The following is a 72,089-nucleotide window of genomic DNA, read 5'->3' on the forward strand; positions in this document are numbered from 1 at the left end:
TGCAGTCAGTGTAGTATATATAATACCGTTCAGAGTATATAGCGCAGTCCGTGTAGTATATATAAGAGATCACACAGTCATGTAAATCTTAGTACCTATTAGGGATGAGCTTGATGTTCGAGTCAAATGTAAGTTTGACTCGGGTAAGTCTGGCAGAACCCAGGTCCCCATACACTTTTTATGGCAATAACTTGCATATAAACCTTTAAAATGAGCACTTTTGATTTTTCATGTTCGTGTCTCATAGACTTTAATAGGGTTCGCATGTTCGCTAGAAATTTTTGCCCGTTCGAGCTGTTCTGGTGCAAACCGAACCATGGGGTGTTCGGCCCATCCCTAGTGCCTAGGCAGTTCTTAGCTCAAGTTGGAGTATATGGAGCTTTCTGAAAAATTATACTGTTATTTTACATTGTGAACAAAATATAGTTTCCCACAAAGATTTACTCTACTACTATATCAGCAAATGAAAATACACTATATTACAAAAAGTATTGGGACGCCTGCCTTTACACGCACATGAACTTTAATGGCATCCCAGTCTTAGTCTGTAGGGTTCAATATTGAGTTGGCCCACCCTTTGCAGCTATAACAGCTTCAACTCTTCTGGGGAGGCTGTCCACAAGTTTTAGGAGTGTGTCTATGGGAATGTTTGACCATTCTTCCAGAAGAGCATTTGTGAGGCACTGATGTTGGACGAGAAGACCTGGCTTGCAGTCTCCACTCTAATTTATCCCAAAGGCATTCTATCAAGTTGAGGTCAGGACTCTGTGTAGGCCAACCAAATTTCTCCACCCCAAACTCGCTCATTCATGTCTCTATGGACCTTTCTTTGTGCACTGATCTAAATCATTTGGTGGAGGGGAGATTATGGTGTGGGGTTGTTTTTCAGGGATTGGGCTTGGTCCCTTAGTTCCAGTGAAGGGAACTCTTAAGGCATCAGCATACCAAGACATTTTGGTCAATTTCATACTCCCAACTTTGTGGGAACAGTTTGGGGATGGCCCCTTCCTGTTCCAACATGACTGCGCACCACTGCATAAAGCAAGGTCCATAAAAACATCAATGAGCGAGTTTGGGGTGGAGAAACTTGACTCGACTGCACAGAGTCCTGACCTCAACCCGATAGAACACCTTTGGGATGAATTAGAGCAGAGACTGCGAGCCAGGCCTTCTTGTCCACATCAGTGCCTGTCTGCCAAATGCGCTTCTGGAAGAATGGTCAAACATTCCCATAGACATACTCCTAAACCTTGCGGACAGCCTTCCCAGAAGAGTTGAAGCTGTTATAGCTGCAAAGGGTGGGCCAACTCAATATTGAACCCTACGGACTAAGACTGGGATACTATTAAAGTTCATGTGCATGTAAAGACAGGTGCCCCTATACTTTTGGTAATATAGTGTAGATCTACATGTAGCACCCTCCTAGATAGGTGCTAGGATAAGGTAAATTTAGTGCTGGCTCACTGTGTTCAGTGGAGCCGTGCTTTGGTTAGGTAAATTTAGGTTGCCTCACTGTAACCAGTATGGCTGTAATCGTCTGTTAGGTCATTTTGGCAGTGCTCACTGTAGTCAGTGCAGCTGCATGTGAATAGTTAGGTCTGTTCAGTGTTTCAGCTGCTGCTAGTCTGACCAATTTCTCTGCCCTCCAGGGAGCTGTAGAATGCTCTGGATCATAGGTGTGGAGCTATGCAGATGGCAGTATGAATATTTATACAGCCCCGGCCAATCCCAGGGAGCAGGGCCCTGAAGGCTGCTGGGAGTCTGTATACATTCTCTGACACTGAGCTTCTGGGTCTTTGTCTACAGAGGGAAGGTCCAGCTTGGAGAGCTGGCTGCCCTCCAGGGCTACGCTGCGATATGCTTGCTATTCATGAGGCCTCAGGTGGGCGACCTGAGGGCCTGGATGCTAAAGCTACAAAGTGCTGACTGCTAAAGATCTAGTCTAGTATCACTGGAGAAAGGTGTTGCCTGGAAGTTGGAAGGAGGCAACCAACTGTTCCTGGACATTCTGTGAGTACGGACTGCTGTGAGAGATCTTAGAGATTTTTGGGCTGCTGCCACCACTCTGGGGCTAGCGAGTCAGATGTTTGTTTTGTCTAAAGGGGATATCGGCTGGTGTCCTGAAGAGCTTAGTCTATCTGGTTCTCTGTGAAGGGACTCTGCTCTTGGTGCTCTAAAGAAAGAAGCTGGCTTTTAACTGCTTCTACTACACAGTCAAGTCCACAGTTTGCTATTGCAAGGACTTCTACTTCAGCTTAACAGAAAAGAGTTTATTGTCTTCAACCAGTACATAGTTTCTCTATTTTTAGAGTATCCAATCTCAATTTCCTCAACCCTATCCCAGTTACTCCAAAAGTAAAAACAACAAAAAGAACACCCCTAGACTGGTCATTGAGGAAAAGAGTGACTGCGATTGCGTGCCTGGCTGCGAGCCACTCTACTGGGGAAAGAACTTGGGAACATATCCAGCGGCTCCTTAGGGGGGTAGCGCTACATACCTAATGAAAAAACATTTAAAAACTGTTTGCTAGTACTCCCTAAATAATTAGTGGCCATACAGTATTTCTATGAATATAGTGTGGACCCAGGTCCATACCCAGTATCAAAAAACGTGACTATTATAAATGTAAATGGTTATTCTATATAAATCAACGCTGAGTAAAGAAGAAAAGAGGGAACGACATAAGCCCGGAGATGACAATTTGAATAGTCAATGTACAGTATGTACCGACCAGGAGATATACACATTTATAAAACATAAACCATGAGCATTGTCAACGTAATGCAGTTGATAATACAAGCAAGTGAAAATGATGAGGGATGGGAGACCATTGGAAAGAAAACAGGGTCAATGGAAGAGGTAAATATAAGAATAAAGTTATACCACTGGTGTGTATTTTGACATGCCAAATGTATTTCTGTGGATTAGGCATGTCATATGTATGAAGGTTCATGTTCCCCACTACCATGGGTCGTGTCAAATCTCTTCGAACTGCTGGGTAGGCAAACTGGCAACGTTTTTTATGCATTCCTTCTTCTATAGTGTCATCAATTTACTCAGTGCTTTATATATATATTGTACATTCACATCAGTCCCTGTCCTCAAGGAGCTTCCAGTCTAAGGTCTCTAAATCACATTCATAAATACACATACTGGGGCCAATTTAAACAGAAGCCAATTAACCTATCAGAATGTCTTTGGAGTGGGGGAGGAAACCCACACAGGCACAAGGAGAACAAGCAAACTGCATGCAGATACCAGTACCGTGGTTGGGATTCGAACCGATGACCCTAGTGCAGATACCAGTACCGTGGTTGGGATTCGAACTGACGACCCCAGTGCAGATACCAGTACCGTGGTTGGGATTCGAACCGATGACCCTAGTGCAGATACCAGTACCGTGGTTGGGATTCGAACTGACGACCCCAGTGCAGATACCAGTACCGTGGTTGGGATTCGAACCGACGACCCTAGTGCTAACCACTTAGCCACAACTTTTAGCCAACAGGTTCATCACCAGAAATAAGAAACAACCTATAATGCAGTGCACAGCCTTTGCCTCAGGTCATAGAAAAAGAGCATTGCAAGTATAAAGGCACAAAAAGTCCGCTCGTGTGTACGCGGCATAAGGCCAAGCATTTCGCTAATTGTAAAACACTCAGAGTGGTCTATATGCTTCTCTGTGACTGTGGATGCTTCTATATTGGAAAGACCAAGCTCCAGTTTTGGCAGAGAGCATATAGACACATTAGGAGCATGCAGACTTGTAATCTTGATCTGCCACTAGGCCGACATACAAGTATTGTTCACAATGGGAATTTCCCAAAAATCAAATTCCTCATCTTGGATAGGCTCCATCCTGGATCTAGAGGGGGGGACTGGAACAAGTCCCTTTTACAACTTGAGCTTAGATTGATATATATTTTAAGGGCTTGAATGAGGCTGTCTGTTATAAACCCTTCTTGGAGGGTTTTGCCTTGGGAGGCATGGAAAGGTAGGAAGTCTCCATTTATTTTGGGGGTCCCTTCCTTCCCTTTCTATGCTTTCCTTGTATATGACCTCTCCTTTCCCTATGGCTTAGTACATGGCTCTCTTTGCTCTATCTCTTGCTATCATTATCTATGGGTCTCTATGTTCTCAACCGTTATGTTGCTAGAACATCTGTTGTTTTTATTATCTCAACTAACTCTCCACTGTAGCTGTATGTTTGTATTTCCTGACTATTCATAATGCATTTAAGCACATTTGGCCCTGGGGCCTGATATCATGCCCCAGACCCAGCTTATTGCTTTATACATTGGCTTCCTTTCCCCTATTAGGATTGTGGGATGTCATATGTAACCAGCCCACTAGATGTCAGCAGTTCTGACACTAGTTTTGCCAACAACTACGTTCCCCATACTGCCTGTGGGCTTGATATTGATTGGACCGCCCGATGCTGCCAATGCCCAGTTATCTGTGGCATTATGAGAACAGATCGGCTGGATCCTTATCAGCCGATTACCCTCTCTGCTTGTCTCCTCTTTCCTCTGAGGTGTTTTTCATGGCGGGGGATTGACGCCCGTGTCGGTGGGGGGGCGCACGCGGTCCTCCGCTCCGCCGCACATGTGCAGTGACGTCACTCGCATGCGCGGCAAGGCGTTGATGCGCGTGCGCCTCTCGTGGGCCTGAAATGGATGAAGTCGGCCCGTGCTGGCGTCCCCCAGCTGATGCTGATTGCTGGGGGCGTTGGCACAGGCAGTGGATAATATTTAAATGGGGTCAGTGATTGTGGACAGAAAATGCAACCTGAGACCAGTGAGAGAGACACAAGCCGAACTTCCATAGATCTAAGGTAAAAGCTAAGCTGGGTTTTTATGCTCAAGGGGAGGGTTTCCTTTGTTATTGGAGGCATAATTTTGAGATAGCTGGCTATATGCGATATATGGGGGGTTTATCTGTGGACTTTGAGGCATATCTGAAGTGATTTGCATTCTCTGTACACAGATCCTCATGCTACTGAAAATCAAATAGGAAGAGATATATATCCTGAGTTCTAATCAAGCTGTGCACAGCTGGTTTCTGTCTGTATGCTCTGAATATTGTGTGGTGCATTTATCACCACACTAGCAGAGCTGGGACCAAATATTACACTACCTTAAATGCAGTTTGCTATACTAGTATTATAGCGACAACAGTGTTTTGAACAATATATACTCTGACCCCGCAGTGCCTCCCCTACACCTAATCAGAAAACGGACACCTGATTCCTATTCTGCTTTTGAGCATATACCTAGGTATGTGTATGAGGCCATGATTTATGTAATGAGCCATTACTTTGACATTACATCATATATATAGTTTCTATGATACATATGTGTCTCTCTGACACATGTATTTCTCCTCACTATAGGACTCTTTCCATGGGCCTTAGTTGATCCTTTCCTATGTCCCATAGTTATAAATTCCTTTGATTTTTGGGCTTTTCATTTTTTCTATGCTGGGTCCTGTAGGGCGACTAACCATACCATAGGTTCTTGCTGTTAATTTTTAGTTGACATGATTTTTTTCTATCTTGACAGAATGTTGTGAGGGGTTTTATTTTTAAAAATCAAGAGATGGTTAATTCCATCATTACACAAAGAAATGTCATTGGGTGTCAAAACAGGACACAAGTGACCATGTTTGAGTTTTCCGGACTATCTGATGATAAAAAACTTAGCCCATTTCTCTTCATGTTCTTTTTACTGGTGTACATGATGACCATTGTGGGAAACTTGGCAATAATAGCCCTTGTCTATGTCTTCTCCAGCCTTCACACCCCAATGTACTTCTTCCTGGGTAGCCTCTCTTTGGTAGACATTTTTTACGCCTCAGTTATTACTCCAAATATGTTGATTCATTTCTTCTCCCCTAAGAAGTCTATTTCATTTGTTGGTTGTGCCCTCCAGCTTTATTTCTTTTGTTCATTAGCAAGCACTGAGACTCTTCTCCTCTCTACCATGTCGTATGACCGTTATGTGGCTATCTGCCATCCTCTCCATTACACACTAATAATAACCAAGAAGAAATGTTTTGGTTTGGTACTTAGTTCTTCCTTATTTTGTTTCTTGCAGTCAATTGTGCATACCAATTGTGTGTTCAGTCTTCCATTCTGTGGATCAAACCTTATTGACCATTTCTACTGTGATATCCCACCGCTGCTGAAACTGTCCTGCTCCAACACCCTCCATTGTTATCTGGTAACTGGCATCCTTGTAATAGCCTCTGGAGTATATACATTTGTGACAATCTTCCTGTCATACACTTTTATATTTCTTTCAATTTTTAAGATGACATCCACTAAGGGCAGACAGAAGGCCTTCAGTACGTGCTCCTCACATATTATTACTGTGTCCATTTTCTTCACAGCTGTTTTCTTCACCTATCTTCATCCTCATTCAGGGGTCTTTAGGATACAAGACAAAGTGACCTCAGTCTTCTTTACAGTAGTTACTCCAATGCTGAATCCTCTTATCTACAGCCTAAGGAACCAAGAGGTGAAGAAAATCCTTGCCCAGGCAAAGCAAAAAATCATGCTTAGATTTACAGTATAGCATAGTATAGGATAGAATTCCTGCATTTATCCCTGTAAACTATATCTTTATAAACAACAAGTATCAGAACATATTGTTTTTTTGCAGTTTAAAACCATTCTGACAACTGTCAAATTAGGCCTTGTCCACTCTCTGCCTAACTGACGATTAAGGTAACCACCATAATCCCCCCTCCCCAATTTATTAATTACACCAGAGTTTCTCAGCCATCATTCTGTAGAACATTATTGTTCCTTTAGAGGTTGCTAATCCTTTGAACGGGGGGGGGGGGTCGGTTGAATTTTCTCCTGGAACCAGTGACCAGCAATGTTCATCTCCACTGACAACCAGTCTACGAAAATCATCTACACTGACAACCAGTGTAAGGGGACCAGCTCCACTGACAACATTTTTTTGTAATCATAGCGCACTGCAAGGGCCTTTATATCATTTGGGTTTGAAGGACCAATAATGGGGTCCTTGTTATGTTCCAGCACCCTCACTTTATAAGGGAGGGCATAGTAGTCATAATGTCAGTGTTTTTTGGAAGTTGTTGTCATTGTTATTCCCACAGCGGCTAATGCTATCCTCTTTCCTATTTTCCCTTAAATTCCAGTGGTGGAGTGTCCCCCGGCATAGCCCTGCACTGTACTTGATGAAGTCGGGGTGCATGCAACCACCAAAGCATAGGGGAGATGGGGCTGCTGAGACTATAAATAAAAGTGCTTTTCCCAGCCCCCTAGATATAAATGATCATTTAGCCTTTGCAGTGTGGGGGCAAGGAAGGGTTTTTTTTTTTTCTCTGGAATTCAGCTTTAACTTTATTTTGTGGAAGATTTCAGACCAGGGATGACTTTTTAGCTGATGTGCTGTCAACAGCATCTCATGTGAGCCTTACTTGGCGCCCAAAGAGGAAGTGAACATGGAGGACGTGATTGCCACCCCATGCACCCTAACCCTACAAATTTGGCACCCAATGTAGGGCTACGCCTACTGCATGCACCTGAAGACCACTTCTAAAGGAACCATGGCAATAGTTAGCTATATAGCTACATAATTCTAATTCTGTGCCAACATGTACCCGCTATTATAGGCAGTACATTTTAATTCTTGGCATTACGGAGTCTGTTTACCTTTGTTTTGTTTTTATTCTGCCCAGTCACTCAGAATGTCCCTTTAGCTATTTACGTTTGTTATGATGTTACGATGTTATGTCCTTAATAAACTACGATACTATGGCCACGATTGTAGCCCTACAGAACATCCGTCGGAAAATGGCCGCTCCTATCTATTCAATGGATGGCCTTCAAAAAAATGGCCGACCGGCATTGAATCAATGGCTATTTAAAGACACTTCCTTTGCCGATAATCTTTCCCTGATGAAGTCACATGATGGTGATGACACGCGACGATACTATGGCCGCGATTGTAGCCCTACAGAACATCCCTCGGAAAATGGCCGCTCCTATCTATTCAATGGACGGCCTTCAAAAAAATGGCCGACCGGCATTGAATCAATGGCTATTTAAAGACACTTCTTTTGCCCGTAATCTATCCCTGATGAAGTCACGTGACGGTGACGACATGCGTTGGATATGGACACCGGAAGTGACGTTCTTGCCGCAAGCCCCACTGCTCGTTTGGATGCATTACATGTCTGTTATGTTTGAATGTGAGTACTGGACCTTTTGCTTGTTTAAATAAATGGATTCAGTTTCAAAACATACTACACCATAGAAGCTTCTTTTACATTTCCCCACCTTACTTGGTTTTACACCTTGAGCAGTATTTGGCCATTCATTTTGGCTATGGAGGAAGAAGTCACCCACTAGGCTCTGGAACCCCCCTGGAGGAACCAATGTGAGATCCCTCTCTCCCTAGGATGTTCATCTATTCCTTTGTTTGTTTTGAAACGCTGCTTACTTTACAGCAGTAAGGTAGGAAGTTAGTACACCTGAGCGTGTCATTTAGCACCGAAGACCCACATCACAAAAGTCACAACGACACTTTTGATGCCATTTAGCGCCTTATGATCTGCACTTCGCACTTTTTTGGTTGGAAGACCCTTTCCAGACTGTGATTCATTTGCACTATTTGCACTTTGATATACATGGACTTTTTGTTGTATGCACATTTCTCTTATGTATTATGATTATATGAGCAATTGATTGCACTACAGTCAATTCATGTCAGTTTATCAATGCAAATATTACTTATCGTCGTTTATCTTAGCACTTTATATTTATTTACTTTGGAGCGCAACACCAACTTTAGTTTTTTTTCCAATAGTTAGCTAGTTAAAACTTGCCCAGGCTTGCCCAACAGTAGTCCACGTGATCTACACATGTTTTCTTCTTTATTGGCTCCTGTATAAGGTCCCAGCACCAGATTGCTGGCTGTCCTGATAAGGGGTTTATAGAGCAACCAGACTCTGCAAAAAACATTCAGATGCTCCATGTGCATAGCTACCAGCCACTCTGGGCAGCCAGCAGCTTCTGTGGAAATTGATCCCTTCAGTCTGCGATACCAGGAAACGGTACCAACCGATGTACGGTTTGCCCTCTGCTGTTCTGGCACCCGGGAAGAGGCACGAGTCTACTACCCAACCTGCAAGAGGTGCCTGGGTGCACTTATCCCTTGGGCTCAGTGTTACATGTGCATTTTTGAAGAAAGAACCCACCGGTAAGATCGGCCTGGATAACCTGCCCAAGGATACCCCGCTGTTTAGATGCTACTTCAGCCGAAGCTCCTGCAAAGAACCTTAAACCGGCAGTAAACTGCTGCTGCAAAAGAAAAAAACTTTCCCCTGTAAGACAAATGCATAATATGCTAGTATGCATCGCATACTAGCACATTATATGAGACTTACCTTAAAACAAAGCCCTCCAGCGGTGTGCTGTCACCTCTGAAAGGGCTTCCATCTTCACCCGGTCTTCCTTCCAGGTTCACAGCATCCGGCTACATAAGTGGCCGGAGCCGCATTGGCATCACTGCCCTGCATGCGCTGGAGCCTTCATTTATGGCATGAGCTCTGGAGGCCCAGCACAGTATGCCAGACCTTCAGAGCACATGCGCCAGGACACCACCGGCTGCATGCAGTATGAATTTTTCCTAAACGGTGCAAGTTTAGGAGATATTCATTGTACCTACAGGTAAGCCTTATTAAAAGCTTTCCTGTAGGTAAAAGTAAAAAAAAAGCTTAGTACCATTTTAAGCCATGCCAAAACCACCTCTGGGGTGGCCTCCCCCGCTGCTCCTGGGGTCTAGCTGCCGTCCAGCATCACCAAAATGGAGCCTACACCCTCTTAGGAAGAAGATTGGGTTTCCCTCAAGCTTCTTTTGAGCGACCACCACCGATCCTGGAATCCTAGACAAAAGACTGTCCGGACACCACCAGCTCCACCCTTTTGGATTCTCCACTGCCAGACATCACAAATTCTCCATTACTGGGATATACTCCGGTGAAGGAAGCCCCAATGGGGTTACAAACCCTGCATTTTTGTGACCGGCCCGGGGGCATCTCTTGGGAAGGCCTTACTTTTGACTTGGACGAGGAACTGTTCCTGCAACTCAAAGAGGAGAGACCCAAGTTGTATGTGGAAATCCCAAAACTCCGGCGGAGCTTCTGTTAGCAAAATGAGTGTGTTGAGGTGGAGTTCCACTGCCTGTACAGCTTTTACAATAGGGGAAGACATCTCCATGGACCAGATAGAGATAATTAAGCTGGATGGATGCTTCCCAGTCATCCACAGGATTCAGGGTTCTCACCCTGTTACAAGAGAACCCGTATCGTTACTAGACCCTGACTTTTATGTCTAACAGAACTGTAAGGTTATGTTGAAACTCTTGCCAGTTTACTGTTTTGCGTTGTTTACTTTGTTTCTTATATTTTATAAACGTATGTGTATTATTGGGTTGTGTTATACAGCTGGGACGAGGTGTGTAGGCAGGTAGAGTTTTATGCTGCCCCAATCGGGAGGGAAAGTGTTAATTGTGTTACCCGGTTCTTTCTTTATGGGTTTTGTTGGGACCGACCCACTGATCCCCTACTGTATAAAATGGGACAGGGGTCTTATTCAGAGAGTACGGAGCACATGAGAGGTTGTTGAAAGTCTGCTGTTGATACTGTTATCCTACTCCGTCCTGTTGGCCTGCTGAATATGCTGAATCTGGAGTGACGATTAATGCACACTTGCCCTCAGGATCCTGCTACAGCCTGGAGGAACTGCTGGGACTTGCAGTCTGCCTTGAAGATGCCGATCCTGGATACTCCCATCATGGATTCTACCAATGATGAGCTCCTTTCTGTGCAGGTATTCTGGGGCAGCCACAAGTCTGAGTTAGGGACTAGGGATGTAAGGAAAAGACTGTTGCTCATGTTATTTAGAATGAACAAATTTTTCAGTAAAGCTTTTGAAACTTTGCCTTTGCTTGGTCTGCAGTTTCTCAAGGGGTGTAATGTAAGTATCCGGAACATATAGCCTACAGTTCGGGTCAGCTAAGCACATTGGGGTATGAAGACATCAGTGGTACAAGAGTTAATACAGTATGAAGATACAAGTGGTTACCAAGGGTAAGCAGCCTGTCGTAAACATGTACGTGTGACAGGTGGGGTAGCCTCCTGCAGGAGAAGTCGTTGTTGGCCATTTCTTCATTAGCAGGTCCATCTCCTATAGCAACGGGAGCAGACCAGCACTGCAGAGGTCCCCAGTCTGTACACAGGTACGGAAGAGAAAGAGATAAAGGAGAAGTGCAGCCAAAGCTCGTTTGGCTTTACTTCTCCTGTGGATCAAAGGAGTGCAGTTCATTCTGCACTGCTTTGACCCATTTGCAGCTGACAGCGGACTGTCAGCTGACATCACAGAGCCGGTCCAGGCAGGGAAAGATCGCAAATATATGGTTGGGATCCACCCAGAATCCTGGACCGACACCTGGCTCAGCCTCTCAGTCAGCCGCTAAAGGCCTAAGCCACCAGTTCTTGCCCCCTCCACAGCCCGGGTTCCAGTGAGCAAGGGATGGCAGAACAGACAGTGGTGACTAACAGTCACCAACTCTCTACTCACAGAGCACTGAGAACAGAGCGATCAATGGTCTTTTGATCGCTTAGAGCCAGTCCATAAAGACATGGATGAGCGAGTTTGGGGTGGAGGAACTTGACTGGCCTGCACAGAGTCCTGACCTCAACCCGATAGAACATCTTTGGGATGAATTAGAGCGGAGACTGCGTGCCAGGCCTTCTCATCCAACATCAGTGCCTGACCCCACAAATGCGCTTCTGGAAGAATGGTCAAACATTCCCAGAAAAGACTGGGATGCCAATAAAGTTCATGTGTGTGTAAAGGCAGGCGCCCCAATACTTTTGGTAATATAGTGTATATATACTTACATACATAAAACCACCCATTTATGTACCTGGTCAACTCAAGCATCTTCCCTTTTTTTCACTTTCATAATAAAGGTTTATACTAGGTTGGAGTGATATTAATGGTAATTTTTTTTTTTAAATAACATACATGTTATACTTACTAGCTCTGTGCAATGGTTTGGCACAGAGCAGCCCCAATCTTCCTCTTCCAGTCTGAGGTTCAGAGCGCTTTGGAGCAGGTTTCCCTCTATCCTGACTAGTCTCCCAGTTCATGCCGCTGAAAAACATCCCCACTGCATGATGCTGCCACCACCATGCTTCACTTTTGGGATGGTATTGGCCAGGTGATTAGCGGTGTCTGGTTTCCTCCATGATACTAGCCATTCAGGCCAAAGAGTTCAATCTTTGTTACATCAGACCAGAGAATTTTGTTTCTCATGGTCTGAGAGTCCTTCAGGTGCCTTTTGGCAAACTCCAGGAGGGCTGTCATGGGCCTTTTACTGAGGAGTGGCTTCCGTCTGGTCACTCTACTATACAGGCCTGATTGGTGGAGTGGTGCAGAGATCAGGGCTGGTGCTACCACTATGCAAACTAGGCAGCCACATAGGGCGCACTGCTGCCTAGGGCGCCTGACCACTGGTGTTCCTACTCTCTTATCTCTGCAGCAAGCAACTAATTCTCAGCATCAGCAGGCAGCCGCCGCTCCGTTCGCACCTAGTGGTAGAGGCGCAGCGGCGGCAGAGGACTGTGTCTGTGTCCTGACTTTCGAATGAATGGAAGCAAGCAAACATTCATTGATGGGCGCTGGTAGGCTGCAATAATGGGCACTAGTAGGCTGCATTTGATGGGCGCTGGTGAGGCTGATTTTGATGGGCGCTGGGGAGGCTGCATTTGTGCATTTCATGGGCGCTGGTGAGGCTGCTTTTGATGGGCGCTGGTGAGGCTGCTTTTGATGGGCGCTGGTGAGGCTGCTTTTGATGGGCGCTGGTGAGGCTGCATTTGATGGGTGCTGGTGAGGCTGCATTTGATGGGTGCTGGTGAGGCTGCATTTGATGGGCGTTTGTGCACTGCATTTGATGGGCTTTGAAGAGGCTGCTTTTGATGGGTACTGGAGAGGCTGCATTTGATGGGCGCTGGAAAGGTTGCATTTGATGGGTGCTGGTGAGGCTGCATTTGATGGGCGCTGGTGAGGCTACATTTGATGGGCGCTGGTAAGGCTGCATTTGATGGGTGCTGGAGAGGCTGCTTTTGATGGGTGCTGGTGAGGCTGCATTTGATGGGCGCTTGAGAGGCTGCATTTGATGGGCGCTTTAGAGGCTGTATTTGATGGGCGCTGGAGAGGCTGCATTTGATGGGTGCTGGATAGGCTGCATTTGATGGGCGCTTAAAAGGCTGCATTGATGGGCGCTCAAGAGGCTGTATTTGATGGGCGCTCGAGAAGCTGCATTGATGGGCGCTGGTGAGGTTGTATTTGATGGAGGCTGGTGAGCTGCATTTGATGTATGCTTCATTAAAAAGGTGGGTTACACATAAACAGGGCAAAGGGGTGGAGCCAGAGGGGAGTGGCAAAATTAGATTTCCCCTAGGGTGTTAAAAATCTTAGCACCAGCCCTGGCAGAGATGGTTGTTCTTCTGGATAGTTCTCTCTCCACATGGAAACACTGGTGACCATCGGGTTCTTGGTCACCTCCCTGACTAAGGCCCTTCTTCCCCAATCGCACAGTTTGGCCGGCGGGCCAGCTTTATGAAGAGTCCTGGTGGTTCCAAACTTCTTCCATTTACAGATGATGGATGCCACTATGCTCATTGAGAACTTCAATGCTGTAGAAATGTTTCTGTACCCTTCCCCAGATCTTTGCCTCCATACAATACTGTCTCGGTGTCAGGGCTGGACTCAGTCTTTCCTTCTCTGAGCTGGTCGCTCAGCTATCGGCTAATTGCCAGCTCCCACCTCTCTCCACAGTTACGCACCTGTTGATGATATCCCGCTCGTCAGTCCTGCCTACTTAAGCCGTCAACATCTCAAGGATGATCAGTGGAAACAGGAGGCACCTGAGCTCAATTTTGAGTGTCATGTCAAAGGCTGTGAATACTTATGTACATTGGATTTTTTTTTTTCGTTTTTTTTTTTAAATAAAATTGCAAAGATTTCAAACAACAACTTCTTTTACGTTGCTGTGTTAAAAAAGGGAGTATTAATGTGAAATATTACTAATTTCTAAAGTGACGAATGCTGTAGTGTGTGGTACGATCCCTACACAAATATAAATAAAATAGTGTGATAATAAACAACCACAAAATAGTGCATATTATAAAGTGATAAATCCTTATTTAGTGACAGAGGGAATTGTCAGCTATATATACAAGCAATTATAATCCCATATAATAAGCAGACACAAACCATATATTATCAACACTATAGACCATATGTTGCCAGTAACTTATATACCGTATTTATCGGCGTATAACACGCACAGGCGTATAACACGCACATTTATTTTAAGAGGGAAGTTTCAGGAAAAAAACTAAAATTTTTAATAAGGAACTTTGATGCAAAATAAGGGTCAGTGCCCATCTGCAGCCTCACCATTGCCATCAATGCAGCCTGATCAATGCCCATCTGCAGCCTCACAAGTGCCATCAATGCAGCCTCATTAGTCTACATCAATGCAGCCTCACCATTGCCATCAATGTAGCAGCCTTGCCATTGCCATCAATGCAGCAGCCTCACCACTGCCATCAATTCAGCAGCCTCACCACTGCCATCAGTGCAGTCTGATCGACGCCCATCTGCAGCCTCACAAGTGCCATCAATGCAGCCTCATTAGTCTACATCAATGCAGCCTCACCATTGCCATCAATGTAGCAGCCTTGCCATTGCCATCAATGCAGCAGCCTCACCACTGCCATCATTTCAGCAGCCTCACCATTGCCATCAATGCAGCCTGATCAATGCCCATCTGCAGCCTCACAAGTGCCATCAATGCAGCCTCATTAGTCTACATTAATGCAGCCTCACCATTGCCATCAATGTAGCAGCCTTGCCATTGCCATCAATGCAGCAGCCTCACCACTGCCCTCAATTCAGCAGCCTCACCACTGCCATCAGTGCAGTCTGATCGATGCCCATCTGCAGCCTAGAGGGGACAGGGAGGGGGGGCGGGACAAGCGTCTATCTCCTATGATAGACAGAACAGTGGTCCAATGGTGGCCCAGGAGACGGGACTTTCTATTACAGAGGCCGCCAAGTAAACAGGAGATTCTCACTGTATTTAATCTGACGGCGCTCTTCCCGCCACCCTCCCTATCCCCTCCGAGGCAGCTAAAATTGAAGTATTGGCGTATAACATGCACACACTATTTGCACCCGATTTTCATGGTGAAAAAGTGAGTGTTATATGCCAATAAATACAGTATGTCCACTAATTAAGAAATACAAAGTGACAAGTGCCAAATTTGTGCTATATAGGTGCCGTGGTTATCAAACCACTGTGCAATAATGTGTAAAAAGCGCTAAAGATTATAAATAATCATTTGTATAAAAAAAAACTTTCAACTGACTGTATATCAAAAAAAGTCCCATATACTGTTTAGTGTAAAATGTTCATAACAGTAATAAATTGTGCAGTGCAAAAAATTCCCATAAAATCATATAGCGTGTCTCCCAGGAGATTTTTCTTTGCTAGTAGAAAACTGTGCAGTAGTTATTGATAATCTCCCCCCGATGTGATTGCACTCACCGGAGCGCCCTGCCCCTGCAGGGGTATGAGCGTATGATGTTAATCCTCAACTGTTAATTTCTCCGATTCCACAGGTTCCGATATCCTTCCATGTAGCCCAATCCGGATAGACCACTCACAGAGACGGAGGAGGGGGGACCCACTGTCCCTTGTTGTAATATAAATCCCAGCCAGACATCCACTTTAATGTGTTAAATAAAAAATTAAAAAATCCACATAGCGTGACTCTGTTTATAATAAATTGATTTATTCGTGCTAAACAGTCCAATCTCCACGGTGGTTCCGGAAATTCGACCGGTGGAACGCAAGCGGCGGTTTTTAGCAGCCCTGCTTCCCCGGTTCGCGTGGAGAGCTAGAGAGCCTGCGAGCTCCCTCTCCTCTTTTAAAATATTATTTTTTAAAGCTATTGAAATTGCCAGTGTGGATTCAGTCTCAGAGATTGGACTGTTTAGCACAAATAAATCAATTTATTATAAACAGAGTCACACTATGTGGATTTTTTTATTTTTTATTTAACACATTAAAGTGGATGTCTGGCTGGGATTTATATTACAACAAGGGACAGTGGGTCCCCCCTCCTCCGTCTCTGTGAGTGGTCTATCCGGATTGGGCTACATGGAAGGATATCGGAACCTGTATTGTATTATTAAGATTTGTATTTCTGCATCAATAAAATCTACTATACAATCTCATATCACTGATTTATTTTCTATATTATCACCAATGTTTATTGTACCGCAATAGTCCAATATGCCCCCATTTCTTTAGGTCGCCTGATTGGGGATCAGGCTTCCAAACCTTGTAAAATAAAAGAATAGAAAAAAATACGATAGAAAATAAAGGAATAAAATTGAATAGAATAGAATAAAAAATAGAATAGAATAAAATAAAAAGAATATAACCATCGTCTGAAATTCAAGATTAGAATAGTCAAGTAAAATAAATTTGAATTTGAATACAAAAGAAAAAAGTGAAACAGAACTAAATAGAATGGAAAAATAAAGGAATAAAAAAAATAGAAAATAAAGGAGTAAAAAAAAAAAGACAGAATAGAATAAAAATAGAATGGTATAGAATAGAAAGAATATAACCAATTTCTGAAATTCAAGTTTCAAACAGAATAAATTAGAATTTGAATAGAATAGAAAAGAATAGAATAGAAAAGAATAGAATAAAAAAAAAGAATAAAATCGAAAAGAAACATATAGAATATAACCTCCTTCCGAAATTTGAATTCTGAATAGAATAAACTTAAATTTGAATAGAATAGAATAGAATTTTAAGGAATAGAATAGAAATAACATAACCATTTCCCCAAATTTTAATAAACTAATTTCAAATTTGAATATAATAGAATAGATTGGAATAGAATAGAAAATAGAAGAATAGAATTGACTAGAATAGAAAAGAATAGAATAGAATAGTAAAAAGTGAATAGAATAGAATAGAAATAATATAACCATCTTCCAAAATTTAAATTCCAAATAGAATAGAAAATAATAGAATAGAGAAGAATAAATAGAAAAGAACAGACCGAATATAACAATATACCTGTTTTCCGAAATTCTAATTTTGAATAGAATAATTTTGAATTTGAATAGAAAAAAATAGAATACACTAAAAAAGAAAAGAATAGAATGGAAAAAAAAAGAATAGAATAGAAAAAAACAATAGAATAGAAAGAATATAACCATCTTCCAAAATCCAGACACAATAAATTCGATTTGAATGCAATTCAAATTGAATTTGATTCGAATTTGAATGGAATTCGAATCAATTTTTCAAGAAGATATCCTCTGAAGGCAGGCAGAAGACCTTCAGTACATGTTCTTCTCATATTATTTGTGTCTTGACTTTCTTCAACAGCTGTTTTCTTCACCTATCTTCAACCTCATTCGGGGGGGTTATTGAGGAGATACAAGACAAGGTGAACTCTGTTTTCTATACAGTCGTTACTCCAATGCTGAATCCTCTTATCTACAGCCTGAGGAACCCAAGAGATCTTTGCCTTTGAAATGCAGAAATGATGCTGACGTACAATTAATATAAACTACGTTACCAAAAGTATTGGGACACCTGCCTTTACGCGCACGTGAACTTTAATGGCATCCCAGCCTCAGTCAGCCATAGTAATGATATGAATCTTGCGCTACGGAAATGAAATGTGCAAATGTAATATTGTTAAAGCTGTTCCCCTTAACAGCTTCAGCCCCGGAAGATTTTACCCCCTTCCTGACCAGAGCACTTTTTGCGATTCGGCACTGCATCGCTTTAACTGACAATTGCGCGGTCGTGCGACTTTGCACCCAAACAAAATTTCCTATTTCCCTCAAATAGAGCTTTCTTTTGGTGGTATTTGATCACCTCTGCGGTTTTTATTTTTTGCGCTATAAACAAAAAAAAGAGCGACAATTTTTTTACTTTTTGCTGTAATAAATGTCCCCAAAAAATATATTAAATAACATTTTCTTTCATCAGTTTAGGCCGATATGTATTCTACATATTTTGGGTATAAAAAATCACAATAAGTGTGTATTGATTGGTTTGCGCAAAAGTTAAAGTATCTACAAAATAGGGGCTAGATTTATGGCATTTTTATTATGATTTTTTTTATTAGTAATGGCGGCAATCTGCGATTTTTATCGGGACTGCGACATTATGGCGGACACATCGGACACTTTTGACACGAATTTGGGACCATTGTCATTTATACAGCGATCAGTGCTATAAAAATGCATTGATTACTGTAAAAATGTCACTGGCAGTGAAGGGGTTAACACTAGGGAGCGATCAAGGAGTTAACTGTGTTCCCTGGGAGGTGATTCTAACTGAAGTAGGAGGGGACTGAGTAGAGGAAGTGATGGATCGTGGTTCCTAGCTAATAGGAACACACAATCTGTCACTCCTCTCAGTACAGAATAGGGATTTCAATCAGTGCTATAAAAATGCACTGATTACTGTGTAAATGACACTGGCAGGGAAGGGGGTAAACACTAGGGGGGCGATGAAGGGGTTAAGTGTGTCCTAGGGAGTGATTCTAACTGTGGGGGGGATGGGCTACCACTGACATGGCAGCGACCACTGCTCCCAATGACAGGGAGCAGTAGATCCCTATCATATCACTAGGCAGAACGGGGAAATGCCTTGTTTTGCTCCGTGACACGAATGCGGGCCCCCGACAGACACTGAGTCCGCGGGACCCGGTGGCGCAGTCACGGAGTACGCGCGCCCACAATTCCTGTGATTTAAAGGGGACCTACCTGTACGCCCATTTGCCCAACCGTGCCATTGTGCCGACATATATCGTCGTGCGCTGATCGGCTAGTGGTTAAAGTGCAGTGTGCTAACTTTAGTGTTGAAGTAGTAAGTGGTTGGAGGCGGGAGTAAAAGTGCTAAACAAAAGGGCTATTGATTAATAATGTACATTTGTGATTAAACAAATATAATAAAGTGCATAATTAAGATGACCGGAAGTGATGTGACCAGAGGCGCATCCTGGTCACGTCACTTCCGGTCATCTACTTCTGGTTTACCATTACCACGGCGGTGGAACGCACGCCAGACACTGGGCGGAGGCTGGCCGGCTGCTTCTACCCGGTGATACATGCTGTTATCTCCAGTGTGAGCAGTCAATTGGCGTTGTTTTTTTAAATTATTTTTAATATAAACTGTATTAAGCTATGGTCCCGCTTTATGTCTACTTTTAATGGTCTACCGTGGTGGAGAGGAGGATCGTATTGAAAAGGTTTCCAGCGACATCTCCATCGGCACACCAGCGAGCCCAACTGATTTATACAAACAACCTTCTTTTTAGTTGAAGAGGTCATGTGCATTTAGTGAGTAGGCAATATACTCACACTCACCGGGTGATAGTCACAAAGATTTGCCTTGGTGACGGTGTATGGATAAGGATCACAATACTAAGGATATTTATGGACTTTGGATTGATTGATTATTTGGATAATGATTTTCTCACTAATAGTACCAATTGTTAATTCATTTCTGTACTGTATTTTTGGATTCATCGATTAGGACTTTGCACTTTATTATATTTGTTTAATCACAAATGTACATTATTAATCAATAGCACTTTTGTTTAGCACTTTCACTAGCGCTCCCTACCACAGGGTTCAATATTGAGTTGGCACACCCCTTTACAGCTATAACAGCTTCAACTCTTCTGGGTAGACATGTGCATTCGTTTTCATCCGAATGCATTTTCGTCCAAATTTCGGAACGTGCAGAATCCGAAAACCGAAAGATCCGACATAAACAAATGCTTTATTTTCGTTTTCGTTGCGACAACAGTTCTATATTAATAGAAGATTCGACATGATGCTGACAATAGTGATCTGTGTCCATCTAACCTGTGGTCGAATGTGCCTGACCTTAGTTCTATTAGTCCAAGATTATTCTACATAGAGAGAAAAGATTCGACATAGAGAGAAAAGATTCGACATAGAGAGAAAAGATTTGACATAGAGAGAAAAGATTCGACATTATAGAGACAATAGCAAAAAAGGTCGAATGTGCCTAACATAACTCTATTAGTCCAAGATTATTCGACATAGAGAGAAAAGATTCAACATGAAGATTCGACGAAGCAGTCTCCGCGAGCGTACATTTATGGTCAAATGCTCCACCCATAGGCTATAGAAGAATTCTAATGTTGGTTGACTAGTAATAATAATTAACAAATTTAATTATTACTAGTGTCATACAACATTAGAAATCTACTATAGCTTGTAAGCGGAACATTCGACCGGAAATGTGCGATTGCGGCGTCGTACAGTTTAGCTGCTCCGTCTAATCTTCTTAGAACTTTCGACAGACACCATAAGCCTTCAATGACAGATTCGACTTTAATTATTTTGGATTTTCGGACAAATGCATTTTTTAACGAAACAAAATAAATAAAAACGAATTTCGGGAGTAACTAAATAAATTTATTTTTCGGACGAAAACCAAATTCCGAAACAAAATATTTCAGTGTGCACATGTCTACTTCTGGGAAGGCTGTCCACAAGGTTTAGGAGTGTGTCTATGGCAGGGGTCTCAGACTCAAATTGGCAGAGGGCCACATGACAAGTTTTCATATCCCATGGGGGCCGCATGCAAACTTTCAAAACTTCAAAAAACAATAAACTATATCAGCAATAATATACTATACCCAGCACTGATGTCAGCAAACGCATTATTAACCCAGCACTGGTATCAGCGAACACATTATTAACCCACAACACTGATGTCAGCAAAGGCATTATTAACCCCCAGCACTGATGTCAGCAATCGCATTATTAACATCCAGCACTGATGTCAGCAAACAAATTTTTAACCCCCAGCACTGATGTCAGCAAAGGCATTATTATCCCCCAACATTGATGTCAGCAAACACATTATTAACCCCCAACACTGATGTCAGCAAATGCATTATTATCCCCCAGCACTGATGTCAGCAAACACATTATTATCCCCCAACACTGATGTCAACAAACTCATTATTATCCCCCAACACTGATGTCAGCAAACACATTATTAACCCCCAACACTGATGTCAACAAACGCATTATTAACCCCCAGCACTGATGTCAGCAAACGCATTATTAACCCCCAGCACTGATGTCAGCAAACGCATTATTATCCCCCAGCACTGGTGTCAGCAAACGCATTATTATCCCCCAACACTGATGTCAGCAAACACATTATTATCCCCCAACACTGATGTCAGCAATCGCATTATTAACATCCAGCACTGATGTCAGCAAACAAATTTTTAACCCCCAGCACTGATGTCAGCAAAGGCATTATTATCCCCCAACATTGATGTCAGCAAACACATTATTAACCCCCAACACTGATGTCAGCAAATGCATTATTATCCCCCAGCACTGATGTCAGCAAACACATTATTATCCCCCAACACTGATGTCAACAAACTCATTATTATCCCCCAACACTGATGTCAGCAAACACATTAATAACCCCCAACACTGATGTCAGCAAACACATTATTAACCCCCAACACTGATGTCAACAAACGCATTATTAACCCCCAGCACTGATGTCAGCAAACGCATTATTAACCCCCAGCACTGATGTCAGCAAACGCATTATTAACCCCCAGCACTGATGTCAGCAAACTCATTATTATCCCCCAACACTGATGTCAGCAAACACATTAATAACCCCCAACACTGATGTCAGCAAACACATTATTATCCCCCAACACTGATGTCAACAAACTCATTATTATCCCCCAACACTGATGTCAGCAAACACATTAATAACCCCCAACACTGATGTCAGCAAACACATTATTAACCCCCAACACTGATGTCAACAAACGCATTATTAACCCCCAGCACTGATGTCAGCAAACGCATTATTAACCCCCAGCACTGATGTCAGCAAACGCATTATTAACCCCCAGCACTGATGTCAGCAAAGGCATTATTATCCCCCCAACACTGATGTCAGCAAACGCATTATTAACCCCCAGCATTAACCCCCATACTGCACAAATCCCCCCACACTCCAAAAAAATACCCCCCACACTGCACACATTTCTACCCCAGTCACCCCACTAAGGACTTTGCCTCAGTGTGATGGCTCACTCACCTCTCCTGGCAGTCAGGATAATCCGCCTCCCGAGTCCTCTCCTCCTGCCTTCCATACAGGCCTAGTGACAGGGGACCCAGAGAACACAATCTCCCGCCCTGAGGTCAGTGCCTAGGTGGGCGGGGCGATGGGCGGATTCTTCCTCCGCTCTGTTCTCTCTCTGGGCTGTACCAGCGTGCAGAGGAGAGGACAGAGCAGATGAAGAGGTAAAGCTCTTCGGCACCTCCCCCTCTGTCAGTGCAAAAAGACGTCCTGGATGGGCCCTGCCTGCGGGCCATTTTTAACCGGTCCACGGGCCGCAAATGGCCCGCGGGCCGGTACTTTGAGACTCCTGGTCTATAGGAATGTTTGACCATTCTTCCAGAAGTACATTTGTGAGCTCAGGCACTGATGTTGGGCTCGCAGTTCATCCCAAAAGTGTTCTATTGGGTTTAGGTCAGAATTCTGTGTAGGCCAGTCAAGTTCCTCCACCCCAAACTCGCTCAGCCATGTCTTTATGGACCTTGCTTTGTGCTCTGGTGTGCAGTCATGTTGGAACAGGAAAGGGGCATCCCCAAACTGTTCCCACAAAGTTGGCATGAAATTGTCCAAAATGTCTTGGTATGCTGACGCCTTAAGGGTGCATTCACCCTGGGGCGTTATCAGTAAAGTGATGCTAGTTTTAGTGGCACTTTACCGCTGTTATAGTGGCGCTTTTGGCCGCTAGTGGGGTGCTTTTAACCCTCACTAGCGGCCGAGGAAAGGGTCAAAAGCGCCAATGTTGCAGCGCTGCCGAAGCACTTTGCGGGCGCTTCGGCAGCGCTGCCCATTGATTTCAATGGGAAGGGACAGTTTGGGGGCTGTGTGTGTACACCGCTCCTGCACCCCCCCAAAGATGCTGCTTGCAGGACTTTTTTTCCCGTCCTCGGGCTTTCACACTGGGGAGGCATGAGAGGCGCTTTTCAGGCACTATTTTTAGCGCTAAAACACCTGAAAAGTGCCCCAGTGGGAAAGGGGTCTAAAGCCGCGTACACACAAGCGGAATGTCCGACAGAAAAAGTCCGACGGGAGCTTTTCTTCGTCTATTACAATCATGTGTGTGCCTCATTGGACTTTTGTTTTCGAAAATTCTGACAGACATAGAAATAGAACATGTTCTAAATATTTCCGACGGAACCAATTCCCAACTGGAAAACCGCTCGTCTGTATGCTGTTCCGACGGACCAAAAACGATGTATGCTCTGAAGCAAGTACGAGACGGAAGCTATTGGCTACTGGCTATTGAACTTCTTTTTTCTAGTCCCGTCGTACGTGTTGTACGTCACCACGTTCTGGACGGTCGGACTTTGGTCGAACTTTGGATTAACCGTGTGTAGGCAAGACAGCTTGAATGGAATTCCGTCAGAGTTCCGTCGGAGAAACATTTGGAGTTTATTCCCACGGCTAAACTGGTCGTGTGTACACTTCCCTTCAATGGATTTAAGTGGCCAAGCCGAACCCCTGAAAAACAACCCCACACCATGTAGTTCCAAAACATCTGGGGTGCCAAGGTTCGCCATCACCGCTGTAGGTGGATACCAACAAAATGTTTGGGATCTTTCCAGAGCCTGAAGCGGCTTTGTGACATCAGCTGAGAGAGGACTTTAGCCCGCTGTTGCCTAATTTTCTCTTTTAATGTCAGATGGAAGGAGGAAGAGGTGTACTTGTCTATTTGGAAAGAACTGTGCACACTGTTCATGTTACAGTAAAGCATTAAAAAAGCTGATCGTGTGGACATTCTTTTATTCCTGGAGGAGGGCCTTTGGCCGGTAGCATGAAAGTAATCAAGATGGTAAAATCCTTCCATTCCACAGGTGTATGGTACCCCATATTGTTTCTGTAGCAGGAGAAAGATTGGAGGTGCCCAGGGCCGACAAGACTATTGCTGGCGGCAAATCAGGGCCTTGTTACACACAGCTATAGACTGCGGTCAGGTCTGGTGATCAAAGGTAAACGGGAAGAGGCCCCGAAATTAACCTAATGTGTGTTCTGCAAAAACGCCCAAAAGAAAAAAAAAATTCATGCATTTTATGGCTTTTTAGTGGCCACTTCACCAAGAAAAAGTGTACAATACACTTTAACTGGAGAGATTTGTATGCATTCCTTCAGCCCATATTATACCAACACAAGACAGTGTGCTAGGATGTATTTGCAGTGAAAAGAGTGCACATGAGTCAATTTTACTAAGGCCGTGGCTGGGCCAGTGGTGGCCCGTCCATAGAGGGCACACGGGCGCCGCCTCCCCTGTCCATGCCTCCGGCCCCCTGATCTACATATCAGTGGTACCAAACCATGGATTCCAATGTGGGATGGGTGTTTTTTTGAAGCACCTGATTAGACCCAGAGGCACTAATAGGCTTCAAAAAAGGGTGGCTGCGGAGCATTGCGCTCCGAGGCCACTCAGTTGTGTGACCACAGCGAATGAAGTTTTGTTATCACCACACTAAAGTTCCTCCCCACCAATCAGGAGGCAGGAGGCTGTTTCCCGATTGGTCAAAGCATCAGGCGATCCTATTGGATGCTTAGCGCTTTGGTGGAAGAGGAGACACGGAACTGGAAGCTGGAGGAGCAGACACCAGGGTCGCTGCCCACACTCCAGGAGAGCAGGAGAGGACACCACAGCCCTGCCACGCAAGTGGGTAAGTGACGGACCGCCAGCAGGTGGTGGGGTGCTGTTTTAGTGCCGTGGGGGGGGGGGCGTTGTTTGTTTGCCATCCCACCACTAGCCACTGGGCTGGGCATATTCAAAAGTAGATGACTGTGCATGTTTAGCAGCATGTGAAGATGGCCCTATACTGTATGTACATGTGTGTGGTGCAGTTATTGGCAGCAATGAAGCTATTTAAAGTGAAAAAAATAAAAATAAACAAAATGCAACACATCTTTAAAAATACTTGCGCATTTCCTCATGTTTTGTCTCTTTAGCTGATTAGCCACAAGACACATACGGCCTGTGTGCTCCCTAATTGTTTCTGGGAGAACATACCCTTAAGATTTGGGCTGTTATCTTGACACAGGGCTGCTTAAAGTGATTCTAAAATCAGAAGGTTTTTTTTTTTTTATCTTAATGCATTCTATGCATTAAGATAAAAATAACTTTCTGTGTGCAGCAACTCCCCTCAGCCCCCTAATACTTACCTGAGCCAGCGAGAGTCTTGGCTGCCGTTGGCTCCTGCTGCTGTCAATCAAAGCCAGTGAGCCAATGAGCAGAGAGGGGGCGGGGCCGAGCCACAAGTCTGTGTCTGAATGGACACACAGAGCAACAGCTCGGCTTGGATGTCGCCCCCCCCATGGCAAGCTGCTTGCTGTGGGGGCACTCGGCAGGAGGGAGGGGCCAGGAGAGCTGCAGAGGGACCCAAGAAGAGGAGGATCGGGGCCACTCTGTGCAAAACCACTACACAGAGCAGGTAAGCATACTATATTTGTTATTTTTAAAGGGGAAAAAAAAAAACTAGACTTTACAATCACTTTAAATAGCAGGTTCAATGTTATTTGGTGCTCTCTGTAGTGTGGGGGTAGGTTAGGAATAGATTTGAGAGAGAGGAGGAGCAGCAGTAGAAGTACCTGAAGAACTGTCAAAGACAGCTCTTGATCTCCACTACAGGTCAGTAGCTGGGGGGGAACAGCTCCCTATCATGTCAGATGATCACCAATCCATGCCCCTCAGGAAACTAAACAAGCCAGGCAGGAGCCCTTTGCCAGCAGCAGAGACACCACCTGGACAAAAAGATAGAGGCGGCAGTCAGGAATCAAGCACCAGAGAAGCAGGCCGATCCTGGGAGGTTAACACAACCTGCCACTTTAAAAAAAAATGTAAATCATATCATAAAAATTAGGAAAAATCCTTTAAACTCATAAAAAAATTAGATGAAGTAAAATTAAAAAAAATGACCAAGCATAAAACTTCTTAAAGGTCCTCAAAATCCCCTTGTCTACAAAAATCGTTTATTGTGCACCAGTACACAATTTCTTAAATTTAAAAAGAATAAGATAAAAACCTGGATTAGACTCTACTTCACGGTTTTCAAACTATTATGTGGTCAAAAATAGAAGCTACAAAAACAGACCAGTACCACCATATAGCACTAATTCAATCTTGGACATAATTTTCTTACAAACCCAACTGTTAGAAAGTTTCTTTCATCTAATATCTTATGTACATTAATTAACAAATATTAACAACTGAATAAATGGATTAGATCTTTACATAATGAGAGAGAGAGAGAGAGAGATCTTACCATCCTCCCATGGCAAATGAGATGAAAGGATTCACATTTCTTAAGATGCAAAAGTATGTTTTAGTTAAGATCATAAGTTCTATATATTACAAGATTTCTTGATTAGGATATTAATGAATACATTGGGTTTTCAATGAATATAATATATATACTGATTTATGTGGTATTTGATCTAAATGTTATATTGTAGATGTTTAATGTTTTTACACATTGTTCTTGCCCACTCCTCAGGAATGTCAATGCATAGAAACTGAGCAACCCCCACCATTACGTGAGGAGGTTAAAGTCTGCGGTTTTCTGTTGAACAATAAAGCTCAGAGGAACTTTAAACCAGCCCTTTAAAAGATAAAGTGGGGGTCAGATTTTAGGAGTAAAAACTAGGACAGAAAGGCAGATCTGCAGCAGACACACCACAAGACATTGAAGGAAGCTGTCATATCTACACACACACAAACACATCTGATTCAATCTTCATCTTAAGAATATAATAAATTATTGATATTGTTACATTCTACTTTTTGATATTATTCTTGTAATATTTTGCTATTTTTAAATCAATTTTTGAGTTTTTACACAAGAACTGAACAGACTTTCTTGGAACTTCTCTCATCAATATGAATTATTGAAATATTGATATTAATACCGTATTTTAACACCAACAAATCAACAAACCCAAATAAAACAGACCAGTACCACCAAATAACAACAATTCAATCTGGGACACAATTTTATTACAAACCTTAAGAAAACACACAAATACAGTCAATAAAACACATATGATTGGTCAATATTATTATATTTTTAATGTTTGTTTTTTTTTTTTATGGAGTTCTGTTTTAAGCAACTACCATATGGAAATGTTTATGTTTATTACTTTTTTTTTTAGAATGTAGATAGATAAATAAATTAGCTTTAGGAAGCAGCAGCTTAAGAACCAGACATACCCCTAGGGTTCACATGGTTCTGTCTGGGAAGCTGTGCCTTAGGGTAAAAGAGAATTATACTCCCAGGGATCTGTGTATAATATATAAGACTCCTATCATGTTTATCCATCAGCATTGAGATACCGTGCTGATCCCTGATGTAAAGCCAATTTCTTTTGAATAGGAAAACAAGTAATGTATTTTTTTAACAAGTATTATTTTAGCATTTAACTAAAAAAAAGGACACATAACTGATATATGAAATGTGTGTGCAAGCCAACAAATTTGTAAACTACGTTTTATTTATTTATTATTATTATTTTTTATTTTGATTAGATACTAGAAATCAGGCTCCTTTCTAGATCCTAAAAAATATGTAAATCCTAAAATAACATCTCCGAATAAAACTTACAATACTGAGACTTCAATAATACATCACTGTGGTCTTCTTTTCACTACTCTTTATTCCAAAGATGATCAAAATGAAACCACTTCATAAACTATCTTCTAGAGCAGGGGTCTCCAAACTGTGACCCTCATGGGACAGCTGTAGGACCGTAGTTTGGAGATCACTGTTCTAGAAACCAAAACATACACATAGAAGACTGAGGGCTTTTTAAAAAAAAAAAGACAAAGTTGTCCTCCAACCTTGTTTTTCATTTGGTTTTTATTTAATTTAATTTGTATTCTTTTAGCATTTTATTCAAAAACAGGATACATAACTAATAAATGAAATGTGTGTGTGTGTTAATTTAAGCCAACAAATCTCTAAAAATGTTTTTGTTTTGTTTGATTTTTTCTTTTTACTTTTTTACAGATTTAAATGCTAAATTTTTAGGTTCCTTTCTAGCTCCTGAAATATTTGTAAATCCTAAAATAACATCTCAGAATAAAATTTGTACTGCTGAGACTCCAATGAATAATACATCGCTGTGGGTTCTTCTCCCTACTCTTTATTCCAAAAATTAAACCACTCCTAAAATCTTCTAAAGACCAAAACAAAATAAGCACAAAGAAAAATGATGGCTGAAAAATAGACCAAGTTGACCTCCACCTTTTTTTTAGTTTATATTTTATTTTGTAGTTGCTTGTTTTTCCCTTTTTAACCTTTTTATATAAAAAAAATAAAAAATAAATACAAATACAATATTTAGTGCAAGCTCTCCAATTATATAAAAAATTATATAAAGTATGTATTTAGTTCAATTCTAGTGTTGTACAATCCTACTTAAAGTAGCCATTGATAACATTCACCTTGCCCTATGCACTGTGCAGTATATAATCAATATTATGCTATGTCTTTTTTTAAAATTAAATTACAAATACTATTTTAATCTTTCTTCCATACTTTTTTTTCATCTCAGTGATGCCAACCTCCTTCAGCCTCTTTCAGACACTTTCTGTCCACATGTCCTCCTCTTGTAGAGTGCTCTGAACCAACTTTAAAATGGTGACACCAGTTGACCATGCCCATGCAATGTGTGTTGGTTCGACTACTTGAGATCAATATTGGAAAGCCCATGTGACAGGTTCCCAACACAGGAGTATAATTGGGAAACAGAGAGAGAGTTCTCACCCTATAACGGCAAGTGCCAAAACAAGCATTTTTGTGGTAGCATCACCAGGTTGGTATTATTTTAATCACTTGCTTACCGGGCACTTTCACCCCCTTTCTACCCAGACCAATTATTAGCTTTCAGTGCTGTCGCACTTTGAATGACAATTGCGCAGTCATGCTACACTGTATCCATATGAAATAGAGCTTTCTTTTTCTCCTTCATTGATGTGCGCTGATGAGGCTGATAGGTGGCACTGATGGGCACTGATGATGCATCCCTGGTGGGCACTGATCAGGAGGCACTGATGAGGCTGCACTGATATGTGGCACTGATAAATGTCACTGATGGGCACTGATAGGCAGCACTGAAGGGCACTGATAGGTGGCACTTGTGGGCACTGATAGGCACTGGCAGGTGGAACTGATAGGCAGCACTGATAGGTGGCACTGATGATGAGGCACTGATGGGCAGTGATGATGAAGCACTGATGGACACTGATTGGCAGCACTGGTGGGCACTGATAGGTGGCACTGGTGGGCACTGTTTAGCAGTACTGATGGGCACTGATAGGTGGCACTGATAAATGGCACTGATGGGCACTGATAGGTGGCACTGAAGGGCACTGATAGGCAGCACTAAAGGTCACTGATGGGTGGCACTGATGGGCACCGATAGGCACTGGTAGGTGGCACTGATAGGCACAACTGATAGGTGGCACTGATGATGAGGCACTGATGGGCACTGATTGGCAGCACTGATGGGCATTGATAGATGGCACTGGTGGGCACTGCTTAGCAGTACTGATGAGCACTGGTAGGTTGCACTGGTGGGCACTGCTTAGCAGCAGTGGCTGTCAATGTATGGGACTGATGTCCCGCTTACACAAGCGGGCAATCGGCTTATTTTTTTCTCCTCACGCTGTTAGCGTGAGGGAAAAAAATGCACATTACTGGCTTCTGTTTAAATCATGTAATCAGTTGTCTTCTTTTTTCAGATCTGCAATCAGCCGAGTCCCAAGGACTCGGTGATCACAGAGCGCGTCATCCATGTACGCCCTCCTGGCAATTTAGGCCTGCGCTGTAGTCATCTTTCGGCTATAGCGCGGGCACCAAGTGCTTAATGAAACCTGCAGAATATAACAAAATTACTTTTGAAATGACAAAGATTATGTGAGATTTTAATGACTGGGATTAAATTTACTTCAAACTATCCTCTTTCTGGAAGCAGAAAAAAAAATACCAGTCAACAGCACATTTAGGGTCCTGAGGATGCAGGTCTGTCATGCAATTATTTTTGTGCTTTTGTTACCCACCTCAGTACCAGCCTGTAATCCCCCTTCATCTATGGGCCGTTTTTTCTTAATATTTCTACCCAGATTTATCATATCATATTTTAGATAGATTTAAATAGTGGTTTCCTTTTGGTGGTTTTTAATAAACACTGTTTTTTATTTTTGCAATATAAACAAAATACCAAACGATCATAAGAAATAAGTTTTTTTTTTCCTATGATCCTCAACTCTATCTAGTGGCCATAATATGATACTTTCCTGAACCACTCCATTTTTCATAAACAAATAACATTTTACCCATAGAATATATAGAGAACATTTAGTTTTGCCCGAGACAGAATGAATGTACCAACAGTTTCATTGGATGAATACACATCCCTAAAAGTGATTGATCAGCAGCATCCAAACATACTCTTGTGTGAAAACATGTATAAATAGACCCAAGTGTATGTCAGCTTAAGTGTAATAGTGTACCACTCTTTGACAGAACACAGAAACACACCATAAGTGACTTAAAAATTAAAAGGATGAATCAATTATTGAAGGTAAGAAAATAAACAGGACAATGGGATATGTTAGATTAACTAATAGGCAGGTTAGCCTCACCTACAGCCATTAATTTGCACCACAATAAGGCTATATCCTATTACACTAGTCCACAGTATCAGTAAGAATAACATCAACCATAAAAGCATGAATGGCATTGAAGAAATCTCACAGTAAAATGGCACCTAGCTGCCAGTGTTGGCCGGAGTTTGTTGGGGCCCTTCTGTAGGTGGTGCACATGTATCTGTCCCTTTAAGACTGTACACAAGTGGTGGCTGATAAACTGCTAGGTAAAGGACAGTTTAGTTGGCAATAACTGTGAGCAGCAAGGGGTAAAGTTCTGCTCACCACTCGCGGTATGCAACAGATCAGATCCAGTGTGCTTGGCAATCAGTTGTCGGAGGAGTCTCAGTCCTCTCCAGATCCACACAAGACTCACTCTCTCACTGGTGTAGCAACAGGTCTCTCCAGCTCTGGTCCCAGTTCTGCTAAAGATCTCTCTGCAGGTCAGTTCTCAAGCTCCACTGAACACAGCACAGGCACCTGATCTCTGCACTGGCCCTCTTCTCTCTGGCACTGTGCACAGACCCTAACGCAGGTCTGCACTGCTCCGTTCCCTGTGCTAGTCTGCCCAACCTCTGGTAATTTTTTGATCAGGAAAAGCCTCTTCGCCTCTTGACACAGAGAATTCTGGGTATTGTAATTTGCAGTCCCATAGACTCCATTCACTGGTGTTAAATGGCACCCCTTTAAGAACTTCATATGCCATGATCCTCAGTGGTTGCACCACACTGGCTCCAGATTGGATCTGCCATTTACAGGAGGGAGGGGGAGAGAAGCAGGAGCAATCAGGGAATCAAACCTACAACCCACTCTTAATGCAGTGCAGCAGTGGTGGGAAGCTCTGGATAAGTGTTGGCTGCTGCAGCTTACACAGCCACTCTGTCACGGCCAGCAGCATAGCCAGGAGATGACAGAAGAGAGGCCAGTTGCTGCTCACAGGTTGACACTCCTCTCAGCTGGTAGCAAGAGATTAAGGGGAGCACAAGCACAAGCTTCATCAAGCCATTGGGCACCCGGCTACAAATATAAATGTAGCACCCGCCTAGTTAGGTTGCTAGGATGTTAGGTAAATATAGTTCTTGTTGGCTCCTCTGTAATATAAGGAGAAACTGTTGATTGCTTTTGGCTGTTCTGGAGATCACAGGCTGCAGATTTGATTGCTCTCCCCTGCTTTCTAAAGGCTTCTGGAATATAGGAGGTTGGGCAAGGAAAATAGGCAACCTGATTATTTATTGTGCTTCAGCCAATCCCTGTGGAAGTACTGTATCTCAAGTAGGTGGCTGGAGAGGCAAATGACAAGTCTGAGTTTTAGAACAGTAGGGTGGGGGTGGCTACCACCCCCCCCTGCAGCAAGTCTACTGAATCAAACTGATGTTCATTGAGTTTCCAGCTGTGGCATAGCTGGATGGCCTACTTCAGAATCCTGTTCTGAGGCTAATCAGGGGAACTTTCAACTAAAAGCTCACCGAATAGTGCCCAGTGGAGGTTTGAAACGCTCTGACTGTCCTGTGACATTGTGAGTACTGACCTAAACCCCTGGGGTGGAAGCGCCAGTGGCAGTTTTGACTTGGATAGCTTTTTTAAGGAAATTAGTTCTACCATCTGTACTTGCTCCTGTATAGAGACTATTCACAAAGGCCTAGCTTTGGTGTAAACAAGTGTCAAAACATTTTGTTTATGCAGTCTAAAACTATTCTGACAACTAGCAGTTGGTCGAGCAGTTGGTGGGAGGGGGGATATTTCCTTGGCACACTTTGGGCCCCTTAGTACCAATTGAGCACCTTTGAAGTGCCACGGCCTAGGGTTCTGAGTATTGTTGCCGACCATGTCCATCCCTTTATGACTACCATGTACCCATCTTCTGATGGCTCATTCCTTGATAATGTCACAAAGCTCAAATCATCTCACCACTGGTTTCTTGAACATGGCAATTAGGTCACTGTACTCCAATGGCCTCCACAGTCACCGGATCTCAATCCAACAGTGCACCTTGTGGGGGAATGGGAAATTTACCAAGGTATGCAGAATACCATCTCTGAATGCACGACATATCAAACCTTGAAGCAGGTGGGCTATAGCAACAGAAGACTACACTCAATGCCACTCCTGTCAGCTAAAAACAGAAATTGGAAGCTACAATTTGAACAGGCTCAACAAAATTGGACAATAGAAGATTGGAAAAATGTTGCCTGTTCTGATGAGTCTCAATTTCAGCTGCGACATTCAGATGGCAGGGTCAGAATTTGGCATAAAACAACATGAAAGCATAGATCCATCGTGGCTTGTAACCATGGTTCAGGCCAGTGGTGGTGGTGTAATGGTGTGGGGGATATTTCCTTGGCACACTTTGGGCCCCTTAGTACCAATTAAGCATCGTTTAAATGCCACAGTCTACCTGAGTATTGTTGCTGACCATGTCAATCCCTTTATGACTACAGTGTCCCCATCTTCTGATGGCTCCTTCCAGCAGGATGCACCATGTCACAAAGCTCCAATCATCTCACCACTGGTTTCTTGAACATGACAATGAGGTCACTGTACTCCAATGGCCTCCACAGTCACCAGATCTCAATCCAATAGAGCACCTTTGGGATGTGGTGGAATGGGAAATTTGCATCATGGATTTGCATCCGACAAATCTGCAGCAACTGCGTGATGCTATCATGTCAATATGAATCTCTGAGGAATGTTTCAAATGCCTTGTTGAATCTACGCCATGAAGAATGAAGGTAGTTCTGAAGGCAAAAGGGGGTCCAACCCAGTACTAGCAAGGTGTACCTAATAAAGTGGCCAGTGAGTGTATAGTCGGCATACTGTTTGTATATCTCCATGGGTAAGCCATCATCCATGAGCTCCAGGTGCTTTGAAGCTGGGAAAGACACCATGTTTGGTGAGTATATTTTAAAAAAATCTCCCTGATGTATTTTGTTGATAAAGGCAAAAGCGGCGACAGGTTCTCTTTAGTGAAAGCATGTTGTGTTTCAGTTACGCTATAGGGAATATTTTCTTAGCGGCTGTGATTAAAAACAATTCATAGTTTCACCTCTGAGGTGAGGAAGAATTCCTCCTTGGATCTCTGGGTTTATTATAAAAACCGTACTAATTTATTGAGATAAAAAAAATGCTTGCTGACCAACCGCCGCAGTTACACTGCGGCAGGTTGACATGGCTACGCACATTTTAGCTGATGAGACGGCACTGATAGCCTGCACTGATGGGAACTGATGAGGCGGCACTGATGAGGCGGCACTGATGAGGCAGCACTGATGGACACTGATGAGGTTTCACTGATGAGGAGGCACTAATATGCAGCACTGATAAGCAATGATAGGTGGCACTGTTGGGCACTAATGGGAATTGATAGGTGTCACTTATGGACACTGATAGGCGGCAGGGATAGGTGTCACTGATTGGCGGCACTGATGAGCAGGCACTGAAAGGCAGCACTGACTGGCATCACTGCTGGCCACAGACTGGCATCTCCAATGGGCACTGTTGGGGCTGCACTGATCATCAGGGCACTGAGTGATGATCAGTACCCTGATTATCTGTGGAGGTGTCCCCTGTGAGAAAATGCCGCTGATTGGCTCTCCTCTCCTCACACTCTGTCGGTGTGAGGAGAGGAATGCCGATGACTGACATTTCCTTGTTTACATGTGATCAGCGGTGATTGGACACAGCTGATCACATGGGTAAAGAGCCTTATCATCGAGATCAGGGATGCGCCTTGTCCCAGGCACACAGTGCGTCACCAATTGCCGTGCTGCGTGCCAAGAGTGGGACGACGTCATAAGACGTCATCCCAGAATGAGAGATCTACCCCACCGTCATTTGTCTATACGGCCGGCAAGAGGTGATTAGAGATCAGTGGTCTCCAAACTGTGGCCAATTGTTTGCCTTTATCTGGCCCTTGGGGTATGTTCCTCCCACTGAAACCAATGATGAGGCCCAGCTGCTTCCACTGACACCATCAGTGGAGCATACTTTTTCCCACTGCCACCAATGATGGGGTACTATTCATCCCACTGCCACCAGCAATGGAACACTATTCCTCACAATGACATCAATGATGGGGCACTATTCCACTGACACCAATGATGGGGCACTATTCCACCCACTGACACCAATGATGGGGAAATATTCCTCCCACTGACACCAATGATGGGGAAATATTCTTCCCACTGACACCAATGAGATGGGGAAATATTCTTTCCACTGACACCAATGATAGGGCAATATTCCTTCCACTGACACAAATGATAGAGTGGTATTCCTCTTCCTGTTTATCATAGGCACTATGTGATTTATTTTACTCCTACTGACAACCAAGCCTGAGGGATCCCCTACTGATGCTGGGGCATTTTCTACTCCCACTGACCACAGTCCGGCCCCCCTAAAGTCTGAAGGACGGTAAACTGGCCCTTTGTTTAGAAAGTTTGGAGACTCTGCAGTAGCAGCCATTAACTTGTGGTACGTCCAAAGAGCGGAACTAGTTAAAGAAATTATAATGTTTAACTTTAAAGTGGAGCTCCACGTTAAGTATTATTAAAATTGTTTCTTCTCTGCAAAGGGTATTTATTTTTTTATTTTTTGCATTAGTTCACATCCCCCAGGGCAATTCCCAGCCCTCAGTGAGATTTGTTTGACAGTCCTTTGCCTAGTAGCCTTAAAATTGTCCAGAACTGATCTTAAAGATGCAGCTCTTGTTGACTTCAATAAGAAATTGATTAACTTTCAGAATTACAGCAACGCTCGGTGAATGGAATGCAGATATGTTTGGTTCATTCCTGCTATTTACCAGGAAATATTCATCTATTTTTGTGAGGTTGTAAAAGCTCTGTTGATATCAGTTGAGAGCCTAAAGAAAAAGTAAGGGGTGTTTTTGTTTTTTTCAGATGCTGGAGAAGTAACATAACTGAATGGACAATCCTCCATATATTTGGGAATATTCATTGGTTCGTGAGTTCTTGAAAAAGGTAAATTGCCTAATATTCTTACTAACAGTGCTAGAGCTGCATTTCTCCTCCACTTGTCTCCCATTTTCAAGCATTGATATAGAAAAACATTGCATCTTCATCATCATTTGCAATTTATTATATTGGAAGCAGACCAACCCACCCTCCATGAACCCCCTTGGTGTACTAAATGAGCTCAAGGCTTTGGAAGAACTTACATCCTGCCTTAGATAGTAAAGAGGAACAATTCTCCAAAAATTGTTTATTGGCACGATTAGACTCATTCACTAACATATCATAAACTCTTGGTGGATGCATAACAAGCCTCTCCATCCAACTTGAGGCTTGTTAAATATTACCTCAAATTCATGTCCATGCTATCTGAATTCCCCCCCCTCCTAGACATCTCCCCCCTGTTTTCCCCCCCTCCATCACTCCTTATCTTTAGTCTTCTTAGCTCCTTTCTACACCATTTCCTACTTCATCTGTTATATAATAAAATGCAATGCAATTCTGGTAAGTGACAGTACACACAACATGGCTCCAACTAATACTGATCATCTGTACTGTAAAAGGTGGAAAACCCAACTGTTATTTGCTCACAGAATGTTTCCACCAAGTTTTTTCTGATTTATTCTGCTTTGAAATGTGCAGAAGTTGTTTTGGATGTTCTGAAAACCATATGAGATACGCTTCCAATGTGGAAATTGAATTAGATAAAGAATAAAAAATAAATACAACCAAAAGGGAGTTTCACTGCTCCATTACCAAAAAAAGTTAATGGATATTAAAAACATGACACTTGTGACCATGTTTGAGTTTTCTGGACTAACCGATGATGAGGAACTTGTCCCATTCCTCTTTGTGTTCTTTTTTTTGGTTTACATGGTGACCATAGTGGGAAATGTTGGTATGGTAGCTTTGGTCTGTACATCCTCCAACCTTCAAACTCCAATGTATTACTTCTTGGGTAGCCTGTCTTTGGTGGACCTTCTTTACTCCTCAGTTATTACTCCAAATACAATGTCTCAATTTCTCTCAATTTCTCTCCGCTAAAAAGTCCATTTCATTTCTTGGCTGTGCCACCCAACTGTATTTATTTTGTGCTCTGGCTGGTAATGAAGCTATCCTTCTCTCCACCATGTGCTATCTGCCAACCTCTACACTACAATTTGTTAATGACCAAGAAGAAATGTTTTGGTCTGGTCCTTTATTCCTCCTCCATTAGTTTCTTACAGTCAGTTGTGCAGACCAGTTGTGTGTTTAGTCTTCCATTCTGTGGATCGAACCTTATTGACCATTTCTATTGTGACATTCCACCATTGCTGAAACTGTCCTGCTTCAACACTTTCCATTGTGATATGTTAACTGGCATTCTTGTTGCGGTCTGGGGAATATACACTTTGACAACAATCCTTCTCTCATATACCTACATAATTTCCACTGTTTTAAAGATGACATCCACTAAAGGAAGACAGAAGGCCTTCAGTACGTGCTCCTCACATATTATTTGCGTCTCAACTTTCTTCACAGCTGTTTTCTTCACCTATCTTCATCCTCATTCTGTAGCCTTTGGGATACAAGACAAGGTGGCCTCTGTTTTCTATACAGCAGTGACTCCGATGCTGAACCCTCTTATCTATAGCCTGAGGAACCAAGAGGTGAAACAGGTCCTTGTTCAAGCACTGAGAAACTCTTGCTGATACAGATCAAATAACTTCTATGGTAAAGTACAAAGATGAAAAAGATGCAAAGCTCGCCACAACCCCCCAAATTCATTATGTGCAAGCTTAAAGTGTTACTAAACCCATAAATAGAAATATGAAAATAGTTCAAACCCCCCCCACAGTGCCCATAGCTTATAAATCTCCTTTTTACATTAAAATACTGCCATTGTATACCTTTTTTGCTGATTTGTATACCACGGTCACGTGATAAACTGCAGGGTTTGCTTGAATTCTGAGTGTTCAGGTAGGAGGAGATTTCCACTATTTTTACACTGTCTCTTTAAAAAAAAATGTGATCACATTTCTATTACAATGAAGGTGAACACCCCCTGTAATAGAAATAAGCATGATAGTGCCTCTTTATTGTGAGGTCTGGGGTCAAAATAAACCTCAGATCTCACATTTACAATTAAAAGCAAACAAAAATAAGTAATTTTGCCTTTAAGAGATGAAAAAATTATCCCTTTAAGGCCAGAAGGCAGAAGTGGCGTTGGACGTTGCTCCGATCCTACAAGGGCATACAGCCCAGTGGGAGCTATCTTGACCACACTTGGCTTCCTGCCCAGCCATGGATTGGATCGGCTCCAGGCTAACCGGTAAGCCTGGAAATGACCGGGAAGCGGCAAGAGTGGGGGGTGCACCTCTCCTGCTGCTTCTAAAAGTGAACCCATGGTGAATCCACCACCGGGATCACTTTTATTGGAAAGAGAATCTCCTACAGTTTTAAAAAAGGGCTAGATGCTGCCATAATAATTGTATTTAACATCAAATTAACTGCTTCCGGACCGCCCACCGCACTTTTACTACTTACTTGCGAAACAAGGTGCCTGAACATTGTTTGCGACTTCTGGGTCGTGTACGTGCCCCTGGAAATCCGCTCCCGCTGTGATTGGACACAGCGGGAGCCAATCAAAGGGTCCAGCGGATGGGATGTCGCTCGCAGAGGGGCAGAAAGGCAGTCTGCCTATGTAAACAAGGCAGATCGCCATTCTGTGAGAGAGGAAAATGGAGATCTTATGTTTCACGGATCTCTGTTTTCCTCCACTGACAGCATCCCCCCCCCCACAGTTAGTAAGCACCCCCTAGGAGCACACTTAACCCTTTGATCACCCCTGATGTTAACCCCTTCCCTGCCAGTGTCATTTATACAGTGCATTTTTTAGCACTGATCACTATATTGGTGACACCGGTCCCCAAAAAGTGTCACTTAGTGTCAGATTTGTCCACCGCAATATCGCAGTCCTGCTAAAAATTGCTAATCGCTGCTATTTCTAGTAAAAAGAAAATTAAAAAATAAAAAGTCCGTAAAAAGTCCATAAATCTATTCCATAGTTTGTAGACGCGATAACTTTTGCGCAAACCAATCATTATACCTCTATTAGGATTTTTTTTACCAAAAATATAGTAGCAGAATACATATTGGCCTAAATTGATGAAGAAATTTCATTTTTAACAATTTTTTTATTGGATGTGTTTTATAGCAGAAATTTAAAAAATATTGTTTTTTTTTTTTTTTTCAAAAAAAATTCTTCTTTTGTTTATAGCACAAAATAAAAACTGCAAAGGTGACCAAATACCACCAAAAGAAAGCTCTATTTGTGGGGGAAAAAAGGACGTCAATTATATTTGGGTACAGCATCGCACGACCGTGCAATTGTCAGTTAAAGCAACGCAGTGCCGTATCGCAAAAAATGCTCTGGTCGGGAAGGGGGTGAAACCTTCCAGGGCTGAAGTGGTTAATATTTTATATATATATATATATATATATATATATATATATATATATATATATATATATATATATATATATATACTGTGGGTGGCCTGTCAACGTTTTTGCTTAAATTTGCAGAAGCCAAAAAATGTGGGTAAGGGGGGATCGAAACTTTGTCAGATTTTTTTTTCTGTCTGGCTCCCTATTAGCAAGATACACTCCTTCTATTTATCCTGTTGACTATTAAAAATTTACTAAAAACTTTCATTACTGATTCGGTATGTATGCACTCACAGTGCTTCCAACACTCCAACCATGCCTTCAACTCAACCTGCCTGTGGGGGGTCAACTGCACCCTGCACGTGGTGGTACCTTTCATCGTGCACATTCTCATCAATGCCTGGGACCAGGCGGGGACCACAGTCTTGTGAAAGTCTAACATTATGGCGGTTCCCTGACTTAGAGAAGAGCCATGTCACTGTGTGCGGTAGTGAGTGGAAAGAGTCTCTGTGAAAGTAAGCTATTTCTTGCCACCCCTGGGCTCTGTATTATTTGTTTCTCAAGGTGTGGACCTCTTTTTTGGTCAGCTGTGGGATGAATATTTACCCTCATTAATAATTTCTTATATACAGTAATACATCGGATTGCGAGTAAGGCGGTTTACAAGCATTTCGCAATACGAGCTATTATTTGTTTAAAATCCTGACTCGGTTTGCGAGCGCAGGATTTAAGCTTCTAGGGCGTGCAGTACCGCATTTGGAGCCGTTCGGAGCCCGAGTGCTCTCCGAGTGTTTCCAAATGTCTCTGGTGCCCCACCTCTGGTTACATGCCGTACTGCATACACTAGCAGTCCCACTGGAATGGATTATCTGAGTTTCCATTGCTTCCTATAGGGACACTAGCTTTGATATACGAGTGCTTTGGATTACAAGCATTCTTCTGGAACAAATTATGCTCGTAATCCAAGGTACCACTGTTACAAGGAAAACCTTCCCTTGAATTGCCTCCTGACTCTGGGATGTGTATTGAGCTGTTATTGACATCCACATTTGATCTCTCTACATAAACATTGTAAGAGATATCCATGTGTTTGATTTCGGATTTATATGTCTCTAAATATATATATATTTTTTTGTATAATGCGTTACTAACTGACCTTTGATTTTAGTGCCTATTCAGTGTATTCTTCCACAAAGAACACCCTGATGAAGACTTCCTGTAGTGGAAACGTTGGGGTATCAATGTGATGCTATGTTGAATCTGCTACTTGTCTCTGTAGTTTTGAACTCCCAGGTTCATAATGTTTTAGCTCAAATAGAATTTTACCTACGTTTGTATCTAAATAAAACCTTTTTTTATATGTAAATGTAACAGTGTTTGTTGGTGCCTTTAAAGTCCCTTACTCTATCCAGTTTGTTTTTTTCCTCTCTGAAAGTGCTGTCTCGTGTCACTACACACTGTAGATTAATGTACAGTATGTTGCATTAGGAGGGATGTTGCTGAGCCCACGCCCTCCCCACCAGTCCAGCGTACCTCTGTTACTTTACTCCCAGTAAAGGTATGGGTTCCGTCATGCACCTACCATGGTCCTCAAAAGTGCACTTGATAACTTCCACCCATGTGACCAGGCCATGGATCTCCGTAACACGAGTTCAGTTCCAGTTGCTACTGGAAACTGACTGCTAGGGAGAGAGCCAAAAGAATGACCCCCTCTCTACCGGAGGACCCGTTTCCTCGACAAACAGCTGTAAAGGGATGGTCTTTAGTCCTAACTCTTCAGCCAGCTAGCGTTGGGACCCAGTTGTACTGTAGTAGTAGTGCTACTAGATGGCTGTATGGTCAGTTCCTAAAGGGCTCATTTTCTCTAGCAGCATAGTAAATCCCCAGGGCATCCACTCACCAGTCCGCGATATTACAGCTCAACATCCGGTCACACACAACAATTAGTCCATTCACTGCTCAGCACCTAGGTGACTCTGGCTGTTGTCACCTCCAAACTCAGTGCATAGCTCCCAACTGTCCCTGATTTCGAGGGACTGTCCCTGATTCGGAACAAAGTCCTTCTGTCCCTCTTTCCTCCTCATTTGTCCCTCATTTTTGTGTGATCTATAAGGTTGTATATAAAAATGCATTATTTATCTTTCAAAAAGTGTTTCCCAGTGCTAAACCATTCATCCAATTTCTAAATTGTTGCATTTATAAGTTTCAGAAGCCAATATAAAGGAATAATAGTGGTTAAAAAAAGCACTTGTGGGTTTAACTAACTCCTTTTTTTTGTTTAACTCTCCATTAAGGGGGTGTGTCAGGGTGTGTGTCTTATGCCTACATAGTTTTGCTAATAGGTGTCCTTTGTTCTCATCTCAAAAAGTTGGGAGATATGCTCAGTGCTCTGGATCCTACTCAGGCCGCCATTATGCAGCAGTGATGGTGCACACTGGATAGCAATGTGCACTCTCCAGGCTCCCACATGACAAGAGAAAGCTGTGTCCTATACAGCCGGTGAAAAAAAAGCTTTTCCCGTCTCTCTCTCCTCTGGACTACAGTTCCCACAGGGCAGTGCTGCCTGACTCAATCTATTGAACTCTACCTGCTCAGCAGCTCCCTTATCTTGCTGATACAGCTGATAAACAGTTCAGCACAGCTGAGCGGCAGCTTCAGAGAGCAACTGTAACCAGTATTACTCTCACTCTCCATTCTTAGCAAAGCACCTGGCTACACAGGATATAGCCCAAGTAAAGCATGCCCTTCAAGGTAGGCCTGGTATAGGCCCCATCGGTGAACACATCTAGTGAACCTAGATTGGGGGAAAGTGGAAGTGTTGGTTGGCATTGGCACAATGAATTTGGACTGTACAGTAATGTTAAAGGACACATTTGGGGTGGCCAAAAAAAACACACATCCATACTCACCTCCATGCTACAGCATTGGTGTGGTGTCCCCTGCCAGCTCTAAGACCAAGAACCGAGCGATAACATGACCACTGATTGCTCAATTCTCAGTCTTCTCAGAGTAGAGAGCGATGATTTTCAGTCAGAGAGGGAGCGAGCAGAGCTGGCTTCAGCTCTCAGATGTGCGCTGGGAGACAAAGCCACCAGGCAGTTACTGTATATATTGTAGGTCAGTGATGGAGAACCTCGGCACCCCAGATGTTTTGGAACTACATTTCCCATGATGCTCAACTACACTGCAAAGTGCATGAGCATCATGGGAAATGTCCTTCCAAAACATCTGGGGTGCGCAGGTTCTCCATCACTGCTGAAGGTGGATACCAACAAAATGATCGGGATCTTTCCAGAGCCTAAAGCAGCTTTGCGACATCAGCTGAGAGAGGACTTTAGCCCGCTGTTGCCTAATTTTGTCTTTTAATGTCAGATGGAAGGGGGAAGAGGTGTACTTGTCTATTTGGGAAGAACTGTGCACACTGTTCATGTTACAGTAAAGCATTAAAAAAGCTGATCGTGTGGACAGTCTTTTATTCCTGGAGGAGGGCCTTTGGCCTGGAGCATGAAAGTAATCAAGATGGCAAAATCCCTCCATTCCACAGGTGTATGGTACCCCATCTTGTTTCTGTAGCAGCAGAAAGCTGGGAGGTGCCCAGGGCCGGCATGACTATTGCTGGTGACAAATCAGGGCCTTGTTACACGCAGCTGTAGACTGCGGTCGGGTCTGGTGAACAAAGGTAAAGGGGAAGAGGCCCCGAAATTAACCTAATGTGTGGTCAGCAGAGATGCCCCCCCAAAAAAAAATATATATATTCATGCATTTCATGGCTTTTTAGTGGCCACTTCACCAAGAAAAAGTGTACAATACACTTTAATTGGAGAGATTTGTGTGCATTCCTTCAGCCCAGATTATACCAACACCAGACAGTGTACTAGGATGTATTTGCAGTGAAAAGAGTACACATGAGTCAAGCTGCAGTCATTTTACTAAGGCTTTGGCTGGGCCAGTGGTGGCCCACCCAGGGTGCACGGGTGCCGCCTCCCCTATCTATGCATCTGGCCCCCTGATCTACATATCAGTGGCACCGAACCATGGATTCCAATGCGGGATGGGTGTTTTTTTGATGCACCTGATTAGACCCAGAGGCTCTAATAGGCTTCAAAAAAGGGTGGCTGTGCAGCATTGTGCTCCGAGGCCACTCAGTTGTGTGACCATAGCGAATGAAGTTTTGTTATCATCACAGTAAAGTTCCTCCCCGCCAATCAGGAGGCAGGTCTTTGAGACCTGTTTCCCGATTGGTCAAAGCATCAGGCGATCCTATTGAATGCTTAGCCCTTTGGTGGAAGAGGAGACACGGAACTGGAAGCTGGAGGAGCAGACACCAGAGCCGCTGCCCACACTCCAGGAGAGCAGGAGAGGACACCACAGCCCTGCCACGCAAGTGGGTAAGTGACGGACCGCCAGCGGGTGACGGGTGCTGTTTTAGTGCCATGGGGGGGGCCTTGTTTGTTTGCCGCCCCCCCAAAAGAAGATCCCACCACTAGCCACTGTTCTGGGCATATTCAAAAGTAGATGACTGTGCATGTTTAGCAGCATGTGAAGATGGCCCTATACTGTATGTACATGTGTGTGGTGCAATTGTTGGCAGCAATGAAGCTATTAAAAGTGAAAAAAATAAACAAAATGTGACACATCTTTAAAAATACTTGCGCATTTCCCCATGTTTTGTCTCTTTAGCTGACTGGCTACAAGACACATACGGCCTGTGTGCTCCCTAATTGTTTCTGGGAGAACATACCCTTAAGTTTTGGGCTGTTATCTTGACTCAGGGCTGCTTAAAGTGATTCTAAAATCAGAAGGTTTTTTTTTTTTTATCTTAATGCATTCTATGCATTAAGATAAAAAAACCTTCTGTGTGCAGCAGCTCCCCTCAGCCCCCCTAATACTTACCTGAGCCCCATCTAGATCCAGCGATGTTGCAGGAGAGTCTCAGCTCGCTGCTGTTGGCTCCTGATGCTGTCTATCAAAGCCAGTGAGTCAATGAGGAGAGAGAGGAGGCGGGGCTGAGCCATGGCTCTGTGTCTGAATGGACACACAGAGCAGCAGCTCGGCTCGGGGGACCCCCCATGGCAAGCTGCTTGCTGTGGGGGCACTCGGCAGGAGGTAGGGGCCAGGAGAGCTGAAGAGGGACCCGAGAAGAGGAGGATCGGGGCCACTCTGTGCAAAACCACTACACAGAGCAGGTAAGTGTACCATGTTTGTTATGTTTAAAGGAAAAAAAACGAGACTTTACAACTTACAACACTTTAAATAGCAGGTTCAATGTTATTTGGCGCTCTCTGTAGTGTGGGGGGTAGGTTAGGAACAAATTTGAGAGAGAGCAGGAACAACAATAGAAATGGTTGCATAAAACTGTCAAAGACACCTCTTGATCACCACTAAAGGTCAGTAGCCAGGGGGGGGGACAGCTCCCAATCATGTCAAATAATCACCAATCCATGCCCCTCAGGAAACTAGACAAGGCAGGCAGGAGGCCATTGCCAGCAGCAGAGACACCACCTTGGCAAAAAGATAGTGGAGAAAGTCAGGAATCAAGCACCAGAGAAGCAGGCCGATCCTTGGAGGTTAACCCTGGGAGGTTTCCCTCCCTGGGAGGTTCCCCTGGGAGGGAAAAAATCCTTTAAACTCATAAAAAAAATTAGATGTAGTAAAAAAAAAAAAAGACCAAGCATAAAACTTCTTCTAAAAGGTCCTCAAAACCCCCTTGTCTACAAAAATCATTTATTGTGCATGCTCAAGGAGTTGCCAATACACCCTAATTTCTTAAATTTAAAATTATATATGTATATACCGGTATATATGTTTATTACTTTTTTTAGTTTTTAGTTTTTAGATTGTAGATAGATAAATAAATTAGCTTTAGGAAGCAGCAGCTTAAGAACCAGACATACCCCTAGGGTTCACGTGGTTTTGTCTGGGAAGCTGTGCCTTAGGGTAAAAGAGAATTATACTCCCAGGGATCTGTGTATAATATATAAGACTCCTATCATGTTTATCCATCAGAATTGAGATACCGTGCTGATCCCTGATGTAAAGCCAATTTATTTTGACTAGGAAAATGAGTAATGTATTTTTTTAACAAGTATTATTTTAGCATTTAAATTAAAAAAAGGGGCACATAACTGATATATGAAATGTGTGTGCAAGCGAACAAATTTGTAAACTATGTTTTATTTGTTTATTATTATTTATTTATTTTTTTTTTGCTTAGATACTAGAAATTAGGCTTTTCTAGATCCTAAAAAATATGTAAATCCTAAAATAACGTCTCTGAATAAAACTTACTGAGACCTCAATAATACATCACTGTGATCTTCTTTTCACTACTCTTTATTCCAAAGATGATCAAAATGAAACCACTTCATAAACTATCTTCTAGAGCAGGGGTCTCCAAACTGTGGCCCTCATGGGACATGTAGTTCATCAACAGCTGGAGGGCTGTAGTTTGGAGATCAGTGTTCTGGAAACCAAAACAAACACATAGAAGACTGAGGGCTTAAAAAAAAAAGACAAAGATGTCCTCCACCCTTGTTTTTCATGTGGTTTTTATTTAATTTAATTTTTATTCTTTTAGCATTCTATTCAAAAACAGGATATGTAATTAATATATGAAATGTGTGTGTTAATTTAAGCCAACAAATCTCTAAAATACGTTTTATTTATTTTTGTTTTGTTTGTTTTTTTTTTACATTTTCACAGATTTAGATGCTAGAAATCAGGTTCCTTTCTAGCTCCTGAAATATTTGTAAATCTTAAAATAACCTCTCAGAATAAAATTTGTAATGCTGAGACTCCAATGACTAACACATCGCTGTGGGCTTCTTCTCCCTACTCTTTATTACGAAAATTAAACTGCTGCAAAAATCTTCTAAAGACCAAAACAAAATAAGCACCTAGAAGAATGATGGCTGAAAAATAGACCAAGTTGGCCTCCACCTTTTTTAAGTATATTTTTTATTTTGTTATTCATTGTAGTTGCTTGTTTTTCCCTTTTTAACCTCTTTATATAAAATAAATAAATACAAATAAAATATTTAGTGCAAGCTCTCCAATCACATACAAATCATAAATACAACATTTAGTGCAAGCTCTCCAATCATATAAAAAATATATGAAGTAAAGTATGTATTTAGTTCAATTCTAGTGTTCTACAATCCTACTTAAAGTAGCCATTGATAACATCCACCTTGCCCTATGCACTGTGCAGTATATAATCAATATTATGCTATGTCTTTTTTTTTTTAATAAATTACAAATAAAATTTTAATCTTTCTTTCATACTTTCTTTTCATCTCAGTGATGCCAACCTCCTTCACCCTCTTTCAGACAGTTCCTGTCCACATGTACTCCTCTTGTAGCGTGCTCTGATCCGACTTTCAAATGGTGACACCAGTTGATCATGCCCATGCAATGTGTGTTGGTATGGCTACTTGAGATCAATATCAGAAGTCCATGTGACAGGTCCCCAACACAGGAGCATAATTGGGAAACAGAGAGAGAGAGTTCTCATCCTATAACGGCAAGTGCCAAAACAAGCATTTTTGTGGCAGAATCACCAGGTTGGTATTCTTTTAATCACTTGCTTACCGGGCACGTTCACCCCCTATCTGCCCAGACTAATTTTCAGCTTTCAGCGCTGTCACACTTTGAATGACAATTGCGCTGTCATGCTACATATGAAATTTGTCACATTTTTTTCACACAAATAGAGCTTTCTTTTTCTCCTTCATTGATGTGCGCTGACAAGGCTGCACTGATGGGCACTGATGGGCTGCACTGATAAGGCAGCACTGATGGGCACTGATAGGTGGCACAGATGGTCACAGATAGGTGGCACTGATGGGCACTGATGAGGCATCCCTGGTGGGCACTGATCAGGAGGCATTGATGAGGCTGCACTGATAGGTGGCACTGATAAATTTCACTGATGGGCACTGATAGGCGTTACTGATGATGAGGCACTGATGGGTACTGATGATGAGGCACTGATGGGCACTGATTGGCAGCACTGATGGGCACTGATAGGTGGCACTGGTGGGCACTGATAGGCGGAACTGATGGGCACCAATAGGCACTGGTAGGTGGCATTGATAGGCAGCACTGATAGGTGGCACTGATAAAAAGTGACTGAAGGGCACTGATTGGCAGCACTGATGGGTACTGATAGGTGGCACTAGTGGGCACTGGTAGGTGGCACTGGTGAGCACTGCTTAGCAGTACTGATGGGCACTGTTAGGTGGCACTTGCTGGGCACTGCTTAGCAGTACTGATGGGCACTGATAGGTGGCACTTGCTGGGCACTGCTTGGCAGTACTGGTGGGCACTGGTAGGTGGCACTGGTGGGCACTGCTTAGCAGCAGTGGCTGTCAGTGTGTGGGACTGATGTCCCGCTTACACAAGCCGTTAATTGTCTTTTTTTTCTCCTCGCTCTGTTATGCTGATTACTGGCTTCTGTTTAAATCATGTGATCAGCTGTCTTCTTTACTCAGATCTGTGATCAGCCGAGTCCCAAGGACTCAGATGATCACAGAGCGCGTCACCCATGTACGCCCTCCTGGCAATTTAGGCCCATGCTGTAGCCATCTTTCGGCTATAGTGCGGGCACCAAGTGCTTAATGAAAGCTGCAGAATATAACAAAATTACTTTTGAAATGACAAAGATTATGTGAGATTTTAATGACTGGAATTAAATTCACTTCAAACTATCCTCTTTCTGGAAGAAGAAAAAAAAATCTTCTCTTTTCCTTTTTTCTAATTATTTCAGGTTTGTACCTAAATATTTTTTTAAATTAAAACAATAATGAAAAAAAATTAGAAAACACATTTTAGGAGGAAGGAAAGATTTTTTTTTACCTATTTGAGCAAATTGGACCATGCTTTATATGGGGCTTTGTCCTTCCTCTGAGTCAACAGCACATTTAGGGTCCTGAGGATGCAGGTTTGTCATGCATTTATTTTTGTGCTTTTGTTACCCACCTCAGTACCAGCCTGTAATCCCCCTTCATCTATGGGCCATTTTTCTTAATATTTCTACTCAAATTTATCATATCATATTTTAGATAAATAGTGATTTCCTTTTGGTGGTATTTAATAAACACTGTTTTTTATTTTTGCAATATAAACAAAATACCAAACGATCATAAGAAATAAGTTTTATTTTTCCTATGATCCTCAACTCTATCTACTGGCCATAATATGATATTTTCCTGAACTACTCTATTTTTCATGAACAAATAACATTTTACCCATAGAGTATATAGAGAACATTTATTTTTGCCCCGATCAGACAGAATGAATGTGCCAACAGTTTCATTGGATGAATACACATCCCTAAAAGTGATTGATCAGCAGCATCCAAACATACTCTTGCGTGAAAACATTTATAAATAGACCCAAGTGTATGTCAGCTTAAGTTTAATAGTGTACCACTCTTTGACAGAACACAGAAACACACCACAAGCGACTTAGAAAATAAACAGGACAATGGGATATGTTAGATTAACTAACAGGCATTCATTTTCACCACAATAAGGCTACATCCTATTACACTAGTCCACAGTATCAGTAAGAATAACATCAACCATAAAAGCATGAATGGCATTGAAGAAATCTCACAGTAAAACGGCACCTAGCTGCCAGTGTTGGCCGGATTTTGTTGGGGCCCTTCTGTAGGTGGTGCACATGTATCTGTCCCTTTAAGACTGTACACAAGGGATGGCTGATGCACTGCTAGTTAAAGGGCAGTTTAGTTGGCAATAACTGTGAGAACAAGGGGTTAAGTTCTGCTCACCACTCCCGGTATGCAACAGATCAGATCCAGTGTGCTTGGCAATCAGTTGTTGAAGTCTCAGTCCTCTCCAGATCCACACAAGACTTACTCTCTCACTGGCGTAGTAACAGGTCTCTCCAGCTCTGGTCCCTGTTCTGCAGCTCTGGTTCTCTCTGCAGGTCAGTTCTCAAGCTCCCCTGAACACAGCACATGCACCTGATCTCTGCACTGGCCCTCTTCTCTCTGGCACTGTGCACAGACCCTAACGCAGGTCTGAACTGTTTCGTTCCCCATGCTAGTCTGCCCAACCTCTGGTAATTTTTGATCAGGAAAAGCCTCTTCTCCTCTTGACACAGGGAATCCTGGATATTGTAGTTAGCAGTCCCATAGACTCCATTCACTGGTGTTGAATGGCACCCCTTTAAGAACTTCATATCTCGTGATCATTTTCTGAACATTCTTAAGAGTACATGAGGAAGCTCATCATAGGAATGTGTGAGGGTGGTGCTTTGTGGAAAACTCTGACAGCAACTGGAAGTGTCAGAAATTGGTTTGTCCTTGAGTTTGGCCTTGAAAGGAGAGTTTAGAAGGCTATTGCAGGCCTACACATTATTGCTACACAAGTATGATTTTTGGTTTTCATAACAGAATTCTCCTGTGGGATATCTTTTTGCTAGAGTAACCATTGCTAACTTGTGTAATATTACTATTAAAGCATAAATAAATGAGATGTTTATTTCCAGTATTTCAGAGCAAAAGAACTCATGAATCTCAAAAACAAGACCCAAGTGTTCATGTTTGAGTTTTCTGGTTTAACTGATGATAAAGAACTCACTCTATTCCTCTTCGTGTTATTTTTATTTATTTACATAGTGAGCATATGTGGAAATTCTGGGATGATGACAATAGTTTATATCTCGCCCAGCCTTCACACACCGATGTACTACTTCTTGAGCTACCTTTCTATGGTGGACCTCTTTTACTCTTCAGTCATTGCCCCCAAAATGTTGTCTGACCTCCTGTCTGACAAGAAATTAAACACATTCATTGGTTGCGCCCTTCAGTTCTACTTCTTCTCTGCAATGATAGGTACAGAGCTCCTTGTCCTGTCCATTATGGCATATGACCGATATGTTGCTATCTGCCGCCCTCTCCATTATATCCTAATAATGACAAAGAAGAAATGTCTAAGTCTTGTCCTTCTCACTTTGTCCATGGGATTTCTTCACTCCTTTGCACAAACCATGAGTCTATTCAGTCTTGAATACTGTAAATCCAACTTCATAGACCACTTCTACTGTGACATTCCTCCATTGGTCAGGTTGTCCTGTTCTGAAACCCGCACCTGCACCATCGTCACCCTTTTCTTTGTGTGCTTGTTTACTATAAGTTCAACAATGACCATCCTGGTGTCCTACACCCTCATTATTTCTTCCATCTTACGGATAAACTCTGTGGCTGGCAGGAGAAAAGCATTTAGTACATGTTCCTCCCATCTTACGTGTGCTTCCATCTTTTATGGAACTATTTACCTTAATTACTTAACTCCATCTAGTAGCTCACATAAGAAGCAAGAAAAGGTATTCTCTGTCCTCTACGCGGTGGTGACTCCAATGCTAAATCCTCTTATCTACAGTTTGAGAAACCAAGAAGTCAAAAGGGCCATCATGCAAGTGCAGAAGGGGCATAATGAACATATATGATGTGATAACCGCTTTAATACACTGTGTTATATAAACTACACTGCCTGCATTAACTGAATATAGAGTATACAATGAATGCAGAATATATATATATATATATATATATATATATATATATATATATATATATATATATACACAGTATCTCACAAAAGTGAGTACACAATATTTTATTATATCTTTTCATGTGACAACACTGAAGAAATCACACTTTGCCACAATGTAAAGTAGTGAGTGTACAGCTTGTATAACAGTGTAAATTTGCTGTCCCCTCAAAATAACTCAACACACAGCCATTAATATCTAAACCGCTGGCAACAAAAGTGAGTACATCCCTAAGTGAAAATGTACAAATTGGGCCCAAAGTTTGGCCACCATTATTTTCCAAAACTGCCTTAACCCTCTTGGGCATGGAGTTCACCAGAGCTTCACAGGTTGCCACTGGAGTCCTCTTCCACTCCTCCATGATGACATCACGGAGCTGGTAGATGTTAGAGACCTTGTGCTCCTCCACCTTCCATTTGAGGATGTCCCACAGATGCTCAATAGGGTTTAGGTCTGGAGACATGCTTGGCCAGTCCAACACCTTTACCCTCAGCTTCTTTAGCAAGGCAGTGGTCATCTTGGAGGTGTGTTTGGGGTCATTATCATGTTGGAATACTGCCCTGCGGCCCAGTCTCCGAGGGGAGGGGATCATGCTCTGCTTCAGTATGTCACAGTACATGTTGGCATTCATGGTTCCTTCAATGAAGCTCCCCAGCACTCATGCAGTCCCAAACCATGACACTCCCACCACCATGCTTGACTGTAGACTAGACACACTTGTCTTTGTACTCCTCACCCGGTTGCCAGCACACACAGAGCTGGGGGTTACTACTGAGTGAGGGATCAGCCGAGCTGGGGGTTACGACTAAGCAGGGTATTAATCAGCTGGGAATCTGCTGAGGGGGGTACTAATGAGCTGGGAATTTGCTGAACAAGGATACTAATGAGCTGGAGAACTGCTGAGCGGAGGTACTACTGAGCCAGGGTTCTTCTGAGCCCCTTTAAAACAAATAGAAAATCAACACAAGCAAGGTATTTGCCTAGCTTCATTACAGCTTCAAAGAAGCCTCACAAACACATAAAAAATGCACATTGAAGCAGTAGATACTTTAATGTCTGTTAAAATCAAAGCAAGTGTAAAAGAGCCCTTAATGTTTATGCAGAAAATACAAACTTTGGGCAACAGTTAATTTACTCTCATAGCCCAAAAAAAAAAAAAATCAATCCTTATCCCCCTAAAGGACAGTCATATTAAAGCATATCTAGAACTAAAAAGACTTAAACTTTTTGTTTTTTAATAAGGAAGTGTTAGAACCCATGTTTTTGGACTGTCCTTCACTTTTCAATAGGAATGAGCTCGATGTTCAAACTGAACGTAAGTTTGACTCGAACATCGGGTGTTTGCCCGGTCCGGGAACAGTGAATATTATGGGGCGTTCATCACTGCGGAACGCCCCATAATGCACTGCGAGATCACAGTGCATTGCTGTATGATGATTGGTCAAAGCATGCACCTGACCTGCATGATTTGGCCAATCACACCACGCTCTGCTGAGAGAGCCATAATTGGCCAAAGGCCTGGTGCCCTTGGACAATCATGGCTCAGGGGGACTAAGTCCACGCCCCCACACTATATATGGCTGCTTACATAGCAGCCGTGTATAGTGTGTGGACAGAGATAGTGTGACCTAGATTAGGCAGGCAGGTTAATTAGTGGCAGTGTATTTGATATATATATATATATATATATATATATATATATATACTCTGCATTCAGTGTAGACTATATTCAGTCAATGCAGGCAGTGTAGTTTATATAACATGGTGTATTAAAGTGGTCCTCCCCCCAAAATTGCGTGGGAGTCCCCCCCAAAAAATCCATACCAGGCCCTTCAGGTCTGGTATGGATTTTAAAAGGAAACCCTGCGCCAAGATGTGAAAAAAAATGGCATGGGGGTCCCCCCCAAAATCCATACCAGGCCCTTCAGGTCTGGTATGGATTTTAAGGGGAATCCCGCACCAAAATTTAAAAAAAAATGCCATACCAGGCCCTTATCCGAGCATGCAACCTGGTAGGCTGCAGGAAAAGAGGGGAGGACGAGAGACTGCCCCCCTCCTGAACTGTACCGTACCAGGCCACATGCCCTTAACCTGGGGAGGGTGCTTTGGGGTCCCCCCCCCAAAGCACCTTGTCCCCATGTTGATAGGGACAAGGGCCTCATCCCCACAACCTTTGTCCGGTGGTTGTGGGGTCTCCGGGAGGGGAGCTTATCGGAATCTGGAAGCCCCCTTTAACAAGGGGGCCCCCAGGGGGCCCCCAGATCCCACCCCCCCATGTGAATGGGTGTGGGGTACATTGTACCTCTACCCATTCACCAAAAAAGTGTCAAAAAAGGAAAAAGGCAGCAGTTTTTGACAATTTCTTTATTAAAAAAATTTAAATAAAAGCGCCCCGCTATGTAAATCCATCGTCAATCACAGCACCGACAGTTGCAAAAAAAAAAGAAAAGGAAAAACATCCCGCCGACTGCAGCCTTTTTGCGGTGACAGCTGTTATATAGCCAAGGACCGGGCCACCCGGTGATGTAACTGGAGGCTGCGTTTTTCCGAGTTTTTTTGTCTTTTTTTCTCGGGACGGTCGGCACCGTGGTTAACAATGGATTTACATTGCAGGACACTTTTTTTTTTTAAATAAAGGAATTGTCAAAAACTGTCGTTTTTACTTTTTTGACACTTTTTTGTGGAATGGGTAGGGGTACAATGTACCCCATACCCATTCACATGGGGGGGCGGGATCTGGGGGCCCCCTTGTTAAAGGGGGCTTCCAGATTCCAATAAGCCCCCGTCCGCAGACCCCCACAACCACCGGACAAGGGTTGTGGGGATGAGGCCCTTGTCCCCATCAACATGGGGACAAGGAATTTGGGGGGACCTCAAAGCACCCTCCCCATGTTGACGACATGTGGCCTTGTACAGTTCGGGGGGGGGCGCTCTCTCGTCCCCCCCTTTTCCTGCGGCCTGCCAGGTTGCGTGCTCAGATAAGGGTCTGGTATGGATTCTGGGGGGACCCCCACAGCATTTATTTTTTACATTTTGGTGTGAAGTTCCCCTTAATATCCATACCAGACCAGAAGGGCCTGGTAATGGACTGGGGGGGGAACCCATGCTGTTTTTTTCAATTATTTTTTTATGTATATTGCCAGGATCCGGCAATATATTACAGGGGGTCCCCTACTTACAAACACCCGACTTACAAATGACTCCTACTTACAAACGGAGGGAGACAACAGGAAGTGACAGGAAATCTACCCCTAGGGAGGGAAATTCACTCCTGTAAGAGTTAATATGGGAAAAAGGTGTCTCCACTGATGCTTTATCACCTATCCTTATTTCCCTAATAACCCCAAATTTTCAAAATCCAATTGTCATTGGGACAGAAAGTGAGGTGAAATCTTCTGAACAGGGGCACAGACAGCAAAACAAATGTTACAGGGGTGATAACCCTTCCCTATGCTATCTACAAAACTTAAAAATAGATTTTTTGGCTGGAGCTACACTTAAAAAATTTACCTGTTCCGACTTACAAACAGATTCAACTTAAGAACAAACCTAAAGTCCCTATCTTGTTTGTAACCCGGGGACCCCCTGTACATGACATATTTTCTTTTAGAAAAGTCGTTTTGCTGCGGTACTGTTATAAACATGGGAAAATGGCATTACTTTTTTGTTTGTTCACATGTTCTGGTGCGAACCGAACCAGGGGGTGTTCGGCTCATTCCTACTTTTCATCCTAAAGGCAATGTTCATTAGATCAAATAGAGAGAATGAATTTCCCTAATTAGGACACAGACAACATAAACAAACCCTAAAGGGACATTGCATTTCTGGTTAGAAAGATATCGGGCACACATTTATCCTCACTGATAATGTTGGCCAAGAACTTTGTATCTAATGATGATGATGATGATAAAATGTGTTCTTTTTGAACCTTAGTAGATAGTCCTCATAATGTCATTCTATCCAGAGAGATATTAAAAAACATTCTCAATGTATTAACATCTAATGTAGGACACCAATTGGTATAATCTTTAGCTATGCTATTTTCCTGAATAAATGAGATGTTTATTTCAACTGTTTCAGGCCAAATACATCATGAAAGTCAAGAACAAGACACAAGTGACCATGTTTGGGTTTTCTGGTCTTACTGATGATTAATTAGTTGCCCCGTTCCCCTTTATGTACTTTTTAGTGGTTTACATAGTGTCTGTGCTTGCAAAGTTGGGATGATGGCAATGGTTCATATCTCACCCAGCCTCCAAACTCCAATGTACTACTTATTGAGCTGTCTATGGTGGACCTCTTCTACTCTTCAGTAATTACTCCTAAAATGTTGTCTGACCTCTTATCACATTCATGGGTTGCCCTCTTCACTTCTACTTCTTTTGTGCAGTGGTAGTTACAGAGATCTTTGTCCCCGTAGACATAGCATATGACCGATATGTTGCTATATGCCACCCTCTCCATTATGTCTCAGTGATGACTAAGAAGAAATATCATGGTCTTGTTATTCTCTCATTTTCTATTGGCTTTGTACAGTCACTTGCACAGACCAGCAGTCTATTCAGTCTTGACTTCTGTGACTTCTTCTTGACTTCTACTCTAACCTTATAGACCACGTCTACTGTGACATTCCTCCTCTAGTCAGGCTATTCTGTTCCCAAACCCTGCACCATTGTCACCCTTTTCTTTGGGTGTTCTTATTGCTTAAGTTCAATGGTGATCATTCTGGTCTCCTATACCTTCATCATGTCTTCTGTCTTACGGATAAATTGTAGCTGGCAGGAGGAAAGCATTTAGCACCTGCTCCTCACATCTTACGTGTGTGTCCATCTTCTATGTTACAGTTTTTTGTACTTACCTTCATCCATCCTCCAGTACCCTCAAAAAACAGGAAAAGGTGGCCTCTGTATTCTACACGGTGGTGACTCCAATGTTGCATCCTCTTATCTACAGCCTGAGTAACCAAGAGGTGAAAAAGGCCATCATAAGACTGCTTCAAAAAAGCCCCCATTAACATATATAATATCATAATACCTGTCCAGCTTAAACATGCCTAGATCAATAGATGTTTGATGATAACCTGTGTGGAAAGTTGATATAGAAGTTGTCATTGTTGAGCTTTCCTACCAGTTATGATAATCCAGTTTAATCTCTGCTAATTCAAGATATGGCTACATATAAACTAAAATGCTGTATAGCTGGGGTCGCCACACTTTTTAAACAAAGGGCCAGTTTACTGTCATTTAGACTTTAGGGGAGCCAGACTGTGGTCAAAAAGGTCCCGACATCAGTGGGGAAAAATAATGTCCCATTGTTTGTTTTAGTGGGAGTAATTGTGCCTCATCATTAGTTTTAGTGGGAGTAATTGTGCCCCATTGTTGGTGTCACGGGGAAGAATTGTGCCCCATCATTGGACCCTGTAAGTTGTGTCATTGGAAGAAATTGTGCCCCATCATTGGCGTAGTTGGGCCACATTGTTTGTGTCAATTGGGAGAAAGTGTTCCCCATTACTGGTATTGGGCCCCATTGTTGGTCTCATTGGGAGGAATAGTGCTCCATCATTGGGTGTCATTGGTCCCAATTGTTGGTCTCATTGGGAGGAACAATGCCCCATCATTGGGTGTCATTGGGCTCCATTGTTAGTGTCATTGGGAGAAACTGTGCCCCACTATTGGTATTAGTGGTAGGAACTGTGCCCCTTCATTGGTGTCAGTGGGTAGAATTATGGCCCCAAGGGGCAAATAAAAGCAAGCAAAGGGCCATATCTGGCCCCCCAGCTGCAGTTGGAGACCACTGCTGTATAGTCTAGTAAAAATGTTAGAGTTATTGACCCTCAACAAGCATACAGGAATATGTAGTCTTGACTTCACCGGCTGCTTACCTCTTATGAGTCTGTGGCTCATAGTTGAAAAAAATATCTAAAGCCAAAAGCTTGTTTATGGAAAGCATAGGGAATGATTGAAACCCCTGTACATTTTTTGTGTCTGTCTGTGTCTCGCTATAGAGATCTCTTATTAACTCCTGTCCAGGAGACACAACGGGAAGTAAAAAGAAATTATGTTAAATCCCCTCACTTCCTGTTCTGGGGAAAATTATAACATTTTGGATTTCCAGTCACTTTTTGTCCTGGTGACAATGGACACCAATACAAATATGTAAGTAGGTGTTAGTACCCTGTTTAAGTAAATATTCTTCAGTAATGAATGAACACAGTGAGTGATCGGTATTGATCACTCATTGTGTTCATTCAGGAAAGAAAGGGGCTGGTAAATGTGACATATTTACTGGACCCTTCCCCCTCTCTCCATCCTTAGGAATCCTATTGTGTGCTTGCAGCTGCTGGTGGGAAGGAAAGGAGGGAAGCCGGCAGCTCTGTAGTGGTGGGGGCACACAGAGGAGCCTGGGCAACAGGGGGAAATCTATGGTGCACAGGGAGGGTAATAGGTGCAGCAGGGTGCAATTACTGGAACTGATCCCCTGTATGGCTCTTGCTGCAGCAGCTGAAAGCCAGCGGGAGGGAGAGGAGAAGAAGCCAACTTTCAGCTGCTGCATAGAGAGCCATACAGGGGATTGGCTCCAGTAATTGCCCCACCACCACCATATCATTCACCCTCCCTTCCCAAATCCGATTTACCCAGCGATCTGGGCCCCCCTTCTGGCCTAGGCATAGTACAGGAGGACTGGTGGTACCCCCTTATCCACGGCCCTGGGTGGGAGTAGATTAGCCCTTTATAATCGGGGCCAGAAAGGCTTGAGTGCAGAGGTCAATGGCAAAGGGTGGCCTGCAGTACACCATTATGTGAAATGAATGGCCAAGTGAAGGATGCCCTTCTGAGCAGGCCTGGCATAGGCTCATTGAAGAACCCCTCTAAGGGAACCTACAGTGAGGGAGCTGGAAGAGCTGGTTGGCATCCCCGTGCTAAAGGTGAATTTGAACTGTACAGTGTTGCTGATGTCAGGTGCAAGGAGGCATATTGGTGTTTTGGAAAGAACTGTACATCCCGTTCCTGCTAAACAGTAAAACATGTGGACATCCATTTATTACTAGAGGTGGGCCTTGGGCTGGGAGAATGTGAGAAACCAAGATGGTGGAGTTTCTCCAAACTATAAGTGAATATTTCCCAATACAGGTGTACACTGCCTAGCATGACATCAGCATGTTGGATGGGGACCAGGCACCATCTTGCTTTCACATTTACTGATGCATAGCCGAGCACCCCTGTAATATTGATGTATTCTTTTTTGGAAATTCTGGTTAGTGTATTTTTTATCTTCCTTTAATAAATATTAAGGTGGTTTACGCTATGGGGTTTACACTGTGCTTCTACTTTATGAGTGCTTCATGACGGGGATTGGGGTGCTGGAGAAAAGATTTAATTGCTGAGGGTTTTTTTCTCTGCTGAAGCACTACTTGACCGGCTATATTAGCAGTGAGGTCCATCTTGCCAGGTGAGAAGACACCTATTCGGACATGGTGCTGGGAGTGCTGTGGTGGATCACGGTGAAGATTGAGTCAACTGGATTGATCTTGTTGGGACACTTGTATTATTACAGTGATTGTACTTTAATGAGCCTTTCTTTTCATGATGCTATAAAGTAGTGTACCTAGGGTGGTCAAACTAGTAGTGCATCTAGGGTGGGGGTGGGCGGGAAATTGTGTTTCTCAGGTATAGCAGGCCAATGACAGGTAATGATCCATATTAAGTGTATCAGTTTTAATTTATTCCACAAGCTAACATAAATCATCTACTGGTCTTTAAAGATTTCTCTTTATGAAGGTCCCTGGGGCAGGTTGGGATTGTTTTCCTGGATAATTGGGTTGGATATAACACCGGCTCCACATATACACAAATAAAACAGTGCATGGGGCTTGAGTGCCAAACAATTACGTCTCAAAGGGGTAAGAAGACAGTGGAAATACCTGCGTTCTTTATTATATTTATAAATAAGAGATTAGTACAATGGTAAGAGATACTTCAGATTGCAGCACGGCAAAGCCAATGAATCGTGTAAATATCGCCCAATTTGCTACGGTTGTTATATGACACGACAAAAACCAGCAATACTACAACAAAAGAAGAAGAAACAAAGAATTGCATTATTTAAGGTTTCAGACAACTGGCAGATCGTATGTATACAGCGATTGCTTCGTCTTAAAGAAATGCTTTTTTGGTTTTTTTTTATATATGTTCTCAAAAGAAAAAGAGAAAAAAAAATGAAAAAAAAAAAAATAAAAAGAAATGGTTCTGATCATTTTGCCCCGATTCCTCCTGTATTGAATTGTATTGTAATTGCATTGTCTGCCCTCATGTTGTAAAGCTTTGTGCAAATTGTTGGCACTATATAAATCCTGTATAATAATAATAATAATTTTCTTCACCATCCTCCATGCATTTAAAATAAAATGTAAACCTTAACTGGATGCCATTCAGTTTGCTCTGTGCATCGTGTATCCAACAATTTTCACTTTTTCTTTTTCCATACAATTTAAAACAATATCCACTTCTACTGTGAGGCTAACTATGCATTATAAGTGTCCAACTATCTAAGCAGCTGCAATACCATCTTTTCTAAACTATCTATCTAAACTAATCAGGTAGAAATTTTACCAAATACAAAAAAAAATTTAAAAAGTAGTTCTACCTGTGCATTAACACCAATTAAAAAATATCTATGCATCTCCAACTGCAAAAATAAAAAAAACAAATTAAAAAAAAAGATCTGAAATTAAATACAATTATTGAAATTCATAAATGCTGTAAAAGTGCTTCCAGTGTATAAATTGTACAAAAAAAAAAAACAACTGCCTGTTATATCCTGCAAAAAAAAAAAACTCAGTTCACAGTTATTTCAATAAAGTTTAATCTTCCACTGAGCACTTTATGTGGAAGATTGGACTTTATTGAAAGAATTGTGAACTGTACAGAGTTTTTTTTTTTTTGGCTGTCTGTGGGCGTCCTGTACACCAACTGATTACAGAATGTCTGCAGGCTGCCACATTGTAAGGAGGTGACATTTAATTTCTTGGGCAATTTTAGTAAATGAGAACCGCTGCAGGCTGAAACATGGCTTATATAGCAATATTATAGTATAGTTTATTATTAGATAATAATAATAATAATAATAATAAAATATTTTTTAATTAGAAAAAGTGGAGTTTTCTTTAACTACTTCAGCCCCGGAATATTTGGCTGCTGAATGACCAGGCCATTTTTTGTGATACAGCACTGTGTCGCTTTAACTGACAATTGCGCGGTCATGCGACGCTGCACTCAAACAAAGTTGATGTCCTTTTTTTCCCCATAAATAGAGCTTTCTTTTGGTGGTATTTGATCGCCTCTGCGGTTTTTATTTTTTGCACTATAAACAAAATAAGAGTGACACAACCAGACATTTGTCAGCAAAACAGGTTGTCCACATTGGAAGTTTTCCCTGTTTAGTTTTCAAAAAGTTTTAGGCTTGGTTCATACTGGTGCAATGCTGGAAACCTTGCGATTCCTGTGCTGCCTGATTTGCAGGCGGTTCACACTGACATCTGCAAACTGCTGCGGGTGTCAATGTAAATTTAACCGCTTCAGCCCCGGAAGATTTTACCCCCTTCCTGACCAGAGCACTTTTTGCGATTCGGCACTGCGTCACTTTAACTGTCAATTGCGCGGTCATGCGACGTTGCACCCAAACAAAATTGACGTCCTTTTTTTTCCCACAAATAGAGCTTTCTTTTGGTGGTATTTTATCACCTCTGCGGTTTTTATTTTTTGCGCTATAAGCAAAAAAAAAAAGAGTAACAATTTTGAAAAAAACGCATTATTTTTTACTTTTTGCTATAATAAATATCCCCAAAAATATTTTAAAAAACAATTTTTTCCTCAGTTTAGGCCGATATGTATTCTTCTACATGTTTTTGGTAAAAAAAATCACAATAAGTGTATATTGATTGGTTTGCGCAAAAGTTATAGTGTTACAAAATAGGGGATAGTTTTATGGCATTTTTATTATTATTTTTTTTTTATTATTAGTAATGGCGGCGATCTGCGATTTTTATCAGGACTGCGACATTATGGTGGACACATCGGACAATTTTGACACTATTTTGGGACCATTGTCATTTATACAGCGATCAGTGCTATAAAAATGCATCGATTACTGTGTAAATGACACTGGCAGTGAAGGGGTTAACCACTAGGGGGCGATGAAGGAGTTAAGTGTGTCCTAGGAAGTGATTCTAACTGTGGGGGGGGGGGGCTTCAAGTCACATGACAGCGATCACTGCTCCCGATGACAGAGAGCAGTGATCACTGTCATGACACAAGCCAGAATGGGGAAATGCCTTGTTTACATAGGCACTTCCCCGTTCTGAGGCTCCGTGAGACAATCGCCGGGAGACCAGCGTACACCGAGTCCGCCAGTCCCGCGGGCATGGTCACGCTGTATGCGGCGGGTGAGTCCTCGCCTGCTATCCCTGGCTCTTAAAGGGGACGTACAGGTACACCCATTTGCCCACCGCTGCCATTGTGCCGACGTATATCGGCGTGTGGCGGTCGGCAACTGGTTAATAAAACCCCCAAATTGGTTCGCAGATCGCAATGCGAACTGTAAAATAGTACTGTGTTCACACCCATGCGATACAATTCCAGCAGTGGCAGCCGGTGGCTTTTGGGGGGGTGGCAAAACCCCCCCTGTTGGTCGGTAGCATCTCAGCAACCCCCCCCATACCCCAGCAGGCTCCGGCGGGCAGATTGCGGGCTCCGGCAGGCAGCGTCAGACTTCGGCGAGTAGCGGCGGGCTTCGGCGGGCAGTGGCAAGCTTGGGAGAGTTGCTGGCTCAGGCTGGCAGCGGCGGTTTGTAGGGTCCAGCAGCAGTGGGCTTCTATAGATGGCTGCCGGGCTCCTGTGTCTTCTGTGCGGCTCCTCCCTTCTTTTCCTATGCGTCCAATAGGGTCGCCTGTCCTTTCAGCCAATCGGGTGACGGGTATCAGACCCGCTTCACGATTGGCCGGGAGGAGGATCAGTGTTGCAACAGCGAATAATTATTTGCTGTTGCAACACACCTGGGTGGGCTCTGGATGCAATGCTTTGCGCCCTCGAGCCCACCCTATTTTGAAGCCTATTAGAGCCTCTGGCTCTAATGACCCAGCATCCTGAAAGGGGCATGGATAGGGAGGGCAGCGGCACAGATGGGGGGGGAGCGGCATCTATGTGCCCACAATGCACAGACCGTCCCTGGATTCCAGTGGGGCCAAAAAAAGGATCTTGCACCATTTTGGTGTATGTGTGATGCGGTTTCACCCACACAGTTTGTATGGCTTAATTCACATTGCACAGACATCGCATGTGATGTGCACAGCAATGCGGTGCGAATCACATGCGATGTCTGGCATTGCACTAGTGTGAACCCAACCTTATTCTTCTTATCATTTCTGTACTGTCAACAGTGATCAATGGGACACATAGAGATGCGGAACCTCCACAGAGTTAATTACATGAAACAAACAATATACAGCCACTGGAGCCTAAGAAGCTGTGTTGTGCATGCTTGTTCCGGGTCAGTGAGCCTCTAGGTAGTGTATCCAGAATCAGAAATATTACCCCAAAGCCCACGCCTTTGAAAAGTCCACACATCCCAAATTTTAGGTTATTTCCCTTTAAAGTGTTTCTAAAGTCTCAAGGATTTTTTACCTTAATGCAACCCTTGCGCCCTCCGTGTGTGCACTTGCATGACATGGCGACGCACCTACACTCACATATTATTGCATACCCCCATTAATTGAATATGTTATGTTCTCATACAGACACATGTGTTTTTTGTGCTAGACTCGTCCCCACATCTGTGGTCGATCCTTGTGGGCCCTGGTGTTTTCTTTGCCGGCAGGGATGCCTCTTATCTCACTCACACCTCACAACTCAATCGTTTTGGCACCAGCAACCAGGGCTTTTTTTCAGAGGGAACGTGGGGGAATGCAGTTCCGGCACCTTCAGCACTGAATGTATGTAATGGCAAGGGGTGCTGGGTTGTGTTACAGTGTCTATTGATGCTGGCTGCTGGGGGATCTATTGTTACTGGAGATGCTATTTTTTTAGCAGGGGTTTATTGTTGCTGTGGAGGTCTATTGTTGCTGCTGGGGGACCTATTGTCTCTGGAAGCAACCTATTTTTGCAGGGGGGAGGTCTGTTGTTGCTGGCAAGTGATCTATTGTTGCTGGGGGGTCAGTTGTTGTTGGGCAGGATTTACTGTTGAGGGATCAGTCTATTGTAGCTGGCTGCTGGAGGGTCTATTGATGCTGTCTGTGGGGGGGGGGGGTCTGTTGTTGCTGCTGGGGGTCTATTGTTGCTGGAGGGGGGGATTTTTTGCAGGTGGTCCATTGTTGCTGGGGGGGGGGTGGCTGCAGAAGATCTTTTTTACTGCTTTTCTTGTTATCATTAACAAATTCCATCCAAATTACTTAGTACCACAAATGTTACTTGGCTCTGTATTTTCTAAAATTGGCAGCATTGGGAAGTGGGTAGGGGGTGGAACCAAGTAACAGTACTCGGAGGTGGGTAGGAGCAGAGACAAGGGCTAACTCCGAAAGGCGGAGTTCCTGCACCTATTCTCCGAGAAAAAAAGCCCTGCCAGCAACCATACATCATCGGTGCTGTGGGGACGCATACTCAAGCCCCCCAGCCACCGCATTCTCTTATGCGATGGGGCATTCTAGGGATTGAAGCCCCTCCTTCATGTGAATCCTGATGTGCATTTTAATTTGCTAAAGATAGTTATATTGTAAGTATCACTTGCTTTATTACTTGCCATATATATATGCCATGCTATTACCTACTGTGTTCTCACATTTGTACATTTGTTCATTTTCTCATTTTTTTGATATCTTTGTTATTTCATTATCAGACAAAAAACAGCTTGTTTCTAATAATCCCCTGAAAAAAGGAATTTATTACTCATACCTGTATTCCGAAAAATGTTGGGACTTCTATGCACACGCACTTCATTTGACCTCCTACCATGAAATCAACTGTGTGTTTTGGCATATATATGTGACTATCCAGTCTGACTAATTTGTTTTTAGGTTTATATACCCTATGTACCTACTTTACTACTGTTTCGTATTTAATACATTTTGTATATTTTTATACGCTTGTTACTTCTTTTTTCTGGTTAACATCCTTTGCCTATAAAATCCCCTGGGGCACCCCCTTTTGCAATTTACCCTTACAAAGGCAATTGCGATAGCTTCAGTGATGGAAATGGCTGTGAAAAATACAAACGAATTGAACCCGCAGGGCAGAAGGGAAGAGGTGAAAAAGGACGTTTTCAGAACAGCAGTCAAGTCAACTGCCGCAAACTGGAAATACAGACCCCCACCAAGCCGGGAGTCAGCGTGCTACCATTGTGGGAATACAGACCATGACCACAAAGTCTGCCGGTTTAAGGAGCAGACCTGACGTAATTGCGGTGAGACAGGTCATCTTAAACGAGTGTGCCGTAGCAAGAAAGTGCGAGATAAACAACCTCTGAACCCCAAGATAAAGACATATATGGTGGGAAGATATACATCATCATCTGAGTCAGAAGATGAGGAAGTGCTCCACAGATTAGACAAACATCATATGCATTCAGCAGTGATGGGAGTAAGTCACACATGTGCAAGTCACAAGCAAGTCTCAAGTCTTAACCTTCAAGTCACAAGCAAGTCCCAAGTTACTGTGGCGAAAAGCAAGCAAGTCAAGTCGGGTCCCTGCTAGAAGTCAAGCAAGTCAAGTCAAGTCATTTATTTTGGTCAAGTCACAAATTAAGTCAAAATACTGATCTACCCCAAAGCTGGGACTTGGGTGGGAGCTTTCTTTTGTGGGGGGGGGGGCGGCTTTTGCCTAGGTCAAGACACAGCACTGGTGGTGCCAAGTCTTTGCAAGTCAAATAGCCCAAGTCAAAGTCAAGTCGCAAGTCATTAGTGACAAGTCAAAGTCAAGTCGAGTCATTTATTTAATTTTGTCAAGCAAGTCGCAAGTCCTCAAACAGGTGACTCAAGTCTGACTCGAGTCAAGTCATGTGAATCGAGTCCCCCACCTCTGGCATTCAGCACCCTCCGCAATGACTGTAGAGGTAACCGTTGAGGGAAAGAAACTCAAGATGGATGTGGACACAGGAGCAGCAGTTACAGTTATCACCCAGAAACAATGGAGACAACTTCAGACCCAAACTATTGTCCGCCCAACACAAATCAAACTGCAGACATACTCAAAGCAGATACTCCACCCACTGGGTTACGCGAAAGTATAGGTATTGTACAAGGGTCAGACAAAGAGACTGCTCCACCCACTGGGTTACGCGAAAGTATAGGTATTGTACAAGGGTCAGACAAAGAGACTGCCAATATATATCCTAGAAAATGGGGGACCTCCTCTCTTTGGGAGAGACTGGATTGCTCACTTTGGTATGCCAGACATCGCCATAAACCCCTGTAACACCGTTACAAATCTATTAGGAGATAATGAGGGATGGGTGGTGTCCCTGAAGCAGCGGTTCCCAAAGATCTTTGATAACCTGTTGGGGAATATAAAGCATGACTGTGTGAGACTCAAGCTGAAACACAATGCTCACAAGTTCTTCAAAGCTCGGACAGTAGTCTTTTGCAGTCCGAGCAGGAGTGGAAGCGGAACTGTCACGTACCTTACAGCGAAGTCCGAAATGCTGAGGGTGACCTCTTGCACGGTTCCGGTCCTAACACCCCTGGTAGTGAGGACAGGGAGTGCTGGGGCAGTGAAAGGGTGCAGGTGCCTTCAGGCTGAAGGCTGGAGCTTGGAGATACAGGATCCTCTTGGAGGAAGGCGTGAAGACTGATCACCAGAACTGTTCAGCAGAAGCCAGGCAGGTAAGTATGGATTCAGGAACAACTGCAACGTCAGAAACAGGCAAAGGTTGGCAACTGGCTGGCAACAAGGTACATAAACTGAAGGCAAGTTCGTAGTCAAGGACAGGCAGAGGTTGGCAACGGTCTGGCAGCGAGGTACAGAATCAGGAAGCAGAGCCGTAGTAGAGAATCCAAGCCAAGGTCTGTATAATCAGTAAAGGTAGATAACAGGCAGGGGTAATCCAGGAGAATGGACAAGGAAACCGGGTTTGTCAGGAGCAAGGTAACAGGTCAAACAGCAATCAGGAACTCAGGAACAAGCTGAAGATAATCCAGCACTGGTATCAGGCAGAGACTCTGTTTATATAGGGTGCCATGCGCCAAGATTGGTGGACGTGAATGTGCATGTGCGAGTGCATACACACGTTCGCATGGGTGTGCGAGTGTGCGTACACGTTCGTATGGGTGCGCGAGTGCGCACATTCGTTCTGGAACTCATTCCCCTCTGTCGGGGACACTGCGCATGCCATTGGCATTAGCGGAATGGGAATTAGCCACTGCTGCACGGAGACGGGCATTAGCACTGTAAGTTCTCTGACAATGTCAATTGGTATTAGCGGAATGGGAATTAGCCACTGCTGCACGGAACTAAGTCAGCTGGAGAAAGAAAGCGAATGGGGACTTACGCATTTGTGGTGATTTCCGCATGGCACTGAACTCCCAACAGGAGATAGACCAGTATCCCCTACCCATAGTAAATTACATTTTTGCCTCTCTTGCAGGGGGTCAAAAGTTCACCAAGCTTGATCTCAGATAAGCATATTTACAGTTTGAGGTCCATCCTTCTTCCCGCAAGTTTCTAACCATCAACACCCACAAGGGACTGTATGAATACAATCAGATGGTGTTTGGCGTAGCCTCCGCCCCTGCCATTTGGCAACGAAAAATGGATGTGATTTTGGTGGACATTCCTTTCACGCAGTGCCTGTTAGATGACGTGCTCATCATGGGACCGACGGACCAGAAACACAAGCGCCACGTTCCGCTTGTGTTTCTGGTCCGTCGGTCCCATGATGAGCACGTCATCTAACAGGCACTGCGTGAAAGGAATGTCCACCAAAATCACATCCATTTTTCGGCGAAACTGCAAGAGCAGGGTCTAAAAGTGAACTTAGTGAAATGCCAATTAATGGTGCCTGAATTGGAGTTTTGTGGCCACCTTGTGGATGCGGACGGTATACATAGCACGGAACGGAAGCCAGGGTTGATGCTTTTCACAGCTCCAGCCCCAACCAACGTCCAACAGCTGCGATCATACCTTGGCTTGCTGAAAAATTACCACAAATTCCTGCCAGATCTGGCACACACCTTGTTTCCGTTAAACAAGCTTTTGGAGAAACACTCCAGATGGGACTGGTCAGCTGCATGCCAACATGCTTTTGCAGTTTCTAAGCAGAAGCTTTTGGCGTCACGCATGCTTGTACACTATGACCTCCAGAAGCCTCTCACCTTGGCTTGTGATGCCTCACTCTATGGTCTGGAAGCTGTACTATCTCACATCTTACCAGATGGGTCAGAAAAATCAGTGGCATTTGCCTCCATGTCTTTGACAATAACAATTACTCACACATTGACAAAGAGTCTCTTGAGCTGATATGGACAATTAAGGAGTTTCATCTTTACCTGTATGGTAGGGAATTCACCATACTGACAGACCATAAACCACTCCTTCAGCTCTTTAGCCATGACAAAGGCATCTCTCAGATGACTGCCTCCAACGCTATGCCCTATTCTTGGGAGCATACAGCTACAAAATCTAGTATCGCGGTCATAATGCCAATGCTAATGCGGACGAAATGTCCCGACTGACAGGGACGTCGATGGACTCTTCTCCACCAGTCAAGAGTTCTTGTTACACCAGTGGATGCCCATTCAAAGTGGACTGAGGTCATTCCTTTTACTCAGCCAATGACTAAGGCGACGATTTCCATACTGTTACATCTCGCTGCTACGTTTGGATAACCCAGAGAAATCGCCATGGATAACGGTGCACAATTCACCAGTCAGGAATTTTCAGCGTTTCCTGACCGTCCACAACATCAAGCACAAGTTGACTGCACCTTACTACCCGGCTACAAATGGTCAAGCAGAATGGTTTGTGAAGACTTTCAAACGCAATTTTAAAGCTACAGTGGCTGCGAGCAAACAACAGTCCCTGTCACCCAAGCAGCTGGACTCCTTCCTTTCTGCTTACAGAAGCACTCCACATGCAACCACTGGGAAAACTCCAGCTGAACTTCTTCTGGGTCGGCAGCCATGGACTGTTTTGGACATGCTCTGCCCTCAAACAGTCCAGGAATATGTACTGTAGTCCCAAGACAAGATGGTCAAACACAACGAGCTCCCCCAATTCACAGCCCAACAAAAGGTATGGGCCCGATCTTATGGGGCTTCCTATTGGCTTTCTGCTGTCATTGCAGAGACTTTGGGGACCCAAGATGTATAGGGTCTGCTTGGAAGAAGGTTCCATTTGCAGACGGCATGCGGACCATCTGCATCCTCGTTCTCAACTGCCCAAATCCCTGAACCACCAGTGTCTCAAGGGCCTGCGCCCAGTGGATCAGGAAGCACCAGGACTGATGATTGGGGGGACTCTGAACTTTTGAACTCAGCTCCAACAGAGCCCTCCAGCCCTGGTCCGGAGGTCTGTACACCCTCTGAGCTAGTGGATCCCTTCTTGGCCCCTCCGGTGCTCATTCCGGCCAGCCCTGTTTCCTCCAGTTCTGAGTCGCTGGGTGCCCACCCTCAACAACACTGTCGCCCTCCTGACCGGTTTCAGCTGCAAGACCGGTTACGAGACTTTCGACGGGCCTGCCGAAAGTGATCCAATGCCATTTTATCCCCGCAGCTGTCCCTGGAAGCTTGGTCTCACATCTGGACATGGGAGAAGTTCTGTGAATCTCCTGTGTTTGGAGGACTGTTATTGGACAGTTATTAGTTACTGTTTTGTGCCTGTTCTCGTTTTGTTGTTTTTTGTTTTGTTTTTTAGGGATGGATGGAAGGTGTTATACCTGAAGGGTTTCACATGTACTGTCACTTTAAGGCTGGCTCCACCCAGGAGTGATGACAAGGGTCAAGGGGCATAGTAGCCATCTGAGAGCACATGTAAGGAAGCATAATAAGATATACCTGTCCTGAGATGCATGTTGGAGTGTACAGTGAGTACTGAAATAAACATCAGTTGTTCCAGACCAGAGTCTTGTGTCTCTCACAGCTCAGAGAATATAACAAGGAGTGACCCCTTAGAGTGCCCAGAGCAGGAGTGCCCCTTCAGAGTGCCCAGAACAGGAGTGAACCTTAAGATCACAGTGCCCATATAGATCAGGCTTCCCCCCTTGGAGTGAACAGGGCAGGAGTGCCCCGTCAGCGTGCCGAGGGTAGGAGTGCCCCCTCGGAGTGCCCAGAGCAGGAGAGTATCCCCTCAGAGTGCCCAGAGCAGGAGAGTGTCCCCTTAAGAGTGCCCAGAGCAGAAGAGTGCCCAGAGCAGGAGTGCCCCCCTCAGAGTGTCCAGAACAGGAGGGCCCTCCCTCAGAGTGTCCAGAAAAGGAGTGCCCCTTAGAGTGCCCAGAGCAGGAGTTTCCCCTCAGGGTATCCCCTCAGAGTGCCCAGAGCAGGAGAGCCATCTAGAATGCCCAGAGCAGCAGTGACCCCTTAGAGTACACAGAGCAGAAGAATCCCACCTTAGAATGCCCAAAGCAGGAGTGCCCACTCAGAGTGCCCAGAGCAGGAGAATACCCCCTCTGAGTGCCCAGAACAAGAGAATACCACCTCAAAGTGTCCAGGGCAGGAGAATGCCCTCTTAGAGTACCCAGAGCAGGAGAGTGACCCAATAGAGTGCCCACAATAGGAGAGCGCCTTTAGAGTGCCCAGAGCAGGAGTGCCCCTTAGAGTGCTTAGAGCAGGATTGCCATCAGAATGCCCAGAGCAGCAGTAACCCCTTGGAGTGCATATGGCAGGAGAACACCACCTTAGAATGCCCAGAGCCCGAGTGCTCCCTTAGAATGCCCTGAGCAGGAGTGACCCCCTCAGAGTGCCCAGAGCAGGAGAATACCCCCTCAGAGTGCCCAGAGCAACAGTAACCCCTTAGAGCATGCAGAGCAGGCGCATACCCCCTCAGAGTGCCCTGATCAGGAGAATACCCCCTCAGAGTGCCCAGAGCAGCAGTGACCCCTTAGAGTGCCCAGTACATGAGTGCCCCCCCCCCAGAGTGCCCAGAGCAGGAGTGCCATCTAGAATGCCCAGAGCAGCAGTGACCCCTTAGAATGCCCAGAGCAGGAGAATACTACCTTAGAATGGCCAGAGCAGGAGTGCCCCCCTCAGAGTACCAAGAGCAAGAGTGCCCCCCTCAGAGTGCCCAGAGCAAGAGTAACTCCTCAGAGTTCCCAGAGCAGGAGAGTGCCATCTTGAAGTGCCCAGAGCAGGTGAATACTTTAGAATGCCCAGAGCTGGATTGGCCCCCCTTTAGATTGTCCAGAGCAGGAGTGCCCCTCTAAAGTGCCCAGAGCAGCAGTGACTCCTTAGAGTGCCCAGAGCAGCAGTGACCCCTTAGAGTGCCCTGATTAGGAGAGCGTCTTTAGAGTGTGCAGAGCAGCAGTGACCCATAAGATCATAGTGTACATATGGATCAGGCTTTCTCCTAAGAGTGCTCCCCCCGGGACCCCCCCTTGTCCCAGCTTAGTTGCTCCATAAGGAACAGGCATTGCCTGCCAGTGCCTGGTGTCGTGGTGAGGGGCGGGCACAGCTTACTGACATTAAGACAATCCTTATTCTTCCTTCATAGATAGCAGGCAGCAGCTCCATATTATGGAACAGGGCCAGGCAGGTGATGTTGTGGTGGTAAGGGGGTGGGCACAGCCTACTTGTGTTTCCAAAAGTAATCCTTCTTCCCCTGGGGCTGGGTTAGGAAACCCCCCTCTTGTCCTCAGCCCACAGCAGCTCCATATAAGCAAACACAGCTCCTGTCTGCCTGGCAGTGGTGGCTTGTCCATTAAGGACGCGCGGGTGCTGTCCCTTCTACCACGCCACCCCCTATATGTATTATGGATAAATTCATGCATGGCATGAATCCATTCATGGCCGCCATGGCCACCCCCTTATTCAGACGTCCGGCCCCTTTTAGGACGCTGAGCGCCTGAATTGTGTTTTTTGAAGTACCTGATTAGAGCCATAGGCCATATCATGGACTCGGAGCAGAGAGCATTGCACTCGGACCCCTACCCGGGTGTTAATAGAAAAGCAAATGAATATTCGCTTTTCCAACACTGAACTGCCTCTCCGCCAATCAGGAAGCACGGGTCTAATACCTGTCACCTGACTGGCTGAAAGGACAGGTCCTCCTATTGGAAGCCTAGCAGGAAGAAAGAAAGACGCATGGAGGACATAGTTTGCCACTGTCTGACCTGCTGCCAGTCCCACAGCTCCCTTCCGCCATCTGCTACCTGACCCGCCACAAAGATGGGGTAAGTGACGGTCAGACAGTGAGCGGGCGGGTGGGGGGGTCACAGTGGCTGCATTTGATGGGCACAGTGGCTGCATTTGATGGCACAGTGGCTGCATTTGATGACACAGTGGCTGCATTTGACTGGCACAGTGGCTGTATTTGATGGCACAGTGGCTACATTTGATGGACACAGTGGCTGCATTTGATGGGCACAGGGGCTGCGTTTTATGGCACAGTGGCTGTATTTGATGGGCACAGTGGCTGCATTTGATGGCACAGTGGCTGCATTTGCTGGGCACAGTGGCTGCATTTGATGGGCACAGTGGCTGCATTTGATGGGCACAGTGGCTGCATTTGATGGGCACAGTGGCTGCAATTGATGTTTTTTTTTTCAGAATTTTTCAGTTTGTTTGGGCCCCCCAAAAATTTTGAGCACCAGCTGCCACTGCTGCCTGGTGGTGACTGGTGTGGTGTTGAGGGAGAGGGGCAGGCATGGCTTTCATGCACGAAGAGAGAGCAAAATTACCTTTCTTTATGGGCTTTGGGCTGGGCTGGGCTGGGCAGCGAGCTTCTCCCTCCATTCTTTCCTTAGTGTGGCACAGCACTGGGATTAATCCACCGCTCATATGGGCGCACTAACCCAGCACCGGCCAGGACTCACTGAAGATCAGCAGCTTATGCAGCCAGAGCCGCGGTATCCCTCCTCTATATAAAAGTGTTCCAGGACCTTTTATGTCACACAGGGCATGCAGGTAAAATTTTCTTTAAACAAACTTGACATTAGATTGGAAATTCAATTGTGTGCATTTTGGGGGTGCTATGAGGGTACTTAAATAATTTTTGGGGGTGCTT

At 43.7% G+C, this 72,089-nt stretch overlaps 3 protein-coding genes across 3 annotated transcripts; all 3 read left to right on the top strand.

The window, feature by feature from the left end:
- Positions 1–5,598: 5,598 nt before the first annotated feature.
- On the top strand, positions 5,599–6,576 carry LOC141134326 (olfactory receptor 5AP2-like). Its single transcript, XM_073623899.1, has one exon. The coding sequence runs from the start codon at positions 5,599–5,601 to the stop codon at positions 6,574–6,576; it is 978 nt and encodes a 325-aa protein (XP_073480000.1).
- Positions 6,577–36,651: 30,075 nt separating this feature from the next.
- LOC141134327 (olfactory receptor 8A1-like) lies at positions 36,652–37,574 on the top strand. The gene is given in 3 exon segments (XM_073623900.1): positions 36,652–36,897; positions 36,899–37,014; positions 37,016–37,574. Coding segments are annotated over 3 exon segments (921 nt in total).
- A 12,274-nt stretch (positions 37,575–49,848) lies between these two features.
- On the top strand, positions 49,849–50,787 carry LOC141134865 (olfactory receptor 5J3-like). The gene has a single exon (XM_073624298.1). The coding sequence runs from the start codon at positions 49,849–49,851 to the stop codon at positions 50,785–50,787; it is 939 nt and encodes a 312-aa protein (XP_073480399.1).
- Positions 50,788–72,089: the final 21,302 nt, after the last annotated feature.

This window comes from Aquarana catesbeiana, linkage group LG03 (genome assembly GCF_042186555.1).
Source record: "Aquarana catesbeiana isolate 2022-GZ linkage group LG03, ASM4218655v1, whole genome shotgun sequence".
Lineage (NCBI taxonomy): Eukaryota > Metazoa > Chordata > Amphibia > Anura > Ranidae > Aquarana > Aquarana catesbeiana.

What these genes read in the sequence shown, in the direction of transcription:
- LOC141134326 (XM_073623899.1), top strand. Translation starts at nt 5,599, where the DNA reads ATGGTTAATTCCATCATTACACAAAGAAATGTCATTGGGTGTCAAAAC.
- LOC141134865 (XM_073624298.1), top strand. Translation starts at nt 49,849, where the DNA reads ATGAATCTCAAAAACAAGACCCAAGTGTTCATGTTTGAGTTTTCTGGT.